Consider the following 72,089-nt stretch of genomic DNA (forward strand, 5'->3'; position numbering starts at 1 on the left):
GTGAGAAATTTAACTATAATATATATTGTTTTATTTATAAAGTTGAGAAATATAGCAGCTATAAGCACTTTTTCAGAGTTTATATGGCTAAAAAAAATTAGAAAAAACAAACTAAAAGTGATTATTTTACTCCAATTGCAGGGTTGGATGGGGAAGATGTAATTAAAGAAATTTGATCTGCAAAAAAACATAAAAAAGAAAGAAAACGGAAATAATTTAAAAAGAAAAAAAGTCGAAACAGAAAGCCTAAAGCCAGCTAGAATATATGAGACAATAAATAAGTGTATCTATCAAAAGGAAAACATTTGGAATGTGTTTTAAAAATATATGAAATTATAAGAGATTTACCAAAAACAAATTGTCTTAAGAAGGTTGAATGTAAATACTGTTCAAAGATGAAATAAACCAGTGCAAAAGGTAAAATAAAATCCTGAGTCAAGATATTAATACCAAATAAATTTAGAATTCATAGCAAAAAAGATCAAATCAGACAAAAGGAGTAACTTTTTAATTGTCACAGGGACTAATCCAATACAAATATATAAATACAATGAATTAAACTTATTCAACAAAGAAGCAATAAAATATATTTTAAAAACCTGATGAAAACATAAGGATAAATAATTGAAAACAAAATTGTAATGAAAGATTATCAAATCTCTGACATTTTTGACATCAAACAGAGAAAATTAGGCAATCTTTTTTTTTTTTTGTGAGGAAGATCAGCCTTGAGCTAACATCCATGCCAATTCTCCTCTTTTTGCTTAGGAAGACTGGCCCTGAGCTAACATCTGTGCTCATCTTCCTCCACTTTATATTGGTCACCACCACAGCATGGCCTGACAAGCTGTGCTTCGGTGCGCGCCGGGATCCGAACCTGGGCCACCAGCAGCGGAGCCCGCACACTTAACTGCTACGCCACGGGGCTGGCCCCAAAAGTAGGCAATCTTAATGATGCCCACACGAACATATTTTGCAAAGCAGAGTCAGGAATGGGATGCTTATTTAAGATAGAATAGGTGTTGTACATATGATGTAATTTAAAAAATAAATAATTAACACCAAGTTAATCTTTTTCCAAATTAAATCAGAATGTCCCTCTGTCAAAAGAGGAATGTAAATAGAGCTGTGTCAAAATGGCCACAGCAAAATCACCTCATCAAAAGACCACATACCTAGACGTGGTTGAGGTGAGCCCAATATTTTGCCTTAGTATTTGGAGGTAGTCTCAGTTTTTCCACCTGGATTTGTATCAGAATTTTTCTTTATCCTTGAAATCCAATATTTTCACCGCAATATGTCTGGTAGGAGATTTTTAAATATATTTTGTTAATAATAATTGCTTTTAAGATTTTCCTTCATTTAAATGAAGTATTCTTTCCTATCTTCAAACATGTTCTCTGATTGACTTAGTTCATTTCTGCAGTCACATCTGTTACCAATCTGATGGATCAGCCTCATCTATCCTCCATGCAAATCATCTTATTTTTCATTAATTTATCTCTTTTTGCAATGCATTCAATTCCAGCTGTTTTCCACTTGGTTTTCTATATAGTTTATCATGAGTTTTGCCGCTGGCAGTATTGATATATTTGTCTTTTAAATGAAGTCTGAAACCCTTCCAATTCCCCTTTTATCTCTTATTTTATAGAATTCATTAATAATTTCCTTGAGAATGCAGAGTTATACAAGTGTATCTTCCTATCCTAGGGTGTCTCCTTCTAAAGCATATTTTTTATCATTGACATGTTACACATATTTGCATAGTCTCATATATTTTATTTTTTTCTTACTCCCATTAACATTTGTAATTTTCACCAAAAATTACTGTTTAGATGCATTCTTCATGGTTCCCTGTTTACCTGGGCATGATTTGAGCCTTGTTTGTACCAAAAACGGATGCTTGAATGCCAATGGTTTCTCAGGACCTGTTCAGCCATGCCATTGCTTGCAGCAAGCATTGAAGGAGTGTGTTTGGAGGTAGCAGGCGATAAGAAAATTGTCACTCTACGCAATTTTTTTTTCTGTGTTAAAATCTCTACATTATGGACACCTTTGTTGACTTAAATGTAAGTCCCGTCTGTAGGGAAGTGGCTGTCTTTCAGATTTATGTTTGTTTATTGCTTTAGAGTGTGTCAGCCTCTTTAGTGGGAGGTTGAGTTTGGAAATGCTTCATAATTCATTGGATTTCCATTTGGTTCCCCATATTGAACTAAAACTATAATGTATGAGAAATATAGAGAGACGAGGTTGCAATATGACACCTACTTTGTTAATGAGAATGAATGAAAGTGAGAAAGCAATCCATTAAAAACAATTAACATTAACCACGAAAAAGCAACATTGTAAAGCAGTAGCAAAAGACTAAATTTACGATAAGATGTATCCGTAATAAAACAAAACAGTTAACAAAATATGGAGTCAGGGTGTATTAATTGTGATGGGAGTCTGCACAGAATGAAGTCGTCCATTTTTAAGAGAGCAGCCTTGTCAGTTCTTATTAAAAATCTAGGTGGTGTGGGTGTCCAGTGGAGGGTGCCCTGCCGTTACATCTTTGGTCCAAGCCAAGTGCCACAGGAATAAAATCTCTCCTTAGCTAGATGTAAGGCCCCCACCCTTTGCCTTCTCAGGCTAAACTTTTAACGTGTTCCTGCCCTTTACAAGTCACAGCAGACTGAAGCAATCAAAGTGTTAACACTATTTTCCTCAAGTATGATCCACAGCTATTTGCTCAATGGCTGTATTGATCATGGATTGATTGATGCACATGCTGGCAATAATTCTGTCATCTGCACAGTGTCAGTTATTTCGATCTGAAGTAGCTTCATCATAACTTTTATGAGGTGGTTGGTGGTTATATGGGAGATTTTCTTTGTTTGAGAATACTACAATTATCAGTATTTTAAGGTAGCTAATTACTACTGTTATTTTTTGAAAATATGTGACAAAAAATTATCCCCTGAATATAAGTTGAATAATGTATAATGAGTGGATCAAGGAATAGCAATATAGCTGTCTTTTCCTACTTACCATATATGACTTTCCAATTAAACAATAAAAACATAAATATATAAAACCAATAAAAATTAATTTGAATTCATCTTTGTAAAATTTTATTAAAAGAAAAACAAACCTGTGTCTCATCTCATGAGATCAGTCAGTTCTGCACCTGTATGGATGCTGGCTCTCAGCCCACCTACTCACCAACCTGTGAGTGGAGGTCTAACGGGTTTGGAGCCAGGAAGCCTGCAAAAGAGGATTCCCCCCCAAGATAGGGAAATGGGCATTGGAGAGAGAAAAACAGATATAAAGCATGAAGCTCAAGGATTGCAAGATGGGCAAACTTAGCAGTAACACGTGTTTTTAACTCATACCTGCCAGGTGAAACAGACATTCAACCACCAAAATTGGCTCCAGAAAAGAAAACCTAGACAGACCAATAACAATGGAAGAAATTGAGAAAATTATTAAAAAAAGAAAAGAAAAGAAAAACTATTCCCGAAAGCACCAGGCCCAGATGGTTTTACAGTGGATTTACCAGCAACTGACTCCAGGACACTGGGCATCTCTCAAGCAGAGCATGTTAGCGCTTTCATAATGTCGCTATTTTAGGAACTGTCAAACTTAGAAATGCTTTCCCCCTCTGAGTCAGGTCTAATATTAATTCTTAAAACTGTAGTGAGGTAAAAAGTTCCAGAATACCAGGGGACAACTTTACTGTCCTTTTATTCACTATCCGTGATGGTGCTAAGCAGCGTTCAGATATTAGTCACACAGACTCCAGCCCTCTGCCAAAACTAAGGTTTCTTCAAATGTTCAAAAAATCCTGAGGTGATTTGGCTCAGTTGGTCAGGAGGTGGACGTGCTGTATGGGTACCACCGGGTGAGTGTTAGGTGGGGAGAAAGGTGTTCTCACCCCTTGTCTTACCTTCCTTAGGGCAGATTTGGGACTGCAGTGGCGTCTGGTGGTAAGTCTTTTCGACTGATGGCAAGTCTATCTTCTCTAACAGAATCATAGACAGCAAGTCAGCTGGGTCTCCAAACAAGGAAACTTTGAGCCAGCGATTCCACAGATTGTACGTTTCTTGCTTTCTCAGTAGAGTTTATCTTCTGGAAAAGGGTCGCAGATATCTTACTATGGCACCCTTAAGAAAAGAAGATTTTTTTTTTTTCACTATTTTGGCTCCTCTTTTTATATATTTATTTATTTATTTGTGTGTGAGGGGAGAAGATTGGTTCTGAGTTAACATCTGTTGCCATTCCCCCTCTTTTTGCCAAGGAAGATTGGTTCCAAGCCAACATTGTGCCCATCTTGCTCCACTTCGAATGTGGTATGCTGCCACAGCATGACCTGATAAGCGGTGCATCCGTCCATGCCTGGGATTCAAACCTGCGAACCCCAGGCTGCCACCGAAGCGGAGCGTGTAAACGTAACCACTGTGCCACTCCACCCGCTCCAAGTAGAAGACAGTTTTAAATTCATCTGCTTTTCAAGAAAAAGAAAAATATATATATAATGTAGTGATGTTGGAGGGCCTTTGGATTTTCCTGAGGGTCTCCCAAAACACCGATCCTTGCCTCCTTCTCAATCCCTGTTGCCTGCTTCTCCATGCCCTCTCACTATAGAGCTCCTGCAGGCAGTAGACTCACAAGCCTCCAAATGGAGCATGGTTTTCGCTACGTCTTAGCGTTGCACTAACAATTGCTGCCTCCTAATCCTCCTGGTCCACCTTCCAAACCCACCCCAGAAGGTTAGCTCCTGGGAAGCCTGCTCTGTGATTCCGTCCAGAAGGCTGGTTAAACAAGTCTCCTCTGTGGTGTCACGGTGTCCTCTATCTATTGCTATGATTACACTTTTCATTGTAGTATAAGTGTTTGCCTCACAAGCAGAATCTTTGTAGTACTTACCTCTATGATCTGTAACACCTAGCAGAATGCAGAATAAATTATAGTCATTCAATAAATTGATCGAATTCAATTAAATATCTTGGCACCTGCTAACGTATAAGCAGGCAAAATAGAAAAAAATTTCCCGACGTAAGTCAATGATAGTTTTTGTTTGTTGTTATTTTTGACCATGTCATACATTAATCTGAATGAAGCTAATACAAAAGCACTTGTTTTTATTAAACAAGCGTTATGTAGGAAGGACAAAAACAAAGATGACCATGTGTTGAGCCTACTACGATGACGGTACTTACCATGTTCCAGAGTGGTGTGAGGTAGCCGCATGCTGGTCCCATTTTGCTATAATCTTGCCAGAGAGAAGGTATTAGGCTCAATTTATAAATGGAAAAACTGAGGCTCACAGAGATATTTGTTCAAGGTCATTTTGGTACTTTATCTAATCTGTCTAATCTGTCACGATTTGCCGTTTATCCTTCTGGTTAGGGCTTTGTCGGGTTCATGTCATAATTTTGAAAACAAAAATTTGTGTAGATTGGGACAAGATTAACTTGGAATATGTATTTTTAAAAAAGAAATTATAGAATGATTATGAATTTTCAAATTTCAGATAAACTAATTACAGCTTTTATCTATACGTGTATACTTTGATAAAAATAGAATCATACCATAATATATTTTGTGACCTGTGTTTTTACACAACAGTACATTGTGAACATATTTCCGTGTCAAAAAGAAGTATTCTACTGCTTTATTTTTAATATCTTGTGGATACATCTTCATTATTCAGTGTATTCCTCACTCATGAACATCTAATTTTTATTCAGATTTTGTTAACAAAAACATTGTTATAACAACATTTATGGTTAATTCTTTATATACATCTTGTGCAAATAGTCATTTCTTTAGGCTACATTCCTAAAAGGGGAATTACGATTTTGTGTGTGTTCTACAGTTTTCCTATTCCTGTATTATGTATTTGTGCTGCTGCAGATTATAAATTCCTCAAGGAATGACACTTTCTGATTTTTTTCTCTATCTCAGCTGTGCATTGTACTTTGCCTTTACAGTGATTAAATTTCTCTTCCATATCTTTTGTCTTGAATATTTAGCAGCTTATAGAAAAATGTATGGGTAGGAAAAAATTAAAGAGCTTGGTTTTATTCCAAAAACTGTAATAAGTATGTACTTGTTTTTTGTCATAGATCTGTTCGTGTGGCCCAATTGTTTTGTTTTTGTTGTTTTTTCATTGAAATCTTAACGTGATTTTTGCTGTTGAGGAATAAAATTCAGTTTTAAACAAAGCAAAGAGGAAAATAAAATACAGCAAACACTTTTCACCCACCAAAAGAGTCACCTGTGTTTGGTGGATGATTATGAAATGAATCAAAAGGAGAGCCACGGATCAGTGAACAGAAGAGCGAAGCAGGAGGAAATTGCGCCACATCCTTCCATTCTGCAGATGCCTTCCTGTCATTCTCCTTCTCCTGTGTTAGGAGGAGTTCAACGCCAGGCCCTCGGCTGAAGGTGAGAGAATCCCAGGGGAGGAAGGGTCTGGAATTGCCTAGGGCCAACGTCCTGACATGGGTGACATCTATACTGTCCAAAGCTGCCTGGTTCTGTGGTTTACCAGCTCTTGACAAAGTGGAGACCCCCTGAGGGTGTCCTCATCAGCAACGTCTTTTGAAAAATAGTATTAAGTTTTCGCAGTTAAGTTTTAAAATGCTTGACTTTTTTCTCAGCTTGAACTTCTCGCCCCCTACCCCATCATACCTTTTAAAACAAATTTCCTGTCAAGTGAGAGTTTACTTTATATCCACTTTTAACAAGTATATAGGCCTGTGACTAATCCAGAGATAATTATAGTGCCAATCCTATTGACAAAATCGAAATACTGAAACGGAAAAGCGTACATTTCCACTCACTTTTCCCAATAATATTAACCTGTCACTTCAGTGCTGTATCAAAATTCCTTGGCTTCTTTCCTTAAATCAAATTTGCCCAAAGCCCTGAGAACTCATATTTTCATAAGCGACTTAGTCAGGTTACTTCCACAATCCCCGGGACTGAGATTGCCACACTACTTCCATCAAAAACTTCTCTTATGTGATATTCAGGACTTTGAAAACTGACTTATGCTTCCCTACTAAACTCATCCTCGGGATTTAGGAGGATCTTAATTAGCTTCTTATGCTCTAGTTAATGTGCTAACTGGTTGAGTTTCCTTTTTAAAGGCAACATGATAGAAATGTGCATGTTTCTCATATAAGAACTACCACACTCATATCTTCACAGTAATTTTGTATGAAAACTCAACATCATGGAAAGTATAGCAACTGTGAGAGCTATAAACATGAAGAAGAATTTGATGAAGAGGAAGAAAAACATTCATGAGGCAATTTGCATCTTGTTACCTAATTTGAATTTTAATAGACAGACTCCTACAAAAGTCACAATGCTAGAAGGAAGCCTTGATTGAAGAGCCAAGGAAGATATTACTGGACAGTTACCACATAATTTAAAACACACATTCCATTGTTCATATACAGGGCTTTTTTTTAATCAATACATCATAGAACATCAGAAATGCAATATCAAATGCAAAGCAAATTTATAAGTCTCTGGATAATGTACTTTTTGTTTTCCGTTAAATAACAATAAGACAAAGGAAACAACCCTCAATGATCAAGGCAAATGCTAGGCCACTAAATGTTACATCAAATGCAAAAATACAAATGTTTCATATAACGTCTGTGCACCACACGTGAAAAAACGGTGAAAGAGAGGGCCTGCGAAAGAGGAAGAATGAAGGCGGTGCGGAAGAGAGAAATGGACAGTAAAAGCGTTTTAGAGCTTATGATTAACAAGGGCGTCAATCAATATCCTAAAGTCAGTGTAAGTCCATTTAAAAAGCTTCTAAATGCTCCTGGCAGTTGGTGGGCCCATTACCAGCAAAATTCTTCTGAACACACAGAAAGAATACTGTTGCCTAAGTAAACCTAAATGCAAACTAAAAATGAATTTTCTTGGTTTCCTGTGGTGAGTTCTGCCTAATGTGTCAAGAGAAACGGGTAGCTACCTGCCATATTACCAGGAACAATGCGTGCATATGTGCACATATCCTCCCTACTTCTCTTTTAATCAGAATGTGAAATCCTGGATGCCTAAACCTGGATATCCAAAGAAGCAGTGGATAAAAAACAACTTGTCTTGTACTAGAAAGGCTTCAGCAGACAAATGATATGAGAACTTTGATTAAAAACACCTGTTGAAGGCAGAGTTGATTTTTAACTGTTATTTTAGGAAGCTAGCAGCAGAGAGCACATAAAGAGAGTATTTTAGTCTTGGCTTGAATATTTCTGTCCTAACTTAATACATGTCTATATTAACTGTGTGTGTACATTTTATACATATACACAATATATAATATATAACACATATATATAATATATTGATGTGCATATACATAATTATAGATGCTTTGTATTATTGGTAATGCTTTTTTGTTTCTGTGCTTCCAGCAGCTTAAAACGACCGCAGAAACTTTGAGAAGGGAAGAGGGAGTTTATGTAGTACTATAAAACCCCATTGCCCATTTCTGTGGGGAAGAGAGACAGAAAATTCGCCCACAGCCACAGATTTGTCATCCTTTCAAGCCTCATCACCTCCTTTTCTTCCTTGTATCCTTCTACTTCCCCATATTCCACTTCCTTTGGCAAAAGCAAACAAACAAAAAATTTTTAAAAATTTGCTAAACATACAGAACTCCTTCTATTGATTCAAAAAATTGAAGAGCTTCCAACCCTTTCCAGAACTGTAGTGTAATATATAAAGACATTTGACCTACTTCTGTCAGCTCCTAATTGAAAAGTACGTACATAAAAATTAGTTGCTGATTGATTAAGATTTCACTTGAAAAGTGGAACTTCTAATTAGTTGATCACATCATATCCAGTGAATTGGTGATTCCAGATAAATTTAGCACTAAGAGATGTCTGAATTCACCTGGACCTACCCAATGACTTACTGAACTCTTTCAGAAAAACACAGAAATCCAACATTTGAAATGATTTATCATGGTGCAGTAGGGCTTAAGTGTAATAATGATGTGTTAATTTAAATATTTTTGTACAGTAACAAGAAAAACAAATAACAAAAATCAAATTAAAGATAACATTTCCTTAATACACTCAAAAAATATTTTTACTATTGCACAACAAAAAAATAGATGCCCAAATTATATGTATGTTTAGATACCCATGGAAGGAAAGGGAGAAAAAATTAATAATACATATATCTAATAACCTGAAAGTTTTTGCAGAATTTTTATGGTTCATATTAGACAAATTCATTTTTATCTCTACTTTCTGAAGATTTCTTAGTTTTCATTTTGTGTGGCCAATAAATGGACAGTGTTTTAAATGTTGTAAATCATATTCTCTTGTCAGCTGTAATGATGGGAAAAAAATGTACACTTCAAAACAAAGCTTTGAACGAAAAGACAACTTTGAACACATGTAAGCAGTAGTTTTGTTTTTATGACTGTTTTGTGAACATTGTATTTTTAAGAGATTTTTTTCACTTTTGCTCGGTTTTGCTAAAAGCTTATCAAATAGAAATTTGTTTGAAGTGCTGTCACTTTCCCTGCAGCCTTTACTTCGTCTTCTTCTCATCCATCCTGATGTAAGTACATAACACGTTTTCACCGGCTTCAGGCACAGGAAGCCTGTGTTGCTTCAGAGTCCCACACCACGCAAGCGTAACCCCCGAAGGACCCGTGTCTTTGAGCAGCGTGAACTGTACGATGCACCTTCCTCTGGGAGTGTTCGAAAGCTTCTGAAACAAGAGTGCATATAATTTGTACCCTGGTGGGATTGTTGTGTCAGGCTGGTAAATGATGTCTTCAAAGAGATATTTTTCAAAAGCAGAGTGCATACTTACTCACCAAGGGTAAGTTTAAACAGAAACAGTAGCTTTGGCATATCCAGTGTTATGGACTATTCCAGAATAAAGGTGAAAGCTGGATTGAAAGGACGTATAACTATTTTGGCTTATTCTTTTACGATTAAGTGCTGACTCGTCTTTAGGCCGTATCCTGTGCTGCTTATGATGAAGTACCATCATACTGTCTATTTTATCTGTTTTTCTATTCTCTGTACACCATTATTTAGTTACAATCATATTTTCATCTATTTAACAAGCCTTTATTGATGGATTACTATGTGCAGGATACTCTGCTTCATGCCGGAAAATAAAAACAGAAAATGAAAAAAATAATTTAATATTCAGTCTCATAATCTTTTCCCAAAAGATTAAAGTAAAAGACAAGATTTTGCCAAGGATTTTCATAAAGAAGCAGGTTTTGTTTAAGTAGCATATTAATCTTACAGATAAAAATCATGTGAGAGAAAGAGATCACAATCCTCTCAGTTGTGGTCAGGGAAGTCTTCCTGAAAGTGGTGGCCTTTGTTCTAGGCTTTGCTTTGGTAAAATTTGAAGAACAGCAAAGCTGTAGATATACAGAGTGTTTTTTTCTCTTCATTTATTCCTAACTCTGTTCTCCAGAATCTCTAGAACCAAATAGGTAGCTATGATGGTTAATCTTATGTGTTAACTTGACTGGGCCACAGGTGCCCAGATATTTGGTCAAACATTATTCAGGGTGTTTCTGTGAGGGTGTTTTGGAGTGAGATTAACATTTAAATTGGTGGACTGAGTAAAGATTGCCCTCCCTAATATGGGCGGGTCTCATCCAATCAGTTGAAGACCTGACTTGAATAGAACGAAAAGGCTGACCCCCTCCCCTGAGTAAGAGAGAATCTGTCCTGTCTGTCTGCTTTTGAACTGGGACACTGGCTTTTTCCTGCTTTTCAACTTGAACTGAAACATTGGCTCTTTCTGAGTCATGAGACTTCAGCTTTTGGACTGGAATTATATCATCAGTTCTGCTGGTTCTCAGGCCTTTGGGCTCAGATTGGAGCTATACCATCAGCTCTCTTGTATCTCCAGCTTACTGACTCACTCTGTAGATCTTGGGACTTGTCAGCCTCGTAATCATGTGAGATAATTCCTTGTAATAAATCACTTTATATATGCATATATCCCATTGGTCCTATTTTCTCTGGAGAACCCTGACTAATACAATGGCCAGGCAATTTTGCTTCATCCTTATTATCATTCATACTTGAAGATATTGCACAGGCCAATTAACCCCTGATGTGAACTGAGGGAGGTAGTTATAGCAGGATGCCAAATTCCTTCCATTCCAAAACTCTGATTTGATTGTTCAGTCCTGTGTCCTTTTTCTAAGGATCTATGTGGAGAAAGAGGACATACTGGTCATATTTTTGCCACTCAACTGTATACATGTAAAAGATTCTCAGCTCCAGAAGGAATCTGTATAATACACTCATTCATGCATTTATTCAACAATGTTCTGAACACTTACTGAGTTCTAGGCATCCTTCTAAGTCCTCAGAATACAGAGGTAAACAAAACAAAGTGATTGTTGATAGGGATACTATGTTTATTGAGAAAAAATAATGTGATTCACCAACAATTAAAAACTAAATATGAAAGCCAGAGGGCTTCTTTAGTGTCAAGAACTGTGAGGATCTGAGGTTTTACCCTACGTGTAACATAATTGGCTTGCCACCATTTCCTGGCAGCTGATAGGAGCCATGAAAATCCTTGGCCAGAAACAAAGGTTGATTTCTTACTCATAAAAATAGAAGTAGTCAGAATATCAGCATTTTTGCAGTGGTTCCCTGAGTCCCAATTCCCACAGAGTGATGCAAAGAGCACCAGATGATGCTAGCTTATGCAATCTGTTGTGGTATAGGAAAGGAGCCTTTGCTTAGAGAACTCGGTGCTTTATAATGGGCGTTAACCATGCCTGCCCTTTATTTGAGAAGGAGAGACAATTTGTCTTCCAAGGCTATTAGCTATACAAACATCATATAGTCTGGAACAAAAGGTAGTCGTTGCTTCACTCTCAAGACATGAAGAAGTGTGGGAGACCATGGAGATTTGTCTGCCAGCACTTAGTAGCATACGAAATGACTAATCTCTAAAACCAAAGGGAAGAAACAGATGAATATCAAGCCTGGGAGTTATTTATAAGAGAGAAGTTTGATTTCTTATGTTGAGTGAACCTATTATGTCAAGGTCAAAGGCTTAATTGGGAAGGTGTGGGGCCCTGAGATATGGGGTGGGAACATTGTGTTGATGTACTTGAACATCCTGAATCCATAGAGTCCTTGAATCCTCTAGGCTCACAGACATGGCCCACTCCTCTCTTTTAAAGACTGGTGTGAGGTCTCGTAACTTGCAAAATACCAAAATATCCACTTCAAGATAAATTCCCATTTCTCCTCCTAACCGCTAGATTAATAACTAGGATTAGGTCACTCAGTCTGGTCAGGCAAGTGTTGGACTTGCTAAGAGAGGAAAGGGACCCTACCTGAATGAGCCTCAGTACCTAGGCAACATTGCAAAAGTTACACAGGTTGGATAACTGGAAGGACTCAAGAAACACAACAGGACATACTCATATATAGCAGTGGGAAAAGATACAGGATAGCAGGAGAAAGAAAACCCAGGCAAGCAACAGAGACTTCCAGTCTTCCAGTGGTAGCTGCCTGGCCTCTTCCTCAGTCACACAAGATGGGCTCCATCTCTAGGTTATGAACTACCGAGATACACAGGAGGTAACTTGCTCTCAGGATGCCAAGGCACAAGTTTCCTGAAGAATCACGTATGCTTCACTTATCATAGAGCTAAAACTAGGCCGTGTAACACACTAAATCAAGTGCGAACCTTCAATACTACATTTTATTAAACAATGTAGATGAGATGGTACAGGTTGCCTCCATGGGAAGACTTGACTTTTAAATGGCATTTTATAAATCACTGCCTAGTCGATTTCATTCCTATCTTGACCAAGAGACAGTACCATGCTCCAGATAGTCCTCAGGATAAGCACAGAACTACCATAGACTAGCTGCAAGGCTGTCTTTACACCTCTTCTCCATGACCCCTGGTCAAATATTTTTAATTACAAATACTCATCATCATTCTTCTTTCTGCATCTCTTACAATGTTCTTAAAACAAAAGAAGCAGAGGGCTATATAACAGAATATCACTTATATGTATGTATCAGCTGACAAGGTTTAGATAGTACTTTAGAGCAGGGGTCTGTACATTATGACCCACTGGCCACATCTGACCCACAGGCATATATTTACACAGCCCTAGAGATAAGAATATTTTTTATATTTTTAAAGAGTTATTAAAACCAAAAGATAGGAAAATAAGAAAGAGAAACTGTGTGTGACCGCAAAAGTCTAAATTATTTACTCTCTGGCCTTTTAAAGAAAAACTTAGCCAACTTTTGCTTTAAAGTCACATTTCAGCTTACCAAATATGCCAACATACATTCTTAATAATCATCAACAGATCGGCTCCTCTTTTACATCCTTTCACCAATGAAATTTGAATCTCATGAAAGGTATCAACCGATTGCTTCAAAATTTTATTTAACATTAGCATGATAGATAAGATTAATTTGATTATAAGAAAACATAAAAATATGTATATTAATTATTAGATGCACTCAGAGATTGAATTAAAACCCCTAAGGATGTTCTTTTATAGTTGATTAGCAAGATAAAGAACTGTATTTAATTAGTAATCACTTCAATGTCATGGTTCTTCAGCAATTTGAAGAGCTGGTAGCGCAAGTAGACCACCTAAACTCTACTATTTGTCCATTAAATTTTTAGTAGCTCTTCTATCTCCTTCATTTCTGAGCTATTTTTAATTGACTATCGGAATATTTCTACCCACTTTAATTGTTATGAGATTTTTTTCCATTCCTTTTATTTTTATGGCCTCCTCTGTTTTGAATAATCCTAACACGTTTCCACTTTTCAATACTATTTGGGGAGATGAACTAACAGGTCTGCTACAGCCTCACACAAATCACCCTGCTCTTCCAACAGTAGGAGAGGCCTACATATGCAACAGTTGGAGCCCATCTTCTCAAAACACCACTCATCACTTGGGTCATTGGTGAAAAATTAAAGGACACTTTATTACCATCATATGTCTAATCTTAAACTGCTTGCATTCTCAACGTTTCAGCAACCTCAGAAGTAATGTGCCAGTTAGTATTTAAGAGTGGAGTTAGACAATTCCTCTTTTCAAGGTATACTTTATGTACCGTCTCTTTTATGCTGCTCAACATACTGGGAGTTGTCTATCGATATTTCTGCAAAAGTCGCAACTAAGGAGGATCAGGAATAAGGACAAACATGTCCTTCCATTTGGCAGCATCTAACTCAAGGGAAATTACTCCCTGTTGCCAAAATATAAAATCCATTTTAGCATTAGCTTCCGAGAAATTTATTCATATCAATCTATAAAGTGACTTAAATCTTTGATTAAACATCTCTCGGTTTCATCTGTCTCTTGATTTCTCCCTTCAGCAATATATATAGTCTTTTTTAGTGATTATTGGTCGGGGTTGGGGGCATTCAGATCAAAACACAAATCTGTGCAACCCCTTTTTGACATCGTGTCCCTCTCCAATATAGACAGGGTCATCAGCTGAAACTCAGCAGACCTTGAGGCCTCAGCCTCTTTCTCAATTACTTTCATTTCCATCAAAGAAAACAAAAGCATTCAAAGTACAGAATTATTGCCTGAATTCCCATCGGTCTAAATTTCTCCTGTAGTCCATTGAACTATTTCCCCCACTGTGGTTCTACCTACAAGTTCCATTCTTATTTTTCCTTCTATCACTGGTGTCAGTTTAGCAACCTCAAGTCAGGGGTGGCCTGGAGCCAGCCTGACTCTTTATTCCCGTTTTTCTCATCTTTCTTTCTCCCAAAGAAAGCAGCATTAGCTAACATTTAATCAAGAAGTTGGGGTCGTTTGAATTATCACAGTGCCAACTGTGAAAAATTGGATAATTGAAAGTTTCATAAAACTCCACTGGGTATACTCAAATAACTCTTCACTAAAAAATAGCATTAACCAAGAGAGAGAAAGCACAAACATTAGGGAAGTTGAAAACTTTCAGGTGGAGTTTCCAAGGTCTTTTTTCTTTTTTTTTAATTAAACTTTATATTTCGAATAATTGTAGATTCGTATGCAGTTGTACTAAACTAAACAGAGATTCTATGTACTCTTTAATCTGTTTCCCCCAATAGTAACATCTTGAAAAATTATAGTAAAATATCATAACCAGGAAATTGGCATTGATTTAATTCACCAATCTTATTCAGATGTCCCAGTTTTACTTGTACTCATTTATGTATACGTGTATTTACTTCTATGCAATATTATCATGTGTAGATTCATAACTCCATCATCACAGTCAAGATACAAAACACTTCTATTAACACGAGGATCCATTGTGTTGCTCTATTATAATCACAACCCCCGACCTTCCTGCCTCTTGACTCCCGTACCATGACAGCCACTAATCTTCTCTCCATTTCTATAAGGTTGTCATTTCAAATGTTTCGTAAATGGAATCATACACCATGCCACACCATGGGATATGCTTTTTTCACTCAGCATATATCCTTTGAAATCCGTCCAAGTTGCTATGTGAATTAATGGTTTGTTCCTTTTACTGCTGAGTAATATTCCATGGTCTGGTTTTTGAATGTTGAACTAGCCTTGCACATGTGGAATAAATCCCATTTGGTCTGGTGTTTAATTGTTTTCATATATTATTGGATTTTATTTGCTAATATTTTGTTGAGGATTTTTGTATCAAAGTTTATGACAGATATTGGTTTATAGTTTTTTGTTGTTCTTTATTTTTGGTCTGGTTTTGGTATCCTGGTAATACTGGCCTCATAAAATAAGCTTGGTAGTGTTCCCTCATGTTCTATTTTCTGGAGAAATTGTGCAAAATTGGTGTTGTCTTCTTTAAATATTTGATAGAATTCTCCAGTGAAACCATCTGAGCCTGGAGATTTCTTATTTGAGAACATTTAAATTAAGAATTCAATAATTTTAATGGCAATAGGACTATCCAGATTTTATATTTCATCTCGGCTGAGTTCGATAACATGAGGTTTATGACGAATTGATCCCTTACTTTCTAAGTTGCTGAATTTGTAAGTATAAAGATTTTTGTAATGTTCTCTTATTATACTTTTAATGGATGCAGGGTTTGTAGTGATACACTCTGTTTTATTCCTGATATTGATGATTTGTGTCTTTTCTCTTTTTATTTTTGTCAGTCTTACTAGAATTTTAGTCATTTTATTGATTTTTTTGGAAAAAAACCCCAAATTTTGTTTCATTGATTTCCTCTATTCTTGTCATGTTTTGCATTACATTAATTTCTGCTCTTATAGTTATTAAAACCTTCTTTCTATTTGCTTTGTGTTTATTTTGTACTACTTTTTCAAGTTTCTTAAGGTAGAAATTTAATTATTGATTTTAGACATTTCCTTATTTTTAAAAAAAATAAAATTTATTTTATAACCATTTTAGATGTTCAGAAAAATTGAGAAGATATTACAGAGAATTCCATATATTTTATATCCAATTTCTCCTATTATTAGCATCTCAAATTAGTGTGGTACATTTCTTACAAGTAGTGAACAAGTATTGATACATTATTATTACCTAAAGTTCATGCTTTATTAGATTTTATTAGTTTTAGGTAGTGTCATTTTTCTGTTCTAGAACCTCATTCAGGATACTACATTATATTTATTTGTCATAGCTTCTTATACTTCTCTTGGCTGTGAAATTTTTCCAACTTTCCACGTTTTTGATGATCTTGACAGTTTTGAAGAGTACTGGTCAGTTGTTGAGCCAGAATGTTGATCTTATTAGGGTTTGTCTGATGTTTATCTGTTTATCTTGTGATTAGGCAGAATTTATGGATTTTTAGAAAGAAAATAACAGAGCTAAAGGGCCATTTTCATCACATCATATCAAGGGTACATACTATCAACATGACTTATCACTGTTGATCCACCAGCAAAACCATCTGGGCCTGGTGATTTATTTTTCAATTCCTTTAATTGATATGGGCCTATTTAGATTATACATTTCTCTTTGTGTGAGTTTTGATAATATATGTCTTTTGAAGAATTGGTCTGTTTCACCTAATTCAGCAGATTTGTGAGCATAGAGTTGTTCATATTATTTCTTTCCTACTCAATAAATGTTCGTGCAATCAGTAGTGACAACTTGTATTTCTAATATTGTTGAGTTATGTCTTACTATTTTTTTCTTAGTTAACATGGCTAAAGTTTATTAATTTTATTGTTTTTTTTCAAAGAACCAGCTTTTGACTTCATTGATTTTTTCTATTGTTTCCTTATCTTCAATATCATTTATTTCTGTTATAATTTTTATTATTTCTTTCTTCTGCTTTCTTTAGACTTAAGGTGTTCTTCCTCTAGTTATCTAAAGTAGCAACTTAGATTACTGATTTTAAATCTTTCTTCCTTTCTAATCTATGCGTTTAATACTATAACTTTCCCTCTTGGTGCTGCTTTCTCTGCATCCCACAATTTTAATGTTTTATTATCATTTTTACTTAGTTCAAGATATTTTTAAATTTCTCTTGAAACTTCTTTTTTGATCCATTATTTAGAAAAGTATTGTTTAGTCTCCAAATATTCAGGAATTTCTAATTAACTTTCTGATATTGATTTCTAATTTAATTCAATTGTGGTCTGAGGAAATACTTTGTATGATTCTATTCTTTGAAATTTGTTCAGGTGGGTTTTATGACCTACAATTTGGTCTATTTTGAATTCTCCATGTAAGCTTGAAAAAAATGTATATTCTGCTGCTGTTGGATGGAGTATTCTATAAATTTCAATTAGATCATGTTAATTGATAATGCTCTTCAGGTTAGCTATAGGCTTTCCGATTTTCTATCTGTGCAATATATTAATTACTGAAAGAGATGCACTGAATTATCCAAATACAGCAATGGATTTGTCTTAGGTATTTTCCTTAAGTGCTTAGCATCTTTAGATGCTTTCTAAAAGTCACCTCATTAACATAAACCCAGTTGTGGTGGAAAAGGGCTTGTTATGAATAATAAGACACTCGTTTCACCTTTATGGCTCTACAGCATTTTTAGGAACTGACAACAAATAGCCTAATGTTAAGACAAAAGATGCTCCCCTTGCTCTTATTCCTCAGGAAATTCCAAGAGTTTTGGGAGCTGTGAGCCAAGAATTATAGACAAAGACTAAATTGTATGAGAAATATGTTTTGGTTATCTGAATGACCAAATATATATTTCTTATAGATTGCAATATTACCACCACACACACACGCACACAAAGAAATCTTCTATAGGGTCAAAACTACAAGGTTTGATAGTTTTAACTCTACAAATATAACTTCTCTACTTGGTGCTGGCAAGACTCAGCTTGAGTACTCGTTTGATGGAGTTGTTTCAAATTCTTTTCACACTTTCCCTGGAAGATCGGTAGAACTACTGTGTAACCTCCGCATCTGTTGAGCATTAACTCCACGGTCACGGATTTCTATTTTCTTTCCAGCTGTGTGCCCTGTAAATTTGGTTTGAACTGGAGAAAGAAATAAAGGAACAAGATACAATGAAATACGAATAGCTGGATATTTAACTTCTTAGCACTATCAAATTCAAAACCAGTCATGAATCTATATTTCTGCTTTTACAAATGTTTATTTTCCCCTTTCTTAATAAAGGTTTTGTGTTAGTGGTCAGAACTGTAATGCCCCCTTTTTCTATTGTTTTCTCCTCTGTTGGTCCTATGGACAGAGGAGTTTTCTGTTGTGGTACCAAAGGAACGATTATCCATCTGTTTGAAATAGAGCACTGCTTCAAAGTGTAAAATATTTATCTAACAGCAAGACAGGAGCTGCAGAACAAACAAGACTGATTAAAGTAGAGGCACTTTTTGCTTGAGTAATCCAGCAGCTTTCCTAGGAGTTTGAGAATATTAAAGAGACTAAGAAAGTTTCATTTCTGTTAAAGAATATATGGTTATAGACATTTACTTGAGAAACACATAGTAAGGTCATTTCTACAAGATCTCAAATTGTAACAAGTGGTTATAATTCTCCTGGCTGCTCCTTTGTCCATGTTGATTTTTTTCTTTTCTCATGATGAGAACCGTGAACCACGCAGGGATGCACTAAGCCACAGCAATGCACACAGAGTTGACATATTAAGATATTAAGAAATAAATGAACACATTTTAAATAAGAATTCCAAACAAAATTTCCACCAGCCCAATGGGCCTTTTTACCTAGTTTCTATTTTCTAAGTCTTATTATCTGGTAAGTAGGTGTCCCAAACTTTCCTATCCCCACTAACATTTCGTATTAAGTCTGGTCACTAAAGTGCAAATGCCTGACATTTCAGATAAATTCTTTCCAGGTGGTATTTCTAACATACCGTCAGTGATCTGAGAGACTCGGAGAGACGTAAGAATTCACAAGCTCTGAAAAACAATTGAAAATAATGTTTTTAAAAGCATATGCTGAAGAAATGCTTTAAAAACAATAAAGAGCTAGAGAATTTCATTAAATAAAACAGAAGAATATATCACTGGATTCATGCTATTCTTTCCTATTAATAACTTATTATTTCAACTTCATGGTTTTCCATGAGAGGCAATAATAACAGAGATGTTAGAATATACAAACATATATATGAAGATTCAAAATGAAAATATTTGATAGGATCATTGAAACCTCAACACCTTCATATCATTCCAAGTTCCTTTTTGCTTACATATTATACCACTGTTATAAGAGAAGATAAGGAAAAATATGTTAGATTCTCTTGGTATGTAAAGTACAACAGTAAACTATATTAATGTCATGCTTTAAATAAAAATGGACTAATCTGTTTTTATGAAAATTATAATATTTTGTACAATTTCATATACAAATTTGATGAATGTAAATTCTTCAGGTTTCTGTGTAATATCACCTAATTCCTCCCACTTCAACATAAAATAAAGAAGTTTTTGACTTACATGAATTTGGTGATTTTATACAGAAACCAGAAGAATTTACATTTCTTCGCTCAATGAAGAATATATTTGCAGCTTCAATCCAACAAAGAAATAAAAATTTCTTCTCAATTGCAGGAGTCCATACAGACACAGGATAGAGAACACTCAGTATTAAGTAGTGTTTCTCAAATTACTGAGCATGCTCAACTGCATCAGAATCATCTTAGGATTCTGCTATATCAGAATCATCTGAGTGCACCCAGGGATATGTATTGCGACAACATCTAAGAGAAACACTGAAATAGAAAAAGTCAATGAGGCAGCAAAACATCGTTATTCGTAGGCTGAAATGCAAATTACACAGCCATCATTTTGCAGTGCTCAGTGAAGTAAGCCAACCTCAATAGTTATTAATAGATGAAAGATGCACTTAAAATAAATTTTAGTCAATTATATGGGACTGGACACATTCTGTAAGTAGTAATTAATACTGAAACAAAAAACAATATTTTAGTATAGATCATTATCACAAATTCTAACTAGGGCAAACAAATGAGAATGAGATCTTAGAAAAAAAATAAAGAGCATAGACTCAACTAGAGCAAATACTATCCCTGTGTGTATTAAGAAGTTCTTAATATAATAAGCATTGCCTCCCCCTTTATTTTGCTTGTCACCGTGGAAGCCCCCTTTTATGCTCTAGGTATTCCCAATTTTATGAGTCTTGGTAGGTGACAGAGTCCACCACATATTTTAGGTGCTGAGTATACCAGGTAGTTTTTCATCCTGTCTCGCAGCTATGGTTCAGGCAGCCAGGCTCCCCCTACCAGAGAGATCAATACCGGGTAGTGAATTGGGAACTAATGAAAACAGCAGCAGGAACGAAAGAAAATCCTTTTCTCTGGATTTTGTAGCTACAGAAAGATTGAGTTCCTGGAGCAGCAGGGACAGCCGAGGCAGTTGCTGGTGACAGCTGTGCAGGTTGACGCTGCCCTGCAGCGGTGTTCCCACCACACTGGTTCTGGCCTGAGTTTGGGCTTGGCTGCTGGTCCTCTGGCCTCTGATCATGGTTAAAGAACCTCTCAGTGATTCTGAGAGTCAACCAATACCCACTTAATAAATTCCTTCTTTGCTTAAAGCAATCAGGCACTTCTGGCTGCTAATAATCAAGATCTCTGACAGATGGATTTGATATAAGAATTTTTATGTAAATATTTTCTTATTTATATGAAATTCTAAAATATAAACCTTTCATACAGTCCTTAGTTACTGCTTATATTAATATTTGTTAAATGCATATTACTTATAAATTATTCTAATTTTGTGGTGCAGTGTTAAATAATTTTTACTGTACAGAATGCTGTCTATACTGGCTATATTACTCTTTACAATTGCATTTACATTACGTTGTTTAAACTGTCTCAGTATTTTGATACTCCATTTAGAGATACGAAAAGAAAAGAAACAAAAAATTGAAATGACTTCTCCAAGGTCACAAAGCCAGGATATGGCAGTAGAACCAACAACTTCTCTCTAAAATCCCAGGGTTTCCAACCTGATTGTGTTGTGTTTAAGAAGAGTTCCAAGGAAGAGGGAAATGAACATCTATGTAAAGGGAATTTCAATTTTTGACCATAGGAAACAAGATTAGGCAATGTAGAGTTTAAGTTTAAAATTACATATCTACATATGTATATATTTATCTATATCTGTATCTTTAGTCTTACAGAACTTCAACAGCCTACTTATTTTCTTCCGAGTTACCTTGAATATCTGAGTCCAACCTTATCTTAGAGAAAGTTTAGAGAAACCATGTCCATCCATGCTTAAAAAGAAAAAATCTACGTTGCTGCCACAGTTAAATTTTAATAGAATGCTGAGAGGGAGAGAGAGAGGAAGAGAGAATGAGAAAAAGAAAAAAAAAAGGTTTATCCCTGATTTTGCTTTATTCTGGCCAAATTTATTTTTAGGGATTGAGGTATGAAAGAATAAACAAACATTAATTGTCACAGGATTTTCAAAGGTACCTTCAGCATGCTGTGTGAGGCAGCGCTGAAGAGGCTGTGAAGGGGTAGCAGTATTTCCCATGGGCAAATGGCCACCACTCTTTTCTAAAATTCTCTTTCCCTCCGTGAACACACCACCTTAGACTCCCATTCTGGTATACTCTAGTGCTGACTGTGGAGTCTGTGTTAAAATTACATTGACAAGAATTCACTTCATTTGATTTCTGAGTCTCAAATTAACAACATTTAAGGTTTATAATGTTTTGCTAGACTTGCAACAACCAATGTCACAGAACTCTGTCCCTGTACTGTGCCCTAAAGCCTCTATTCTCTTATGACCCTTGTGGAAATCTACAGGAGTACAGCGAGGGAGCCATTTCTCGTTTATAACTCAGGAAACCACCAGATATCTGAGGCTGTTTCCACGTTCACTTGTTCAAATCTTCCAAGTATCAACTTACACTCCTCATGTTACAGCTGCTGTCTGTACCTATTTCACTCCCAACTGCTTGAGCCAACACACACACACACACACACACACACACGTGCAGACACATAAACACGTCTGCATTATCCCAGCTTCCAAACATTCTCTCATTTATGTTAGTTCTTTGAAAATATAAAAACCTACTTGGCTATGTATTAATCACTTAGAAGGGACTGACCTAAGGCTAGGATTGAACTTTTGAATTTCAAACTGCTCCCAGCCTGTAACATCACCAAACATGGTGCTCTTTGCTAGAATCTATATTCTTTTATTGCACTGTAGGCACAAGACTAAGAGGACCTTCTGGAGACCCAACAGCTATAAACCATCTCCGCCTGATGTACTCCAGCTCTCAGAGGTTCTCCTGGCAGTTACTGCATTGACACCTAACCCCACCTCTTTGAGAGTTTGTCAGAGGCACTGGAATATCTTCACGGGCAACTGTTAAAAAAGAGAAAAGAAATTAACTGAGAGGGGTCATAATTCTACCTATTCACTTCTTGTTCTCTCAGCCTAAAGGAGAAAAAAGACAAAGCCATCTTTAACCTTTATAATTCACTTCAAGTATCTAGCTGGCTGACAAGGAGAGATATAGTGTTCTGAGAAGTGGAAATGTACCCAGAGTTGAAAGTTTTAGCAACCGTGACAGAATAGCATAAGGTTCTTAGAAGAGTGGGAGTGTTCAGAGAAATTGTAGATTACAGTAATTTATTAAAATGTCTGTTAGAAAGTCATATCCTCTTTAATTGCACAAGATCTAGTTAAGAGTCTAAAGGAGGGGAAGCATTTGCCCTCTTTCGGCCCCATCCCATCAATACTTCTCAATTTTATAGAATAGAATTACAAATCTTTATTGGCCAAATGCCAGGATAATTTAAGGCACCATAATCATAGGGCTGTGAGCTCTCAAAGGAATTAATGATCACAGACTGAGAGGATGAATCAAAGCTTGGAGAGTATGGCTGTAGACCTATTCTTTTTCTTTCTTTCTTTTTTTCTTTTTGCTGAGAAAAGTTCGCCCTGAGCTAACATCTATGCCAATCTTCCTCTTTTTTGTATGTGGGTCGCTACCACAGTGTGGCTGCCAATGAGTGTTGTAGGCTCATGCCTGGGAACCAAACCCAGGGTACCAAAGCAGAGCATGCTGAACTTAACCACTAGGCCATGGGACCGGCTCCCCTGTTCCTTTTATTTACAGGAATAAAATTCATTTTCCTTCCTTCCCCCTTTCTCTTTGGGTTCTTTTAGATCCCAAATGCTGGCATTGAGGCAGGCTGAGGGCAGGACTTGGTTCCCCAGCCTGGGAACCTTGCTTCCAGTGGTTGGAGCCTTACAAGTTGTTAACGGTAGGAGAGTATGTGAACAAGATCTCATTTCCTACATTTTCCTCTGGGTTTGTGACCCCAGTCCATGTGCCCAAGGAAGAAATCTCAGGTCAGCTCTGCTCTAAACACTGGGATTAAGTTTCCCTTTTCTTCCTAAACTTCTCATTCACAAATTTGTGCAGGATAGGTAATAAGAATTGGATTCAAGTTTGGTTTATTGTTTAGCATTAGGCAAAGAAGGCCTTCTTTTCCTGTAGGCCCTCAGGCCTCAATTCCTTCTGCTTACTTAACTAACATTTTATATTAGAGAATGGAGTTTCACCTAGTAATAAAGTGATAATTTGCCCTGATTTATTCCTCAGGGGTAGTGAAGGGAGAAATCGTTAATCAAGGAAAGGATTTGGAAATTCCTATATGCCACGATAACCTTGAATACATGAATTGCATCCCGTTTTTTAGGTACCAACTCTATAAATGGTATTTTACAGAGATATCAGCCGAAGGAAGCAATTTTATTCATTCCAACTCTTTCACAAAAGGCTCCAACTGTGAGCTTCTTTGAAGTCTGTTTGAGCCACAGACACCCTCTTCACCCAGATTGTGACCTTCCTTGGGCAGCCTAATCCAGTCACTGAGCAAGGGGTGGTAGAAAGGTCTGGAGGTTTCCACCTGACAGGGGGCAATACTCACTCTAGAGCCTCTCCAGGTTGGTTGTGGCTTTGTCAGCCCTGCATCACCATTCACCTTCTTCCCCTGCCCAAGCCTGCTTCCTCTCCCTTCCTTTTAAAGGTTTTTATTTCTAATAAACATCTTGAACCCCAAACTCCATGTCAGCCTCCATTCTGGAAAACCTGGGCTGTGAAACAAATATATACTGTATATAAAAAATAAACAAACAAATGTAGTTTAATATGTATGAATGTGTGTGTCTGTCTGTGCGTGTGTGTGTATGTATGTGTGTGGTTTTGACTTCTTGCCCTGGGTCTTCTTGGTTGGGGTCCTAGTTAAGGAGCTGTGAGATATAGATAATAAACCCATTCAAGCATTTCTGTTTCCTCAAGTTTTTAAATTCCTTCCTCTGCATTATTTCAAGAGAATTTTAACCACTTAAAATTTTCATCATATGCTGATGTTAGAAGGATGTTTGCATTAGACACCCCAGCCAATGGTCAGAGCAACAAAAGGTTTAATAATTACCATATTCAATCCATATTCAAAACAGATTTAGCTTTTTTTTGAGGCTATTCCTGCTGTGAGAAGGTTTAATAGCCTGAAGCCACTTGGGGAAGGGACAGATAGTTAAAAGGGATGATCTTAGGGTCATCTGATTAATAAGAATTAGGAGAGGAAAATTAGCATGGTCAGTGCCTGTTCACTTATGACGTTATCTATTCTACTAGATCTGGTTTGAGAGTTGGTTAATTAAAAAACTGAAAAAAAAATGTGCTGCTGACAATGGCTATTTATAGCTACTCCTGGATATAAGTCAGCAAGAAGTAGGAGACTGGGGAGAGAGAGGGAGAGGGAGGAGAGAGAGAAGGAAGATGGATGTTGAGGCTTTGAGAGATGATTACATGTCTACAAGGGTCACCAGGACCTTTAATGATAAATCACTATTACCCACAAATTCCTACAATAGCAATGTCAGTGTTCATTTATGAACGTTTAGAAACAACTGCAGAATCTGTGGTTATATTTCACCTACATCAATCACATAATTATTACAAAACATTAACTAAATTTTTAAAAATTTGCTCCAGTTCTTTGTTTTGATACCTCATTATTTCTTTCCTAGAAGTACAGAGTCTGCTCTTTCTTCCCTGTGATGTCTCAGCACACCCACGGAGTTGGGTTTGTAATATATGACCTACTGCTCTAGCCATAGCTGAGTAAACCAGTACCAATCCACTGATCTCTGATTAACTGTACTTAGAGGTTCTTATGCTGATTGATTAAATCTGTGCAGTAAGCAGCATGGTCCATATTAGACTCTCAATACTTGGTAGCTATCAAGATATTATACTGATATTATATTACTGAGACAGTTATCCTCTTTGTACTTCTTTACTTTCAGATCACTTCTATTATTGAATTCTTTTACTTTCTAGAACCACATGATTAATTATACGGGATTCCCAATGTCGCGTCCTTTTCCTCATTTTCTCCTCTACCTTTCCTCCGCTCCCCTTCTCTCTTCTTTTCTTCTTCTTTCTCTTCTTTCCTCGTCTCTCTCCTCTCCCATCCCTCTCTGTTTCATGGTGTCAACCACTTTTTCTAAGTAAACATTGTCCAACTTTGGCTTCTAACTTGTTCTCCAATTCTGCAGTCTCATTCCCATTAAATATCTCTAAAGGCTGAAATTTTAAAATTGATTTTCTGATGTTTAGTGAAATAGAATATGGAAATGACAAGTGCTGAGGTGCTGAAGTCATCAGTTCTGCCCTCTCTCCTCTTCTTATTTAAAAATAAGAATGGGCGGGGGTGGGGGAGTGTGAGAGGAGGCAGAGGAGCAACTATCTTTCTCCTTGAAGGAAGATGAGTAGATAAAAAACAAAGCATTGTCCTCTAAAATTACAGTAACTGATGTTAGAATGCTAGTTTGCAATTTGCAGTAGACTTCTTATATGTCTCATGGCTCTGCTTACCCCCATGTTAATGATGAAGAAACTGGTATTCAGAGAGTCTGAGTGCCTTGTGTAAGAGATTTCCTATACACAGTGACTAAGAAGGAACCCAGGTCTGCAGATGGAGCATGATCTGGGGTTCCTTCCATTTGACACCAAGACAGATCTGTGTGAAGAAATAAAACATGACATCGCTTAAAGCTGCCGCTGTTTCTGCCAGCAGTCAATCAGGGTCTGGTGGTAAGGCTTGAGGGAAAGGACAGTCAGAGAAAGGTTCAATGGCTTCGAGTGAAATCTCTGCTTCGCCTCGATGCATTATGCAGGGCCAGCACAGTCTCTACGCACGGGAGCTCTTGATCGTGGTGTCTCGTGGAGTTAAGGAGAGCAGCAGATTTTTCATCTTGTCAGTGGGAGACTTCTCCAAGATACTGTCCTATGTGGGGCAGATGAATCATTTCTGGCTCTGCCCCACCTAAAACCAGATTCTAGGTCATTTTAGGAGACTGTCAATCGAGTGTTTAATGTCACAAGCCTTGGCTTCAGTCAAACTGGGCTCTACCTGTGATTCTGGGGCACACTAGTAGCGACACACTGCATACTTTGATCTCTCTAAACCTCAAATTCCTCACGTGTAAAATGGAGAATAAAACTGACAGTTCTTTTGAGAATTAATTGAGATACCATCTATATAAGCACTTAAGTCAGTGCTTAAAACACAGTGTTCCAGTGACAACCATTATCACCATCATCATTATCACTAGTTTACAACTAAGCTGTAGTGAAGAGGACACACATTTGGGGTTAAACTGATGTGAGTTCAAGCTCCTCTCCTACCACCTACCCATTGTATGAAAATGGGCAGATTCTGTACCCTTCTCTGAGCTGCACCTTCCCTGTGTATTGAATGCATGAACTACCCTATAGATTTGGAGTGAAGACTAAATAAATCATATCTGTCAAGTTTATGGAATGCATAATGCCTGAATGACGGCCAGATATGAACAAAAGCTCTCTTCTTGCCCTTTGCCTGAACACCTTATGATCTGAAGTTCTTAGCAAAACGCACTTTTGTTCAAGCTGCCCGTCAGCCACGGAAGGAAGAAAACCAGTGCTTTCAGTCTTGGACGCTGCTATGTACTACCTTACTTTGCTTAACATAACATTTTCTTAACCACTTTGTTAATACCTATATATTCCCAGCAATACTCTACTCACTTTTTTCCTTCTATTTTAAAATATTTATCTTTTAAATAAAATACACAAAATTATAGAAAAATAAAACATATACTCATGTACCGAACACAAGGATTAAAAAAATATTAAAATATTCATGTCTATTTTTCTCTTTTTAGGAATAAAACATTAAAGATATAGCTAAAGCTTTACCCTCCTCTCTGTGAGCTTCTTTCCTTCCTAGAGATACTCACAGCGAAGTGTATTCATGCCATTCATGTCCTTATGCTTTGTAACATATATCAGTATTCATCAAATATACTACTATTTGGTGTGTTCCTTGAAGATTTGGTAGAACTCATCTGAAAAACAGCTATATCTTCGTGGTTAGATTTTTAATTACCAATTTGCTTTCTTTACTATTTAAAAGTCAATTTTATTTGCAATTTTTAAAATACATTTTAAGATACATTTTTCTAATAAATGTTTGCTTAACTTTTTATATAATGGTCATAAAGTTGTTTGATAATTTTCTATTTTTCATTCTATCTGCAGTTATACTCTTCCTTTCAATCCCATTCTTACTTATCTATACTTTCTTTCTTCCTTAGCCAAAATTACAGACTATTTTATTATTCTTCTCAAATTTGTAGATTATGGTCTTGGCAATACTGTCTTTGGTTTCTTTACTTTCTCTTTTATAAATTCTAACTCTTATTTTTCTTACAGCCATGATTCTATGTTTTTAATTTGCTATTTTGTTCTTTTTCTGATTGTGTGAGCTAAATGCTTAATTCACTCTTTATATTTTCTAACATGTAAATGTGTTGTGATGGTATAGTTTTCCCTCAAAGTCCAGTTTTGTTTGGTCTCCTCTATATTAATGTATAATGCTGTCACTTTCCTTCAATTTTAATTGTTTATTTTATGTCAAATACAATTTCCATTGCCAATTAGTTATTAAAAAACATATTTTGATATTTCCAAATGAAAATGGTTTGGATACAATATTTTTGCTGTTGCATTAGGATCACAGAATGTCATCTTTGTGATATTGATTTATTGGCACATTTTCAGCCTCCCTTTATGGCTTAGTACACTGGCAATTTTTGTAAATGTTCCATGTGTGCTTGAAAAGGATATGCATTCTCCAAGTTTCGAGTGCAATGTTCTATTGTGTCCATTAGAGGAAGATTGATGTTCGTATTTTCTACATTTTGACTACTGAAGTCTGCTTGAACTATCACTGAGAAATGTATAAAACTCAGCTTCAATGGAGGTGGATTCGTCCATTTCTCATTGTAATTCTGCCGCATTTTGCTTTGTATATTTTGAGAGTATACAATTCATGCCATATTGCTTGTTAAATGATAGACGTCCCTGATGTATTTTTCTTTTGTTACCGAACTACTTTCTTATCCTGAAAAATTATTTTTGCTTTAAATTCTGTTTCATGTGTTATTAATTATTTTTCTGTTTACTTTTTATTTCTCTTTCCAGCTGTTTACTTTCTACCTTTCTGTCTTATTTTTCTTTAGGCACATCTCTTTTAAAGTGCATGTTCCCGTTTTATTTTTCTAAAAATCTTTGTCTTTTAACTGGTGAATTAAGTTTAGTTCATTTATTTGTGCTTGTGTGTGTGTGTATGTATGACTGCTGATGTATTTGTTCTCATTTATAGAATCTTATTTAGTGTGATTTTTAAATTTAGTATTCATTTTCTATGAGTGTAGTTTTTTTCTGCCCTCTCCTATATTTTACTAATTAACTTTTCCACTTAACTTTTCTTACCTATACTGATTTGAAAATATTACGTCCTATGTTTATTCTTTTAGGGATCACTCTAAATATTTAACATGATTAAAATAAAAAACAACACATAATTCCAAGATAATCAATATATCTTTCCCTTTCCTTAATAACAAAAAAAAATCTTTAGAATGTTTTCTCTAAATTCTCCCTTATGTCTTACATTATAATATTTTTCTTGTCTTTTAGTTATATGCTATGCTGCTCTCTTCCAAATTTATTATAAATCTTATTGCTTTATACAAGCAATACTTAATAAAATTTTGTTATATTTTTATAAAGCCCTTCATGCTCTCTGGCTTTATTTCCTACTTACTCATTCTGAGTGAATTTATTTTTTAATTCTGAAACACATAATTTTATAGTTCTTTCAGCCAAGGATTGAGTTGAAATATTTGATGTTTAGCTAGAGATATTTTTATTTTACCCTCTTGAGCAATAGTTTAACTGCTTATAGAATTCTATGTTGACAATTAGCTACCCTTTGAATTTAGTTATACTATTATCTGAACTTTAGCCTTTATTGCTGATATGAGAAATTTTCTTTCCTTATAAGTGTTTCTCTTTCACATATATTCTGTATTTTCTCTCTAATTGTTTTCACGATCTTCTTTTTTATTTTGATGTTTTATATTTTTACTCTGAAGTGTCTCAAATTTTATTCTACTAGAGACTTCTAATGTTTTAGAATCTGGGGATTTGTATTTTTCATCAATTCTAGAAATTTTTCAGCCATTTTCCCTTTAACTCTTGCTTCTCCACCATTTCCAACATACTCTGCGTCCAGAATATTTTTAAATCTCCACTGGATGCTCCCGTTCTATTCCTCCGGTGTCTTAACCAATATTTACTAATTTACATATTTTTTCTTTCTCTGAGATGCCATTCTCTGTTATTTCATCAAATGTTGTTCCAATTCACAGATTCTCTATTCAGTTGTGCAGACTGTAACACATTCATTGTGATTTTATTGTAAGTCCCTTATTTCATTTCCACAAGTTTTCTGAAATTATTTTATTTTTCTGTTGCACTCCAACATTTCTTGTTTTTTTTTCTTTTTATTCTTCTTCTTTAATCACTTAAAATATTGTCTTTCACTTTGTTATTTTATCATCTTAATTGCTTCTGACACTAATCTTACAGATGGTGTTCACTAATGATTTTTATTCATTGTGAATTGTTTTCGTGTGTATGTACGCGTGCACGTGTATGTCTGACTTCATTTTTAGCAGAACTTTTCTGTTTGGTGGGTATTGGGCCCAGGCTAGCCATGGGAAGTTGACACAATTTGAGTCTGCTGGATCTGCGGGGATGAGTATAGTTCATGAATACATTTTTTGTTACTTTCTTGGCTTAGGGGAAAGTAAATTTAATCCTCAAACCTAGAAGAAGTGGAGATCAAGGTTTTTATTTCCCTGGGGATTCTGCTTTCTGTGGTCAGAGCTTCCTTGCCCTCTCCCTCAACCTGTGGGAGACCTTTGTTTTCATACTTTCGCTAAGTGCAGTGATCTCGGGAGTTCTGCCTTCCCGCAGACCTACTGCTTGGTCTTCTGCTTTCAGGGAGGCATGAAACCCAAGCTCTCGGGCTGTTGTGGTAAGTGACTACCAGAACACCCACGCAGTTGTTTAAATGCTAATCATTCTGGGTTTTAGTTTCTTTTTTGTTTATGGCAAGTGGGGATTCCCTTTCTTATTATTGGTGAGCTCAGCGATGTGTTTTACGATTGCTTCATTGTTGTTCTATTTTATACAGTACTTCTAGGTGCTTGGAACATAGGACTTATTCCTATTATGTTAGTTCACCATCTTGCCTACAATTGGAATTCTCTTCATGTTGAACTTTTATAACGAAGCTTAAAAATTCGGATGTTTGAGGCTATCTCTGTTTTAATATACTAGGAATTCCTTTAAAAGAAAATTAGGAACATGTTTTAGTCATTGTGTACTACTTTCAGGATTTGTGGCATAACCATTTGCAACCCTTATTATTGTTTATGTCATAGTTTTTGTTAAATAAACTCCCTAAAACACAAAACAAACAAATAAAACTAGAGCAAAAACAAAACCAAAATCTCAAGTGGATTATTTTTCTTGGACCTAAACAATAATATCTGGTAAATCATTTTTGAGAAACTATTTATAATTTTCTACTTAAGCACCAAATTAGTTATGTAGCCGCTTTTATTAATTTTGTCTGTTTTAACACCCAGGTTCACATCTCATGACATTAAGGATTCATAGCACACTTTAGGAAATTGAAATAGCAAAAATCTTTATCACCTATGATCATAAAAACTAGGTGAATATAATTACCAATGAATTTATGCTGCATATTTGAACATTTATAGATAAAATGCAAAATGTGTATAAATATTAAGAGTTTACTGGATGATGACTATATTATTTTATAACATATTTTATATTATATATAATGTATATTATATATAATTTATATTTTATATTATTATCCTTTAATATCCTAAACACTTACTTACACATTAGTTTTATTAATGCTTACCTTACTCCATCTTCTTTAATTATGTTTTTAAATTGTTGAAATATCACCTACCTACACTTGTTTTTGAATTCTCCTGTACTCTTAGATTATAAGCCTACTGAGGACTAAAAATGCACCTCACTCATCTTTGAGTTCTCTATGATATCTAGTAAAGTACTTTGGGTGGAAATGAAACTCAATGTTAAATTAGATTAAATTGGTCAAAATAATCAAACTCACTTGGTATGTAGATGACCTTGACAATTACTGAGCAATTGTTTCTTGTGGAATAAATTGGATTCTAATTAACAGCATCCTATGAGAAGTAATGTGTCTATAGTCATTCACTCACATGGAAAAAATTCTAGTGCTTTTAGGTTTACATGCATTGATTGACATTTTTAAATGCCTCTGATATTTTCATTGTGTCTCTAAATCCTCTCTTAAGTTAAAAAGAAGTTGATGTATCATGAAAGTATTTTCTTCCACCAAAATTGCATTTCTGCTTTCAAAATTAACATAAATGTTGTTAGAAAAATGTAGCAATAAACTATAATAAATCTAATTCAGTTGCATTGTTGAAAGTCATTATAAATCCCAATAAAATTGTTACTTTTCCTAATGAAAACATTGTTGAAAACTATGACTCAATCTTATTGTTTTGCCCACAGAGGCATGAAAAACAATATTAAAAATAAAATTATTTTTCTGCTTTGCTTGTATTTATTATTTCCTAAATCCAATTATAAAAAATTGGACTGTGATAAAGTGAAAACACATATTAATTTATCAGTAACAGCTTGGCAACTCTGTAGTGAGAAATAAAGTTCTCCTAAAGTATATACATCCTGAAAGAGGAACCTTTCATTATAAAAAATTGTAAGGCTGTAGAAATTGAACTTTAATTTAATAAGTATTTATCAAGTGTCTAGTGCTGCTCAAGTATTATGTTAGACACTAGGGAGGCAAAAGTAGACATTGCTTCTATTCTCAGAAAGTTTAAAAATGTAGTGATTGTAATGATAGAAGTATGTGTAGGTTTTCAAGGTAGCACAAGGGGTAGGCTTTGATTCTGTTATAGGAGTGAGATTTCTATACAGAAGCATGAAAAGGAATTTGCTTCTTAGAACTGGGTTGTAGAGGCTGGCCCAGTGGCATAGTGATTGAGTTCCCGTGCTCCCCTTCAGCGCCCTGGTGTTCACAGGTTCGGATCCCAGGCACAGACCTACACACCGCTCATCAAGCCATGCTGTGGCAGGCATGCCACATATAAAGTAGAAGAAGATGGGCACAGATGTTAGCCCAGGGCCAATCTTCCTCAGCAAAAAGAGGAGGATTGGCAGCACATGTTAGCTCAGGGCTGATCTTCCTCACCAAAGAGACAAAACCAAAAACTGGATTGTAAAGGTATTTCTGGGAGAAAAAATGTAAAAATGCACAGGGACAGGTAACAGTGTGACGTATCAGGTGAAATAAAGTCTTTTGGTATAGCCTGATATATGGATGAGCGGAAAGCTCTAAGAGATGAGTTTGGAAAGAGAGTATATGGACATGCCTTGTAAATTACAATTTGAGGGCATGAAATATCATAAGGAGCTTGTTTCTCCAGTATAAAACACACTTTTAAAATCTGGCATTTGGCCGTAGATAGTGATATCTCTCATGGGCATTTTCCTTAAATCAAGGTTCTGAAAACAGAAACAGAAAACTAATAAATTATTCTGAGAAGAAATGTTGGTAGCAACTTGGAGGACATTTAGTAAGAATTTGGAAATATGCTCTGATAGTTATGTAGATGCCTGCAGTGGCTGATAAAATATTTTCTGGGACTGATCTAACAACATTTGACCAAAAAGCATTTTATAGAATGTGTTTACTATTAACTGACAAAGTGTAGAATGTGGAAGCCTAAATTTTTGTTATCTTGATTAGAGATAAGAAACATAGTTAAATGATGTCAGCTCATTTTAGATGTACTTAATTATTAGAAGAATGTCTGCTATTAGAAAATCACCTTTTTAATAATTTATTTTCTTCATTTAATAATTTATTGAGTACTTATGTTCCATGAATATGTGTGCATATATATTAATATGGATAGATTTAGCCTTCACTAGTATTAATTTTGTAAAATATTTTTTCAATGTTTGAAAGTATGGACTTTATAATCAGAATTCCCAGAGTCTAAATTTTGGCTTTGCTATTCGCTAAGTATATGAACTTGAACAAATTTCACTTCCCTTAATTTCAATTTCTTCATCTTTACAGTGGGGATGCATGTACATTAGGGACACATGTAAAATGTCAGTACTTTTTCCCACATGTAGCAAATGCAGATTATTGTCATCGTTGTTGTTGTTGGAATAGTATTATTGTTATCATTAAGATTTTTGTACAGAAATCGTATTTACTAGTCCTGGTGATGACCTACTATCAAAAACTATATTTCAGTGGCAGTCAATATTTTGTTAATTGTCCACACCACAGGTAAAAAGAAAATAACTTTATACATATCCTATCTGTCTGTCTCTTCTTATTTACACTTTCTATATGTTCTCTTACAATTAAATCTCAAAGGAGAGTGTAGGACATAATAGTCTGTTAAAGACACTCTGTATAAATTCTGTTTCAATGAGGCATCTTGATAATCTTGGGGAGCTACCATTTTATCAGATTTTATTAGATTATTACTGATATTACCTTATAATAAGGTAATTACCTAATAAATAATTACCTAATAAAAATCTTACCCTTGAAGTAAGAGAAATTTCAACTCTGTTATTTTCTTTTTTGTTTATCTTCCAATATTAGTACTATCTTTAATCTTCGGTTGCTTTGCAGGGATCTTGCTAAGTAACTCTACTTGGTATGAGTAAATGTAGTTAAAATTAGATAGCATTAAATGTAAATCCAATTAATTAGCACACATGTAAGCTGTTAATATATAACAGTATACTGAGAGCTAATGAATAAATTTGTTATTCTTGATTCATCTTTGTTTATGCATTCATTCAAAAATATTTCCTGAGTCTATTAGATGCCTGGAACACATTTAGACAGGAACATTAAAACAAACAACATGAATTCTATTGAGCAGAATCAAATCATCAAAAGATAAAAATAGAGGCAGGTCCTGTGGCCTAGTGGTAAATGACTCTAGCTTCACAATGTTGTTACGAACTTCTGCAAAACATCTTCATATACCATATAGACTGCATGACCATATGACATTTGGACCTATTGAGTAAGGCAGTATGAATATAGTAATTAAACAGTAGAAAATGCAATTTCTTATTGTGTAGATAAAAATTAAATATACATAAAAAGTTGTATTTTCTAGCTTACTGTGTCATTGCTGTCTCCAGTGGAGTGAGCAGTGTTGTGTCTCATCCCGCAGCAGCTACACAGCAATGGAACAAGCCATGACAAAAGCGCTTTGCTGTAAGCCATGCCAAACTCTCTGAGCATCAAAGATGAAGAGGAGAAGCCGTCCGAAGACAAGGAACAGCAGATTTTTGAGAGATCATTACAAAAGTCAGAATTAAATCTGCAGACTACATCAACTCACACCTTCACTCCTCCTCAAATATTTCTTTATCAGTTGTTTTGCCTTATTCTATATGACTAAGAATAAGAAAGAGCCCCTTGCCTACATACCACCAGTAAAGGGACACAGCAGCACAAGCAAAGGCTGAATCATCAGAGAAATTACTTAAAAAAAAAAGGAGGAAGACATTAGACAAGCATATCTAGTTAGTCTCAAAGAAATGACAAGCAATGTGGTCTCTCTAAAGAGAGTCTAAATGTCCATGAAAGAAATTGTAGGACAAGAAGGAGCCTAAAAGCAAACTAGCTAGTGTATTTGAGGAAGAAATAAGAGAGAAAAATGTGATAGTGATGAAATCACATTAAAGCAACAAAAACAGAAAAAGGAGAATGAAAATACAGCAAATGGTCTGGCGACAGGCTTGAACAAATCATAGGGAATGAAATGGGAAAGAACAGGGATTATAAAATGACTATAAAGAAGAGGAAGACAGACAAAAATGATCCAGCTTACCCATGGTGATCCTGAATAAGAAAACAGAGAGTGGGAAAAAAATCCAAAATGTAATAGAATAAAAGTTTTCTGGACAAATTTGCCCTGTTTTTAGGATGAATAAAAGGTTATAGGACTTGCAGCAGACAAGGGAGCCATGAAGGAAAACTCCAGACGCTCTCAGGCTTCTCTATATCGATCCAGAAGAAAATAGAGTGCCCTCAACCAAGGTCTGAGGAAAGGTGTGATTCAAGAATTGTATTCCACGTAGAGTTGTCTTTCAAGTCTAGAGCAAAAAACATTTTCATATATGCAAAAAATCCGGGGAATAGCGTACTGATGATTCCCTCCTGGAAAACTGCTAGAAAATATAGCAGAGCAAATAGATAAATCAAAATAAGCAATTTAGTAATAGACGTGCTGTGATAAAATGACTGATGATAACCACTGAATGTATTTAAACACAAAGCTAAAACTGATCAACTGTGCCAATCATGGTAGATTTTGAAATGAGTATAATATTTTAGACACCAAGAGACCATTTGGCATCCTGCAAATCACCTTCTATTAGGTAGTCTGACTTTCCACACACATGCAATTACGAGTCTCAGGAACTATTTTCTTTAATGTCAGAAATGGGTGGAAGCCACTCAAGATCTGGCCCCAGAGAAAACACCATTAGTGGGAGGTGTTAAAGTAATTCAACAACGAGGCCATTAGTCTGAGACGTCTCAAATGCCTTGGTAGCCTATGTAAGCAAACCAAACCCTAAGCCAGAGCCAACTCCTGTACATGCACTCCTCCTCAGAAAATGAAATTTAAAAACAGCCAATACAAACAGCCAACTAGGCTTTCCCAAATAAAGCAAGGCAACCACTTAAGCAACAGGCAATCAAATAATTTCCTTGCTTTGCTTCCACGTCTGCTCTATAAAAGCCTGTCTCCTATCTCCTGTATCTTCCAGTATGGCATTGGCCAATTAGAATTGATATTTGCTTAAATAAACTCTTGAAAATTTTAATGTGCCTCAGTTTACCTTTTAACAGAGGTAATGAAGCTTTGTTCCAGAAAGCAGCATAAAACGCAATATGTACAGTACTTTGGGGGCTCTAGAGTTACAAGCAAATACAAACTTTATTCAGGCTCCTTCTTTGGTTTGGTAAGTGGCTTAGCTGACTGGTAAGGCACTGTCATCTTAACGATTGATGTTTTTAATTGGACAACTAAAAAAAAATCAAAATCTTAATTCCCATATGAATGGCCACCAATAGCTGGCAAGATTGGAGAAAGTTCACTGAGACAGGCAATGAGCGAGACATTCTAGAGGCAGGTAGCTAGGAGTAAGAACAGAGTAGCTAGAAATGAAGTCAAGCTATCTTTGCATGAGAACAGGCCCAGGATACTTTCTTGGCCATCTCATATTACGGGATCCTTCATAATATGTGACAGCACAACACACTGGCTCTTATCCTGTGGTGTGCTGTTATATCTAGAGATATTGGCCTATTTGTTGCTGGAATGTAGATTGCATTTTGGACTACTTCCTGCCTGTAGTGGCAAAAGGTATGTCCCTAGAGAAGTGATTCTCATTCCGTTTACAGGTTGTTTTCCTGGACAATGGAGCCTTTGAATTATCCATCATTAGAAGTTTTACTTGATTTGCAAATTATCATGAAGCATATTTAAAATCTGGTTCAGTCCAAAAGATGGCACATATTTTGAATATAAAAAGTAGCCTACTACTTTGCCCGTTAGTCCCAGTCAGAACAAAGGAAGACTCCTTAAGTCTGGGCTCCAGAGTCTTATGAACTCTTAAATTATAATAGTATGTTTCAAGTATCAGAATGATCCTGTAACAAACAGATTCCTAAACCATCAGTAAGTACAGCAGTGTTCCCCTTGGTCCTTTATACTGAGTATTGAGATTAAAGGAGCAGGCCCCAGGATACTTTACTTTGTTTAATATTGGATATTCCTGTGCTTAGAGCCATCAGGATTATTATTACATAAAACCAATAAGTTGATGATTGGAGTAATATAAATATCTTATTTATGTTTAAGTGAAAGGAATGAAATGGCCTATGAAATTTAACCAGTTATGATAATACAGTGGGTAGGGAAACAAAAACTTCTTTCAAAACTAAAGAAAAAATAAATTTAAACTTTGTTCTTTACACCTATTATTAAAGTCATGAAAGTCCATCTAAATATCTTTGTGAAGATGTAAAAAGAGAAACCAAAATGGAAAATGTAATAAAACCAAAGGATAGAAATCACAAACCAGAAAAAAAAAATCACCATACAATATGGTCTGAAGTTTTCTAGTAAAATTGGTTTGGAACAGCAACATAAAGCAATTTGGTTCATTGACTTTTTGATGGTGTATATTTTGTCCCTTCAGATCTTATATTGAACATAATATATCACTGTATATGGAATGGATATAGTTTTTATTAGAGAGAGAGAGAGAAAGCTGGGTTTCATTAGATCTTATCAAGCTGAAAAACTGTGAGCTTCAGAAAGAAATTGGTCTTCATGCCAGAGAAAAGAAATATTCTGTTGAAATGTTGACTTGGAGAGTTTACAGCAGAACACATAGTTAATAAGTGTCCTGGTATGAAATTTCTTATAAATCTTCACTTTTGTGAGCTATAGATTGATTGATCTTTGATTTGAGCTTTTGCTGAAAACACAATTACATGTTATATATCAAGTGTTTGAATGTTTGCTCTTTAATAAATTTACTTCACTATTTGAAATTGTTTTTTTAGAAAAATCTCCTTGAAGACACAAATTCAGTATTAAGTACATTTCTTAAACAAGATTTACCTCAAACTTCACATCTTACATAATTAATCATTTGAAATCATAAAGAACATGCAAATTTTATAACACATACACTGATCACAGTAAGCCCACTCTTAATCAAATCCTTTGTAGTTAACTTTCAACAGGAAGCAGGATTACCCTTGCAAGATGTAGGAAATTATATGAAAATGCATAAGACTGTTTTATCCATTAAGCAAGTCACAGATTCTGTCATCCTTTCTCCTAACTGAAGCCAACAACAAATGCTCTTAACAAGAAATAACACCTCGCAATTTCAGACAACTAAATCACTAAATAGAGAGAGCGATGAATTTTGCATCTCATATCAGTCAGGTACCTGAAAGAGATGAGAACAGGGAACTGGCTGGCATGTAATGTTTAAACACTTTAAGAAAAAGAACAATTGCATCAGTTTGCAATTAACTTAAATTTCTGTGCTTACAAAAATGTAAATAGATGTTCTATTTTTTAACCACTGCTATTTTTCTTCTCTGAACTGTATTATAATTTCACTTTAAAGAGAGAGAAAATTGTCGCTACTGTCTGGCTGTAACATGAACATGAAATTAACTTTACATATGTGTGAAATGAATATAATAAAACAATTTATGCTTTACTTTTGATGCCTGTGATATCCCCACTCTGGAGAGAATGTCTGGTTTTCCTTGACCATATAAACACTCCAGACTAAATACAGTCATTCATTGCTTTACAGTGGGGATGTGTTCTAAGAAATGCGTCATTATGCAACTTCATTGTTGTGTGAACATCATAGAGTGTACTTACACACACCTAGATGGTAGAGCATACTACTCACCTAGGCTATATGGTACTAAATCTTATGGGACCATTGTTGTCTATGCGGTCTGTTGTTGACCATTATGCAGCACATGACTGTTATTTAATCAACTTTGAAACACAATTACTAATTTAAAACAAAACCATGAAAAGAAAACTAAGGAAATAGAAATAGGTCAGAACAGTATTAAAAATTACAAAAAGAGAGAAATACAGGAAAATTTTGGTTCTTTCAGGTAATATATCCTGTTTTTTAAAAGCACAATAACTAAAACAACAGCTTAATAATAATGCTAGACTAGAGAATTGAAAAAAAGAAGAGTTAGTCCAAAAACCATCCCAATGTGGCATTGGGCATCCCTGGTGCCAGAGAACACATTGGAGAAGTGAACACCTCTGGCATCCCAGGTGCCAGAGAACACATTGGAGAAGTGAACACCACACACCACTATGTCAAAGAGCAAATGAAATATGAAAGACAAGGGCCGGCCCCGTGGCTTAGAGGTTAAGTGCGCACGCTCTGCTACTGGCGGCCCAGGTTCGGATCCTGCGCGCGCACCGACACACCGCTTCTCCGGCCATGCTGAGGCCGCGTCCCACATACAGCAACTAGAAGGGTGTGCAACTATGACATACAGCTATCTACTGGGGCTTTGGGGAAAAAAAATAAAAGGAGGAGGATTGGCAATAGATGTTAGCTCAGAGCCGGTCTTCCTCAGCAAAAAGAGGAGGATTAGCACGGATGTTAGCTCAGGGCTGATCTTCCTCACAAAAAAAAAAAACAAAAAAAAAGAAATATGAAAGACAAGTAGTGAGAGCCTGATATATAAATGGCTAAAGAACTCACATAGTATAATTACTAAAGAGGAAATACTAATAGGTAGTATATTAGTTTATTAGAGCTGCCATCAGAAAGTACCACAAAATGAGTAGCTTAGAACAATAGAAGATTATTGTCTCCCAGTTGTGGAGGCCATCAGTCCTGAGCACCGTGAGGGAGAAATCTGTGCCGTGCCTCTCTCCTAGCTGTCAGGGGTTTGACGGCAATCTTCGGTGTTCCTTGGCTTCCGCTTCATCACTCTGATCTCTGTCTTGATCTTCACATGGAGCTCTCCTGCATGTGTGTCTGTATCCAAACTCCCCCTTTTCATAAGAACACCAGTTGTGTTAGATTAGGGGTCCACCCTACTCCAGTGTGACCTCATCCTAACCTGAGTACATCAGCAATGACCCTATTTCCAAATAAGGTCACATTATGAGGTACTGGGGGTTAGGACTTCACCATACAAATTGTGGAGGAACAAAATTCAACCCAGAGCAGGTTGAAAACACTTAAATATATATTCTGTTTTGCATGTAATGAAAGAACTTCAAATTAAAGTTAGCAGTATGATACTTTAAAAAATAAATATTTATATTCTTCAATGATGATAAATCACTTTCCTAAACTTCTGGTGACTTTTTATGTCTGTGCTATGTTCCTGGGGTTGGGGCAGAATCTATCAATATGAATCAAATGTCTTCAAATTCTGTGTTTGGCCAAATCATTTAACATGTGTTAATATCCTCAAAGAAAATTATTTTTAAAATAGCTATATGTTTTATAGAAAGATGTTCATCAAAACATTCTTTATTTATAAAATATTGGAAAAATAATTTCCAACCTTAAGGATAAAGAGAACAAGTTGGTTGATATGTATAAAATATAATAATATCTAGACATTAAGTAATTGTAGCTAACTTTCTTATAGCACTTACTAATGTGCCAGGTATTAATCTAAGCATTTCATGTATATTAACACAGAGAATCCTCACAAGGACCTTATGAGGCATATGCTACCATTATTTCTGTTTTATTTTTGGTAAACTTTAGATGTAAAAACTTTAAATAACTTGTCTAGACTCACCCAGTTTTGTAAGTAGCAGAGCTAGGGTTGAAACCCAGGCAGTATGGTCTACGAATCCATTTTCTTAACCGCTTTGCTATATTGACTTTATAAATTGATATTGAAATATGCATGACATCTAGTTGTTTAAATGAAACAAAGTATAAGATTTTAGACATAATTTTCAATTATTTGCATTGAAAAATAAGTCAGGGAGAGATTATGCCAAGATGTTAACAACCGACCATTGCCTTGGAGTTGTGTGATTATCAGTGATTTTTCCTGTTACTTATACTTTTGGTGTTCTCTTTTAATATATCAAAAATTTTAAGATGAAATAACAATAAAAATACTTAATAGGTGTTCATATGTATTTTTGACATATGTTTACTGGATCAAATGTAACAGTAAGCAAGATATTTGGTAATTTGAATTTTTGTTTCTCTCTAGGTAAGCTCTTCTTTAATTCAGGCTTCAAGCAGCTAGATACACTGACGAAATATGAATAGATTACATGTTTTCTGTGATTTACCCAGGGTCATTATCTATTAGAGTTTAGTTTGCGTAGCTGCCTTGGGGAACTACGGAATACTCAAGGTGCTTCATGTGATCTCATTTGCACATGGTCCTGTGTCCCTGATAGAGAAGCATGTGCCAAAGGAATTTTATTCTGTTGCCTGGTTCTCTGGTTGCTTGATTTTGGTTACTTCCACACAAAATTATACCCTCTAAAACTCTCTGCGAGAGGTGAATTGGAGAGTTGTAGGAGATTTGAATATAAACAACGTACCGTAGGATGATAAGCAGTCAGCAGAAGCATACCTACAGCGAGAATAAAAAATAATCCAAGGAAAAGTAGACTACGTAAAGTGAAAGGAGCAGAATGAGGAAACACGATGCTGCCCCCTCCCCAATTTCACATTGTGTCCCCCATATCAGTGTGTATTACACTCAGTGCCTGAATATTGAAGGGGGTGGAGGGAGGAGGATGCAACTGAAATATTAACTAGTTGTATTAGTAAAGAAAGTCTGTTAAATTGATTGTTAAACACAATAATTGTTTGTGGCCTTATCATGACTAGAAAGACAAAAATATGACACTATCTGACCTCAATATGTACTGCTACACTTCAATTGTATCCCTCAAACCCAGACACTTATAAAAATTATTATTTCATTCAACATTTCTCACTAGGAATGTGATATACTGCAGTATAACAGAGGCTTATATCCCTAAAATAAATTGAAAGGACTTCAGAGAAGTCTCTTAAACCTTGAAAAAAAAGTTCCAAGAAAAGGCTAGTCAACAATACTTCTGAGAACAAGGAAGAAATTGAGATTTTAGAGCTGAGACACAAAGTCAGAGGTAGATCAATCACAAGGGTCATAATCTGAGTGCCAAGATTTTGTCCAGATGAAACTTTTTGTATTACTAATGGCAAAAGTCAGAATTTCCCCTACAAACTAGAACAAGGCTAGAAGAGTTTTGTTTATGGGCAAAAACATATGAAGATACTGTTGTCCATATTGGAGAAGACAAAATGTAAGAGAACAGAGCTTTGTTATAGCTTCTAACATTTAGACTTTTAAGATATTCTTCCCGCAAAATGTTCAGGACTAGTCTTACTTAAAATTGTGAGTTTGGTCATTTCTTTTTATTCTACTAGGCTTTTCAGTTATGGGTCTTTTACCCTTTCATCATAGCCAGTTTAATCATAACTCTTTATAACAAAATATGAAAAATATATAATATCAACCATTCATACTATGTGGATTTAAATCAGTGTTATTGCTTCCTATTTTTTTCTGTGGGGTATTTACATTTTATATTAAATTGAAGGGAAGCTTTTCTCTTTTGAAGAAATTTCAGGCACAGGTGAGAAGAGAAAGTGGGATTCTAAATTTTGGCATGAATCTCTTCATAGTGCTAAAATCACCTCAAACAGTGGTTGGGCCCTCTGCCTACACAGAAAACTAGTCTTGAGTTGGAAGATTCAAAGTAGGTCAATGTTTACCACTATCACCTGTGCTCACATTATTAGAATAATGGGTTAATTAAGTCAGCTCTCATTTTAATACGGAAAAAAAATAACTAGCGTTATAGTCTAAGGCATATGATTTTAATTTAGTATTTCAAAGATGTAAGTAAGGCCAAAAGTACTTGGAAATATCCCTGATTCATATAATATATATTAATGCAAGGTGAGAAGAATCAGAGAATTTTTTTCATTCACTTACATTCACTTTCTTCTTCCTTTTTTTTTTGTGAGGAAGATCAGCCCTGAGCTAACATCCATGCCAATCTCCTCTTTTTTTTTTTGCTGAGGAAGACTGGCTCTGAGCTAACATCTATTGTCAATCTTCCTCCTTTCTTTTTTTCCCTTTTTCTCCCCAAAGCCCCAGTAGATAGCTGTATGTCATAGTTGCACATCCTTCTAGTTGCTGTATTACATTCACTTTCTTTAATTTAGCATCAACATTTCCTTCATTCAAATATCAACATTTAGCCATATGTAAAACGTGGCATATATTCCAACTAGTTGTCACCCATGAGAACTTTTTGTTCACAGTGACTAGACATGAGGTAGAACACGACCAACCTTCCAATGTAATGTCACACTTCAGATGTCAACATTTGGGGCCTATGGAAGATGTCTGAAAGAAGAAAGAAACTGAGAGGGTCTGATTCTAAGTGTTAAAAAAAAAAAAAAAAAACACGCATAAAAAGGAGCCTGAGCACAGGGCCAGATTCTAATTGATACCCCGGGCCTGGTTCCCTCCTCTCCCTGACTTATTAGCCACTTTGTGACCATTTGCCTTTGACTTCGAGTCCCAATCTGATAATTAAGTTTTTGCTCTGTTTTTCTATTCTAAAATCTTCCCTTGGTTACCTGATGACTATAACCAGCCTTATTTTATTTGCTCAAGTTTCTGGGGCTTCATGTCCATCCTCCCTCCTGTCACAAAATTATCCAAATAGTTCTATTATTGTGCTGACAATGCTGAAAATTCTTGTTTATCCTGTTGTTAATATTTGTTAATGCCTATTGTATGGCACACAATGTTTTATGTAGTAGGGATGCAAAGATAAAACATAATCACCCACCTCAGGGAATTCCATCTAAAATAGAAGGTTATTCCTGTTTTGAGGGAAGAAACCAGGGAACCATGGGGAACAGATGAGGGACATCCAAATTAGATTGGCGAGGGATAGGGGTGGCATTAGAAGTGAAGTGTTGTTAAAGAAGTGTTTCTAGAAAAGGTGATGCTTGAGCTGATGGCATTAAGAATTGCTTTCTTGTCCAGTGTTATGATTTGACTTTGTTGTTGTTGTTTTTTTCTTTTTTTTGTGAGGAAGACCGGCTCTGAGCTAACATCTATTGCCAATCCTCCTCCTTTTTCCCCAAAGCCTCACTAGATAGTTGTATGTCATAGTTACACATCCTTCTAGTTGCTGTATGTGGGACGCCGCCTCAGCATGGCCGGAGAAGCCGTGCGTCGGTGCACGCCCGGGATCCGAACCCGGGCTGCCAGTAGCCGAGCGCGCGCACTTAACTGCCAAGCCACGGGGCCGGCCCCTCGACTTTGTTAAATTGACATTTAAGTGGAGCACAAGGCGCCAGATGATGAGCCAGGGTTCAGCAACAGACCATAGAGAAATTGAGATAGAGAAGTTCATTACTCACAGGTCCTGGAGGAAGTACACGGCATGCTTCAAGGAGCCACATGAGGAGGTCAAGGCAGGGTGCAGGCAGAGAGAGTGACGACACATATCTTTATTACAGTCCATGGATGGAGGACTTGGGGTTCCCCTGGCTAAGGCTTGATTAATCAACTCAAACCGAAAAGAGCAGGATTTTGGTAAATTCCATGGGGGTCTTATCTAAGGGATGTATAAAGGGAAAGCCCTGGGAGGCAGGGGAGTCTGTTGATCACAAGGGCTGTTGGGGGAGTCACATCAGAAACTTACATTTGCTTGTGACTCTGCAGGTTGCTATCTAGAGCATGTACCTGCATGGGGGCTTAGTATCCGTTTAAGGCCCTCACAGGCCACTTGGCCGAAGAAAATGGATGCTGAGACAGCAATACCGTGGAGTAGCTTAGCTAAACTCTCAACACCCAGATTCACTCTTTTTCCTCATCAGTACACTGGAAAAGCTACAGCTCTGTTTTTTGTGTAAAATCGGCATTAACTTACAAAAGCAGTGAGGGACTCATGAGCGTGGTAGATTAGAGGAGCAATGACCCAGGTATCAGGATCTGATAGTTCAAATTCCAGTCTTCCCTTTGATGAACTTTGTGACCAAGGGCAAGTTCATTCACATCTTCATGTTTAAGTTTTCATGCAGGTAATGTCAGAGATTTGAGTCTTCTCTGAAATCTCATAGTGCATGAGCTACCTCTCAGAGGTCTTCCAGGAAAAATGATAACCCTTTGTTAGTAGCATTAGGAGGGAAATCTCATGAATAAACTTGGGGTCTTTGTGCCATGTGATTTACTTTCCTTCTAACCTAACAAGAAGAGATAAATTTAACATCTACCAGCCAGCCTTTCCACTGCTCTTGACTGATAAGGAAAAAACTGACCTGGGATCTTTTTCTCTATCAACAGGGCTTTACAGGGGACTAAGTCAGGAGAGTAAAAAGAAAGTATTTATGTGAAAAAGAGAACTACACACTTATTTTAAACTTTATCTGTCATTCAATTTTCAGAAACTTGTTCCACATGGATATTATCTTGCAATACTGCTTTAACAGAATTATAGAGAATATAGTAGAAATAAAAACTTAATCAAAAGCAAAGAGCAGAAATAAAACCATGGAATCTGTGGATTTGACATTGAAAATTGTAATATGATCAGTGTGGTCGTAGAAGGAGCCTCAGTTCTAATAGTACAATTTTAGAGGTATTTCAGAACATTCTCGTATTTCAGAATATGAAAGCTTCGCAAACAGAGACAGCAAGGCCACTTCAAATATATGCTTTCAAATCTCTGGAAGCTTAAAAGTCAACTACAAAGTCATAATTGTGCATTAAAGAAGTTTCGGTGTCAGTGTTGTGTCTGAGGTCATGATACTGTGTCCAAAATTGGTTGACTTAGAAACCAGCACCCAATGATCTTATTTTAGGTAATGCCTATCCACTCAATGAATTTCATACTACAAGTAAGGGGTCAGAAGCAGGAAGGACCAGAGAGGTTTATCATGGGGGAGTTTGTTGTTGTGGAATTAATATTGGTAAGTTTCATTGCTACATGTTCATTCAATGAAACTGGGCCGTGATATGAATTTATTACCAGAAAACAAAGATTGAGTAATTGAATAAATTATTCCAGAACTATGTGCTCTGTTGATGGTAAAAATCAACTTCTATTCACAACCCAGAAGTTTCAAAGATTGGAAAATGGGATCCAATTTTTGACACCTGCTGCATTTTAAGAACTGTGAAGGATCTGAGATTTTACCCTTCTGGACACAACAATTAAGTCTGCCACAGTCTCATGGATGATGGCAGAAGACATGAGAATCCTGGGTCCGAGAAAAGGACTTTACTGTTATGGCACAGCATGAGCCTAACATTCACATCGGTTTTCCTCGTTCCCCAAGTCCCACAGGGGCAACATAGAGCGTCCCTCATGGATACTGTTCACACAGGAGGTTTGCATCCTGGCTGAGGAACACTGAGTTTAGTTAACTCCAGTCTTTCAGATTGGGCTGCAAGCAATCCTGTCCAATCTTTGTTCCCTCAAGGAAGACACTACCTCTGTCTTCCAAGGCTGTTTGAAATACAGGTATCCTTGAGAAGACAGTCCAGAACAAAAGCTATCCGTGCCTCTGCATGGAGCATTGCAGAAAGGCAGGAGACCATGGAGAAGTGTCTCCCGAAGTGCTCGTGCCTGGGGAAACTTGAGTACAGCAAGTATGCAGTTGGTTAGTTTATCGAGTCGTGGGTGTATTTCAAAGTGTTGAAAGCTTATTTTTTAATTTTCCTAAATACCCTTTCTCTCATTGACTTGGTCTTTTGGCATTTCATATAATTACATTTTGCATGTGGCCATTACTCTGCTGACAAGCGTTTTGTGATTACGTTCTTGATGATCTGGGTGACATTTTGGGTTATTTGATTGTGCACTCAGCAACATCTCTAATTGTTACTAAGATTGTTATTTCTGAACATCTTAATATTACCCTAAATATCTTAATTGTTCTAGACTCCAAGTTGGGAGTTGCTACTGACTTTGTAAAGTTGTTGTGTGTTTACCTTTCTTTATTAATTTAAGAAAAAATAATACAAATCAGGATGAAATCTGTTTTTTAGAGAAAGAATCTCTAATTTTTCTAGAAGTTTTCTAGAGAAAGCTTTTTGTCATCTTCCTTTTCCTCCTTATAGTGAGAGATTATTAATATGGTAAGCGTGGTGAGAGTCATTGTTTGAGAAGTCCACTTGAATACCACCCAGAGGTACAAGGGCTAGGAAGGGCCTGAGCCCCAAAAGATTTCCTCTCAAAAGTCTGCATCCAGCAAACAACACAGCCGATTCAGTTACACTGAGGACTTCCGCTTCAATGACGAGATGAAGGACTTGAGACAAAATGTTCTTTCTCTAAAGTCCTCACAAGCACCATGTGATACAAACTGCTTCTCTTAGCGGACAATACTTCAGTATTTGCACATAATATGAGCACCATCATTATTTTACAGATTTATTTAATGATTTCTTTTATCCATATGGTATCCATTATTTATTTCTCACGCTGGGTAGATTAAGGATGGTTTGTGTAACTGAGTTTCAGAACCAGCCTGGATTTCAGGATGATAACAAAGCCTATAGTCACATCTGAACATCCTGCACAAGTCCTCTGCTATTAATATTCATCTCATTCTAGTGGGGTCAAAGCTTAATTCAAATTATCAAACTGCTATTTTCATGCAAAATGTTTATAAAATCTTGATTTTGATTATGGATTACCAATTAAGATACTCACAGGACTCAGACAATTATGATAAATCAATGAAATGGGTCAGCAGCAAGGAAGTTCACTCTAGAATTCAGTGTCAGAGGGACAGTAAGGAACAGTGAAGTTTTGGAAAGTGCACGCCCTCTCTACAGAAGAGCATCTGTTATCCAGACTCAACAATTGTAAGAATGTGGCATGTTGACAGATTTTCCAATATTTTCAAGAGAAAATTCAAAATTTTATGTAAACTCCCATTTGTTTTGGCTGCATTTAGATCAGCTTGTGAGCTGCCAGGCTTTGGCCCTTGCTTTGCTTAGGGAGTGGTACTTGGAAACAGGTGCTATGAAATCCTTTCATTGACGAATGAGCTACTGAATTAACTGTCCCAGTCTGAAAAGAGCTCAGGCTGTTTCTTTCTTTTGTTTTTGTTTTTGCTTTGTGAGGAGGACTAGCCCTGAGCTAACATCAGATGCCAATCCTCCTCTTTTTTCTTGAGGAAGATTGGCCCTGGGCTAACATCCATGCCCATCCTCCTCTACGTTACACGGGACGCCGCCACAGCATGGCTTAGCAAGCGGTGCGTCGGTGCACACACGGGATCCGAACCTGCGAACCCCGGGGCTGCCGCAGCCAAGTGCGCTCACTTAACCGCTGGGCCACCGGGCCGGCCCCAAGCTCAGGCTGTTTGAGAATGTAGAAGGCATCACACCTCCTTGGCTGGCTTGTCATGCACAGCTTTGATCTTGTGAAGAGGGCCTAAATTATTAGTCTTTCTCATGTGTGCTTTTTTGAATGTAAGTTCTCAAATTGACATGAAAGAAAAATGGAGAAGATATTTAAAAGCAAAAATTAATTTGTTGAGGGGCCGGCCCGGTGGCGCAAGCCGTTAAGTGCGCGCGCTCCGCTGCGGCGGCCCGGGGTTCGCTGGTTCGGATCCCGGGCGCGCACCGACGCACTGCTTGGTAAGCCATGCTGTGGCGGCGTCCCATATAAAGTGGAGGAAGATAGGCACCGATGTTAGCCCAGGGCCGTCTTCCTCAGCAAAAAAGGAGGAGGATTGGCGGATGTTAGCTCAGGGCTGATCTCCTCACAAAAAAAAAAAAAAAAAAAATTAATTTGTTGAACTAATATCCTCAATGTCATTGAACGATGTTAGGTCCCCAAAATGTAAAATAAGCACCTTCACGCATAGATCCTTGCAAATTTGCTCTTGGGAAAGGTGATGTAAAGAAAATCAGGCCCATTTGTTCTGCATGGCTTTGAACCAATTCAATTGGTTTATTGACCTCTAAAAAGGACGCATTTTTCAGTTGAAATGTTAAAATGCAGAACCCAACCAATGGTATGCTAAAGATTATATGGCCCATTCCCTCAAAAGGATAACGGCATTTAGGTGTTATAGTCAAACTTCACCTTAGACTCAGAAAGTTTATTTTCTTTTGGCGTTAAACAGGTAACCACCTTTCTTTTATTTTCTTAACTATTATGTAATGTTTTGGAAGTACTTGTAATAATTTTCACAATCAATGCTGAATCTTAATAGAGGGGAAATTAATCCTTCTAGGTATTAATCATGTAAAAAGCACTCTGGGGTTTGAAGAGGTGTTTGTTATAGTATTGAATTAATGATTAAATAATAATTATAGAATATAGTGAATAAGATGAATATTGCAATCAAAGGCACTTGCAGAAAATTATAATATGAAATATTCTGCCTGCCTCCCTGTGGTTGGCTCTAAGCCAATAAGAACTCATAGCAAAAAGCGAGGAAGCAAGTATATAAAAAAGAACTTTAGAAAAATCAATTGTATCTGGGTTCAGATCTTCATAATACTAAATCTAGGATACGTCATATGCTGGAAGGTGCAGAATAGAATGTCTGAACCTACGGTTTGAGGGCTGCCACCCAAGTGTCTTCTACCATCATGCATTCTTCACTGGAGTGTCATTCTTTAGGGCATTAGGAGTGTGCTTTCCTGAATGTCTCAGGAAGTCTGACATACTCGTAACTGTATTACTCCAACAGGGTGGCATTTTTAGGACATTAGCCAGCTGGTGGTCAGAAGGCAATAAATATCCTAAAGATACAACATGATGTGATTAAGTGGAGATTGATCTAGAATACTAAGTCACTTGCCAGGGAATCTAACCCCTCCACTGTACTTTGAAAAATCAGAAAACTCTCCTCTTCTGAAAACTTACCCTTACACTTTCTGTTATTCCTTTTTTATTCTCTATATTCACATTCAAATTCTCTCTCATGGTGTATATTAAAATATGATTAAGTCTTCCATATCTTAAAAACAAACTAACAAACAAAACACCTCCTTTGACTCCCCTCCAGCCTCAGGTATCTTTCTTTTCTACCTCACAGTCAGACTGCTGAAAAGCACTGTTTATACCTCCTCCCTACTTTCTCTGGCCTTTTGTTTACTATTCAAACTGTTCCAACATGGTTTAAATTCCCACCAGTTCACTTACTAAGGTCCACTAGAGCCCAAATAACTTTCTTGTTTATGCTTCTTAATTGTATCTCTTCTTTAAAAAGTGAGCATAAAATCTGTACTCAAGGTTTCCAGGAAAACATTTTCAAAGACCTTCTCTCCTTTCCAGGAAGGAAGCAGTGGATGTTGCTGCATGTGGCTGCTCGACTCAGAGGCCCATCTTACTTGACCTCTCTGCTGCATAATTCACATTCTTCTTCTTGTACTAAGCCTTTGAAATCCTGGGTGTTTTGTACACTTACTACAGATCTCAATTTGGACTAGCATTTCAAATGCTCAACAGATACACTTGGCTATTAGCTTTTGTACTGGACAGCAAGCCCTACACCCTTGTCTAGTTAATTCATAATAATTTTTGTCAACTCGTCTAATGCACTATTGTTCTCAAAAATGCCTTCTGTGATAGTCTAGTTAGTGTACCTTTGATAGATGGTGTCATAATATCATTTTTCTCTCATCAATAGCACTTATTTTGTTTTAAAATTATACATTTATACAGAGTGCTAGTTTGTTTGCTATCCCATCAAAGCAGGAAATGTATTTATTTGTTTTCATCATGGCTTTTCCTGTCCTTAGCTTGATATCTGAGTCCTAATAGGCATCCAAAATATATATCATATTAATGGACGCATAACGACTAAGTAATTGAATGTGTAGGAGGCAAAGGGAAATACTGGAATAGAAATGGAATGACAATGAAGACAAACTATAAAACAAATGGTATGGGTTTGTACTGAGATGGATTCAGACTTACAATCTGATTCTCCTTCTTTATCTGGGTGATTTAGGCATGTTTCTTGGCATTATAATATTCATCAGTGTTGAATCAAATTAGGTATGTAAAAAAATAGCAATTGGTTGAAACCATGTCATAACAATTGATGAAGACACTTTGCCAGTATTTATCGGGGGATGACTGATGGTTGGACATTCATCAAGGATAGAATGGGAATCTGTTAAAGCTTGTTATGCATTAATATGTGTGTGTAAGAATCCGTTATATTTTGAGTCCTTCTTTGTCCTCAACTAAAAATATTTGCCTGCTAAAGACCCAAAAATAATTTTTCTGAAAAACACAGCAATTAACTACCCTTAAAAAAGAAGGAAATCCTACCATTTGCAACAACATGGATGTGCCTGGAAGATATTATGCTAAATGAAATAAATCAGTCACAGAAGGACAAACACTGTATCATTCCTTTTATATGCAGTGTCTAAAATATCCAAACTCCCAGAGGCAGAGAATAGAATGGCGGTTGCCAAGGAATGTGGGGAAGGGGAAATGGAAATGTTGCTCAATGGGTATAAAGTTACAGTTATACAAGATGAGTAATTTCTAGAGATCTACTGTACATCATAGTGCTATAGTTAATACAGTATTGTGTTGTGTACTTAAAAATTTGTTAAGAAGATAGATCTCATGCTAAATGTTCTTGGCACAAAAAAAAGTAAGGGGACACAAGAAATCTTTCAGAGATGATGGATTTGTTCATTACCTTTTGTGTGGTGATGGTGTCACAGGTACATGCACATATATCCAAACTCATCAGAATGTGTGCACTAAATATGTACACCTTTTGTATATTAAGTATGCCTCAACAAAACTGAAAAAAAATCCATTTGACTTTACATCAGTGATAATAAAATGTGCTTATTTCCTGAATCTACGTGGTATAGGGTTAGGAAACGTAAATGTCCTGAAGAGAAAATGTGTAAAATTGTATTTGTTACATCATTGGTTTCATCCTAAGGCTGATTTTCCTAGTGGCCTCAGTGGGGGCTATGACGAGGTCAGACATCATCTCTGTGTCAGGGATCCGCAAGACCACCCTCAGGTTCCATGATCCCTTAGAAGGACTCACAGGACTCAGAAGGCGTTGTCTCCTGGTTACATTTTCTTGCAGTGAGAGGACACAGGTAAAAATCAGCAAAGGGAAAAGGCATGTGGGTCAAAGTCTTGCAGAAACCAGGTAAAACTTCTAGGTGTTCCTTCCCAGTGAGGTTGCAGGAATGTGCTGAATTCTCCCAGTAAGGATGTGTAACAACATGCACTAAGCACTGCCAATGAGAGAAGCTCACCTGAGGTTTTGTGTCCAGATTTTTATTGGGGGCCAGTCACATAGGCCAACTCAGACTCTAGACCACCCCAGCAGAAACAAGCGTTCATTATAAATCATATTGTTAGCATAAATTGTCTGGTCAAACTGGTACAGCATGGCCCATGCCTCAGGCTCACAAAGAAACTCTTACCAGGCAGAACATTCCACCAGCTCAGAGCTCAGCCGCTGGAAGCTGGACAAGGGCCAGCCCTGAAAACAGGTTTTCTGGGACACATACAGGATTTGACCAACATAGGCCTGCTGAATTAACCCTTTCCTGTACAATATCTACATACAATAATATCTAGACCAAAAAACAAAAGGAATTTTCACCTCTGATGTCTCTTTCACAAGAGTCTACAACCCATTCTCAGACCCTTTCTCAGGTTTCATTTCTCCAAAACAACCCCGACCAAGAGAAATTGGATTTCATGATTGGCTTCAATTTTGAATTAGTATCATCTTACCCGAGGGAAATACTAAGGACAACTGGGGTTCTCTTAGGAAGGGGTGAGGGGAGCAATGAACAATGAAGAGGCAGTCAAACGTGTTTCCTACAGCACACATTTTAATATTGCTGGTTGTGATGTAATAAAACATAACAGCATAATGCCTTAGTCTAAGCATATGCTTGGGCTGTTTTTACACACACACACATACATACATGTGTATATACATATGTATCAGTATATTTATATATATCAATATATACGTATCTGAATATGTATTTATGTGTGTGTAAATATATATATGTACATCAGTAATGCTCTATGTGAACAGAAGAAATTAGAAATAAACTGAAATCCTGCAACGCATTACTCTCATTTAAATATTCTTACTGTCAAACTTTGAGATCCTTTGCAATACTATCTTTTTTTTCCTGAATAAACTAACTTCTCATTTTCCTATCCTTGCCTCTAAACTTCTTTTCAATTCCCCAGAAAATTATTGTCAAAAACTCATAAAATATTAATGCCCCTCTGGAGCCAGCTTCACTCATTCCCAGTAGCTTATGTTCACTTTTCTAAGCTTTTAGAGAAAATTGATGTACATAAAAATTGTCTCTTGTCCTGAATTCCTTTTATTTATCTTTTAATGCTTCCTACTACACTCTGTCCTGGTGACTAATGTTCCTATCATCCAATTTAAAGAAATTAATTCATTTTATATATTTCTAATCTAACTTTGTAGATACTTGAAATTTTAAATTTGACTTCAGAAAATTATCCAAGTTTCACTTAAAGTAATAATAAACTCTTTCTTAACTTTGGACAGACAGAACATTCTGAGAAAGAGGATCCTCAAATCATATAGTTATACAAACCATAGACAAAATCCTTCATAAATTCCTTGCCAAGCTGGCTATCTCTTCTCCTATTGTTTCCTTTCTGTTTCAGTTTTCTCCTCCCAGTACCCTTGCCCCTTTAGAAAGAACTCAACTATAAGCTTTAAAAACATGATGAAATTAGAAAATAAAAAGGGGAATTTTGTTGAGGAGATAATATATTTAATTCACAAACCAGAATATGGCAAGAGGCATTAAGGATGTTCATAATTGACCTCAACACGCTTGTTTGACCCATGTGATCCACCTCTTCCCCCTTTATTCCTCTCACCTCGTCATTGTACAGAGGCCCATGTTCTAAATTCCCCAATGGTCTATAGAGCTTTTTCAGCCCTTTCTTTCTTTTCAATTCCTGTTTCCTCTGACTGGCCAGTCCCTAGCTATAGTCTCTCTTCTGCTTGGGTACCTCCTATTCTCCTTTATTTAGTTAACTCAAACTTAACATTTTGCCAGGGACCTTTCTGATTTCCCTAAACAGAAGCAATTACTCCTTCTTCTAAGGTTCCATGATACCAATTACAAATCTCTACTAGCTTGTATCATATTATAGAAACATTTGTACCCCTTCAATGCCTAGTGCAATATCTGGCTCATAGTAGATGATCAGTAAATCTGTGGACTGGGAGTTTTTTAAAGAAACACACCAGAGGTAAATACAAAGGGCTGTATAAATTAGATAAGAGAGTGATTCACATGGCAGTGGGAAGGAAAGCACTATTGTGACTTAGAGAAGTCTTCACAAGAAGTAATATGCAATAGTAGTCCTTACAGGGTAAATGGAATTCCACCATCTGGAGAATTATAGGAATAGCATTACAAACAGAAGGAATTAATAGAACAAGAATCTATTTAATTAATTAGATTTTTTTTCTGCCAGAAACAGAAACTCATAGGGGCAGCTTACATAAAAAGATAAAACTGTTAAGATATATATATATATATCTCATAGAACCAAAGGCGGCCAGCCTCAACTGGGTTACAAATGTAGGCCTACCTACAAAGGTAAGGTAGGCCTTACAAATGGCCTACCTCAGGGAATAAAACCCTGCTGAGGCTCGCTTTTTCTCTTAAACACCAACTTGCTCTGTTATTCCAGACTACATGTGGGTAGGGTAGGGTAGGTTCAGGGGACAAGAGGAACATGTTTTAAATCAGACTCAACTCCAAAAACATCGCCCTGGAGTGGATCAAATAGAAAACCTCAGAGAGCCCATAGGTACCCAAGAGCAGTTTCATCAAGAAATATGAGAGCCCATCTTCTCCATACTTGTCCCTAGAATTAACTCTTTACCTGGCTGAGGCCTGTTTTCATTCCCCATTACCCCCACCTCCTTTGAAATATACATATTTTTCTTTCTAACACTGATCTTGTATATGACTGCCTTTTATGAACTTATTATGTTCCTTAAATTCCTCCAAACCTCTCTCAACCTATTCCTAATAGTATATTTAGGAAGCTTCTAGAAGCCTGTCAAATGAGCCTCACAAGGCAGACCCTAAACCTGATCAACACTACATGTTGGTCAAGGAAGGCTAGGTTCTTCCTCTTTTCAGCCTCTGATCATTGATCCTAATTATATGCCTTTCTGCACTAATCTTGATATATTTTTGGCTAAGAATTCCAATTATTCTTAGAGATATCTTAAAATCCCATTGTACGATACAGTAGCCTTTAGCCACATGTGGTGTTTCCAGTTTAAATTTAAAATAATTAAAACTAAATAACATTCAAATTTCAGTCCCTTAATTCCATTAGCCATATTTCAGATACTCAATAGCCAGAAAATTCTATTGGGATCATTTACCCCAAGAATAGAGTTAATGGCCCCACTCACTCTTTCAGTCTCCCAGAAAGCCCTGTATGAATTGACTCCTACTACATTATTTTTAAGTGAATTTCCTATGTCCTTCACAGAAACGTTACTGGACACTAAATAAATTGAATTTAAAAATAATTTGAAATGATTAGTTATTATATAACTGTAAGATAATAATATAGGATGACATTGGGAAATGCTTCTGTCCCACTCCTGATGTTTTCTTCTGTAAGAATACAACTTTACTAGTATAAAATCCTGGCCTCGCTCAGCCCCACTAATTATTTCTATTCAGGAAGAAGGAGTTACCGAGCTTATTGGTTTGCTTGGCATGAGGAACTGAACATAGTTTGCGATGGTTCTTTCTCTGGAAATCATCTGCCTTCATGCAGCATGTGCCCTCAACTGTTCTCAGTTAAGTGGTGTCCCTCCCTGGTGGGGTACTTGCAATAGTCCATTGCTGCTGGTGACTAAGTCTGTCAGAGTCAGTAAACCCGCTAGACCAGAGATTTCCAATATCCACCTTATTAGTTATAAAGGTGATTGTTTCCATCTGTCCTACTCCTTACCTTTTAATTTCTTGAAAGCTCAAGTAAGCAAGATACTTCCCTTTAATGGGATACCATCAAACACTGAGAGAAGAGACGAGACAGGAATTTCTCTCTGAAAAAAAAACTCTAAAAGCAAGGTGCTATTATTAAAAGTAATATTGCCTCCTCAAGTTGTTTCCATCTATGTGAGGAATGTTTTTCTGTTGTCCAAATGACAAAATATGTTTACTTTTAAAGAGAATTGAGAAACTTACCTCCTTGTAGAGAATTCTAAACATTTATTTATAAACTCACATTCCACTCTTTAAGAAATATGAAATTATTGTCAACTTCTGACATCTTTTTCAGGCTTATCCATATATAAACCTTCTTTGTCCAAACTAAAAGCAGATTGATCATTGGTATAACAACATAGTTTCTTAGATGCATGCTATAATGTTTTTAAAACTTTCCTTAGTAGGTAACTCACAGCAAATAAAGTCACTCAATGGCATACTATGTAGAAATCATTCTAGTTTTTCACATGATTATTTTGTTAAAGCATCAAATATATTAAAATTAATTTAATAAAACTATATTTTGTGAATTCAACTTGGAGCATGGGAATAAAGGGTGAGGAAGGAGACACAGAACACTGAAAAAAATCGAGTTTCCTTCCACAGTGCTCAAACTGTAATTTCCAGTATTAAGTTCCATTACAAGGCACTTTGGTTGTACAACATTGGCACCAGTGTTGGTAGTGTAATAAAACATTTCTGTAAGGCTTTCTTACAATTTAACGTCATTCCTTTGTAGGCAGACTGATATCACACCACTCATACTACGTATTAAAACTTTCTAGAGCTAATGAGGAAGGAACAGGGTTTGTAAAGGTGAGGTGGTCTCTGTAGAGAAGAGGGTGTTTACGGGGGGATACCTAAGAAGTACCTGCTTATGTTAACAATAAGATGACCTAACATATGTGTTTACTTTGTGTCTTGATGATTCCAGTTTGAATGTCTGAAGCTTTCTAAGTACATATGCATGTTCTGAAATTATGCAAATGATTTCTGCATATTTATTTTTTCCCATTATATTTCCTTGATGGGGTCACAGGCAACATGCCCTTAAAATCAGAGCCCAGAGGACTTTTCAGGGCTTCTATAGTTGGGATATTTTGTAAGCACTAGAGTGTTCTCTAGGCAGTTAAAGATTCAGGGTGCTACATCTTCTGAAACAATTAGCGTCCGCTTCCTCTGGTAAGTCCTTCTCCCAGGGGTTACTTGTTACTGATGATCAAGGTGTTTATAGCTGTTTAGTCCTGATCTTCTCACTCTGTTTGGCTAGACAAGTAGAACTGAAATGCTGCTTATAAAGAATGAACTTATTGAAACTTTTTATTAAGGAGATGACACTTTGGTAAAGTGCATACTCTCACTCTACATGAATTTTTTTTTGGAATTCTATTTTTATACTGCATTTAAAACTTAAATTGGTGATATATCAGTATAAAATCAATTAACCAAATTTTTGTCAAAACAGTCTTTTATTTTATGTGTTATGAACAAAATATGTTGCTGCCCCTTTTATGTTTCTAGTGCCTGAAGACCATTCATTTAGAAAGGGAAAGAAGAAGTACACTGGAAAAAAATGCATGTTATTAAATATTTAATAAGAATTGGCATGAACACAATTAGGCAAAGAAGCATTCAGTAAAATAAAAACAGTTATGTTCCTCTTAAAAAAATTCAATAGATAGGTTAGTGGTCAAATTATACAGGTTACAATTACAGCAAGAGTAATGTGATATTCTTTAAAGGTTCATAAAGCTGCCCTTGGGATGCTTAAATCAAAGAGAAGATGACAAAGGAAACTTAATTGGTCTATATTTGGCTTTCATTACAGCTACAGAATTCCTTACTGTATGTCAAGTTTTTATTTTTAAATGTATATTATCTGGCTTTGGAAAAACAACTAAGATGCATGGAAACTGGAAATGTATTCAAGATTTTAAAATTTCATTATTTTACTTTCCAGAGGAGCCAGAAAAGAAAATACTTCAGAGGGAACACATCAAAACACCCCCGGAACAGAATGCTTCCCACGGAAAATGGGGTACACTGAATTATGTAAAAGGAGTGTCTTTGCACTTATTCAGCTTGTCTTTTTCCTCTGAAGAATATGTAGTGGTTCATGCCGGTATGAATTGAACCAGAGCTAGGATAAATATTAAAGAGTATGCGGAATGGCTGAAGAGAAATAATTGCTAACTTTAAATGGATATCCGTATGATAAGGGAAGGAGTGGTTACAACTGACCATTATATATACATTTCAAATCATGCCATATACAAATGTAGGAGAATTTTTCACTTTGGGGGCTTCTTAGCATAAGGACACCTTTTCTTTAGGTAATTCTCTACCTTAGGTATCTCGGTAGGAGGCCAAAACTGTCTGCCATGACTGAAGCTGAAAATGCCGGACGCTATCTTGTCTCCCCTGAAACTTGGCTGTGGTCATGGGACCCAGGCTACCTAGCGCTCTTGTGGAGACGTCCGTACTGCGGGGATTCGGGGATAATTGCAGCCCCGTTTCCAGGGAAGGCGCCACGCTAGTATAAGTTCTGAGAGGAAGACATGGTGCCAAGGAAACCAGGGTGAAAGCAGATTTAAGAAATATGCCAAGGAAGTTACTTGAGTGTGTTTATGGCAACGAGGCTTGGCTGCAAGGAAGTAAGCCAGAAGCCTACTGTGATTCTGAAGGAATGACCTTGGCCCCAAGTCAGTTACCTGTCCTAACAATTATTTAAATGATTGAGCCTTAAATCAGTACTCTGGCCTAGAAACTTCAAAGAGCAGGAAGGAGGCTGCAAAAGCTATCCATCCCCACATACCCATGTCAGAATGTAGTCACAGAGGGTAACAGACAAACCACGTGAGGCTCCCTGAGGCTGAGAGCAGGGGTCTGGGAGAACAAAGGACTGGGGAGTTCCTCTTGGAGAACAGAATTAGAGACTTCTCAAGGAACTCTCCTCCTTATAGGATTTTCCCCACAGAAGTCCATTATCACTGTGAGTCAATGACAATTATTTGTCTCTTATTCATCATTTTTTATAATGGAAATTTTTATTGTGCTTATTTTGTCCTTATTACACCACTGTATATGAAGATAGGGGTATTGAAAACTTGTTTTTCTTTTTGTTTCATAGATTACAGGAATGGAAGGAATCTCTTCCAGACCTCATGGGGAAAGCTCACATAGAGAATGTGAACATTGAACTGAATGCAGACAGTAGGTGAAACCAGGTTATCTCCTGTGTGTGGGGATGGGATCATGTTCTCGGGGGAGGAGGACTGTCCCTGGGTATTTATAGTCATATATTACATACCATATGGCTCAGAAGATGACCTGTATCATGAATATTATATGTGAACTTGGAAATAATGTGCTTTCTGCAGTTGTTGGCAGTTTGGATGTATAAATGATGGGTTAAGTTGGTTCACAGTGTTGTTCAAATCTTCTCTATCTTTATTAAAGCTTTGTCTCTTCCTTCTTTTTTGAATGAATTAACAAATTGATTTTCAAATTAATATAGAAATACAAAGGATTTAGGATAGCTAAATCAATTCTGAAAAAGGATAAAGCTGGAGACATTACCCTACATGATTTCAAAAGCTAAAACTACATGAATCCAGATAGTGTGATATGGCATAATGACTGAAATACAAACCAGGGGAACAGAATAAGGGGTCCATAAATAGATCTACACTTATATGGTTAATTGATTTTTTCACAGATGTGCCAAAGCAATTAAATAGAGAAAAGATAGTCTTTTTAGCAAATGTTTTTGGAACAAGCAGCTATCTGTATGGGGGGAAAAAAAAGAACCTCCACTTTTACTTCACATAAACACAAAAATTAATTTTAAATGGATTATTGGTTCTCAATATACAAACTAAAACTAGTGAATTTCTAGAGGAAAATCTAGATTTTTTTTGTGACACTAGAGAGTTTTCTCAAAAACTATATCAAAAGCACAAATTATGCCTGAAATTAATTGAGAAAATGGACATCACCAAGATTAAAACCTTTTGCTCTTTACAAGACATTTAATATAAGAAAATGGCAAGTCACAGACTAGGAGAATAATTTTCTAAAACAAATGTCAATCAAAGACCTTATATCCAGAATGTATAAGGGACTTTTATGGTAAGAAGACATATAACCCAATAAAAATATTGGCAATATATTTAAACAAACATCTTCACAAAAGATGATATACGAATGTTGAATAAGCCAAGAAGAAATTCTCATCATCACTGATCATCATAGAAATACAAATTGAAGCTACAATGAGACCTCTACACATGCACACACACACACACACATGAATAGTGAAAGTAAAAAGACTGACACAATGTAGTTTTGGCAAGGTTGGGGAACCACAGTATCTCTTATACTTTGCTGATGAGGATTCAAAATAGAACAGCCACTTTGAAAAACAGTATGACATATATTTACCATAAGACACAACCATTCCATGTCTAGATATTTATCTAAGAAAAATTAAAACTTATGTTTACTCAAAAATGTGTACACTAAATATTCACATTAGAAGAGTCGTGACAGCCCCAATAAAAGCAACCCAAAATCTCCATCAAATGGTGAGTGGATAACCACATTGTTGTATATCCATATCATGGAATTCTACTTAACAATAAAAAGGAACAAAATATTAATACAATACACAACATGGATGAATCTTGAAAATATGCAAAATGAAAGAAGTCAAACAAAAAACACTATGTACAATAGATGAAATTCTAAGAAAGACAACACTATAGTGACAGAGAGCAGATTGCTTAGGGCAGGGGCTCTGGAAAGGGGATTCATTCCAAAGGGAGAAGAAAAAATATTTTATGGTGTAGTAACTTCTTTGGTTGTAGTGGTGGTTACTCAGTTTTATACAATTACCAAAATTCAACAAACTGCACATAATATTGGTAATTTTTGTTGTATGTAAATAATAATTTAATAAATAAAAGGAGGACAAAAGCCCCAGAGATCAATATATTTCACCACATTAACACAGAAAGGATATGAAAAATAGCATTCGCTGATAGAAAAACTTGCCAATTAGTAATGGAAGAGAATTACAGCTACCACAAAATGAGAGTGAACAAAAATTACAGCAAACATCATATTTAATGGGGAAATACTGTCACACATCCTCAGATTGGGAACAAACAAGGATGATCATTATTACCACCTTTAATCACTTTTATTGCACTGGAGACCAAAAAGTTAAGGAAAAGAAATAAAAGGATATGGATTAGAAGGAAGACATAAAACTCATTATTTGCAGATTCAATAGCTGAATACATAGGAAATCCAAAGCAATGTATACTGTTAAAATAAATCAGTGTATTTATCAAGGTCATTGTATACAAGAGGAAGATACAAAAGCAATTGCATATTTTCTGTTTGTCCAGAGGGGGAAACCCTATTTCCCTCAGCTCCTCCCTCCCACGCACACAGCACAACATGCAACCTTCGGAAGGTTCTAAAAATGTGCAAAGAAGCAGGCCTACAGCCTAAGGACCTCGGGACTCTAGGGACTACATGGAGGTGAGCTCCCTGTTTCCTTTTTGCCTCCCACAAATCCCAGACAGATCACTGCAGAAGGCTGTAACCTAGAACCACCAGCAGGCACAAGGGGCGAAAAAAAACCCAAGAAAAACTTCTTCCGTCCTAGCCAAAACACCAGGAAAGGGATGACCTAACAATGGAAAACCTTTCTGGCAATATCCACTTTCCTCCAACCTAACACTAAAGGAAAAAACATGCCTTCCTGCAGTGGTTCCCGTGGGGCTGAGCAGGTTCCGGCAGGTGGAAGCGTGTACCGGTGCTCCCATCCCTCCCTGGGTGGCGGTGGCAGGATGGAGCAGGGAGCCAACCTTCTGTTTCTTAGCAGGTAGTGGTCTGATTCTCCCGCCTACCGGAGTCCTCTGGATGATCAGAGAGCTAATCCTCCGTCTTGTGGCCAGTGGAAATCAGCTCCTGGGTTAGTGTTAGCAGCGCTGAGCAGGCAGGAGATCTTCCATCCACTGCCCAGTTCCCCTACTTGGATAACACTGGCAGGACGGAGCAGGAGCTGGTTGTCTGTCTCCCGCTCAGCAGAAGCAACAGGTACTCTTAATTCCTCTTGGAAGCAGACTCAGCAGGGCTGAGCAGGGAGCTGATCTTCCACTCCTGCCTGGCAAAAGCAGGAGTGCTGGGATTTGCCTGCAAGGGCAGTGTTAGTGAGGGAGGGGCCTGTGGTGTTTTGAATGGCCACCACCACCTAGCAGCACTGAGGATGTGGTGGGAGGTGGAGCTAGTAGGCACTCTGCTTCCCCTCTTCCCTCTCCTGGCGTTAGCAGAGCCTAGTAGGGAACTGAACTTTGGCCTCCAACAAGCAGCAACGCAGAGGTGTGAGTCAGCTTTCTGCTTCACTCCCCCCACCCCACCCCCGTCCCGGTACCAGTGGGGTCCAGCAGGAAACTGAACATACACACTCATCTGGCCCTAACACTACGCTGCAGCAGGGGAACTGCTTGCCTGAAATAGAGGATTAAATCAGATTCAGAGTCTACACTATAATCAAAAATTCCAGGATACAATTGAAAATCACTCCTCATATCAAGAACCAGGAAAATCACAACATGAATGATAGTCAACAAATGCCAACACCAAACTGAAACAAATTTTGGAATTATCTGGAAAGAAAACATCCCTCATAAAAAGGCTCTAACAAGCAATTACAAATTCTCTTGAAACAACTTTCTGTTATTTTAAAAAAGGGAAAATCTCCACAAAGAAATAGAAGTTATAGAAAAAAGGAAGTAAATGGAAATTTATAAAACTTAAAAATACAGTAACAGAAATTAAGGTACATGACCTAAAAGGAAATAAGCTTTATACACTCCACTTGAAGTGGTAAAACATCTGTAACAGTAGATGGTAATAAGTTATGTATGTGTATTGTAGTACCTATTGAGAACCAATAGGAAGCCATACAAAGCAATGTATTCAAGAATACTATAAAAAAATCAAGATAGACTCCTAAAAATGTTCAAATAACCTACATAAAATTAAGAAAAGTGAAACAGAAAAATGAGAGACAGAGATTAAAAACAAGAAATAAAAAACAAATTATAAATGGCAGACTTAAGCACTAACATAGCAATAAATATCTTATATCTAAATGGTCTAAATATACCAACTTAGAAAAAGAAATTGACAGAGTGGATAAAAAATATTATTCAACAATATTCTGTCTAAAGAAAACTCATTTTAAGTACATTGAACTAGTTAGTTTGAAGGTAAAAGGATGGAAAAATATATACCATACAGACATTAATCAAAGAAAAAAAGAGGCATGGCCATATTAATATCAGAAAAAGTAGACTTCAAAGGAAAGAAATTATTAGGAACAAAGAGGACTATTACATAAAAATAAAAGGATCTATCTACCGGGAAGGCATAACAGTCCTAAATGTATAAGCACAAAACAACAAAATCTCAAACTGCATGAAGCAGAAACTGATAGAGCTGAAAGGAGAAATAGACAAATGTACGATTATAGCTGGAGATTTCAATACCCACCTATTAGCACCTGACTAATTTACAGACAGAAAATCAGCAAGGATATAGAACTCAACAACACCATCAACCAATCAAATCGAATCAACACACATAGAATGCTCCACCCAACATCTTGGAATACACATTCTTTTCAAGAACCTATGGAACACATATAATGATATATCCTGGGCCATAATACAAACCTCAATAAATTTTTTAAAAACTGATATAATATAGAATATGTAATCTTACCATAATGGAGTCAAATTAGAATTCAATAACAGAAAGCAACAGAAAAATCTCAAAACACTTGGAAATTATACAACACATTTCTAAATAATGCATGGGTCAATGAAGTAATCTCAAAGGAAATTTTAAAAATACGTAGAACTGAATGAAAATGAACACACAACATATCAAAAGTAATGGAATGCAGCTAATGCAGTGCAGAGGGATATTTATAGCACTAAATACTTGGAATTGAAAAACATTTGGAATTGGAAATTAGAAAACATTTCTTAAATCAGTAATTTAATTCTCTAGCTTAAGAAACTAGAAAATAAAGGGCAAAATAAACCTAGAGATGGGAGAAAGAAGGAAATAACAAAGATAAAACAGAAATCAATGAAATTGAAAATAGGAAAATAATAAATAAAAACCCAATGAAACAAAGACATGGTTCTACAAAAAACGTGTAATAAGAGTGATAAAACTCTAGCAATTCTGACAAATATAAGAAGAAAGAACACATAAATCCTCAACATCAGGAATGCAACAAAGGATGACAGATCTTACAGCCCTTAACAATAAAATAAATGAAAACTATTAGCAACTTTACACTCATAAATTTGACAACTTGGAATTTGGACCAGTTCTTCAAAAAACTAGAAACTACTCAACTCAACCAAGATGAAATAGATAATCTGAATAGTCCAATAAACATTAAGAAGTAGGTTAATGAAGTTGAATACTTCAAAGACACCTCAAAAGAAATCTCCAGACACAAGAGTTCAGTGGAGAATTCTACCAAACATTTAAAGATGAACTAGTATCAATTTTACAAGTTTTTTCCTCAAATACAGGGGGACGGAATACTTCCAAACTCATTTTATGAGGGTAGCATTACCCTGATACCAAACCAAAAACAGACAGTACAAAAAAACAAACAAAACACACACATACACACAAAGAAAGAAAAAGAAAACCATAGACTTAGATGAAAAAAAAATCTTAATAAAGTGAATATTAACAAATGAAATACAACTACTTATAAAAATAATTATACAACATGAGCAAGCGAGATTTAATCCAAGTATGTAAGGCTTGTTCAGCATTCAGAATTAATCAATGCACCACCGTATCAACAGATGCAAAAGGAAAAATCACATCATTATATTAACTGTGCATAAAAAGCCTTTATGAGAATCCAAAACCCATTCATGATAAACTCTCAGCAAACTAGGAATAGAGGAGAACTTCCTCAGCTTGATAAAGAACATCTACAAAAAGCCCGCAGCTGGCATCATACTTAATGTTGTAAGATCCAATGTTTCTCCTTTAAGATCAGGAAAAAGGCCAAGGTATCTCCTCTCACCACTCTTTTTCAATATAACACTGGAGTTCTAGCCATTGCAATATGGGAAGTAAAAGAAATAAAAGATGTTTATGTTGTAAAGGAAGAAATAAAACTCTCCCTATTTGCAGATGACGTGATTTTCTACATAGAAAATCTCAAGGAATATTAAAAACAAAAACAAAAGTCTCCTAGAACTAACAAGTAAGTTTATCAACTTCACAGGATATAAGATCACACACAAAAATCAATCATACTCCTTTATACTAAAAATGCATATATAGGAAGGCAAAATTGAAATTATAATTCATTTGCAATCACTCCAAATATAATAAAATACTTAGGTGTACACGTAATTGAACAGAACATGTACAGGACTTGTATGCTGAGTAGACATAGACAAATTTATTCTAAAATTTATATGGAAAGGCACAGGCCCTATGATAAAGAATAAAGTTTCTGCAAAAAGTGTGAGGAATCACTCTATCTGATTTTAGGACTATAATATAGCTACAGTAATCAAGACAATGTGGTATTGTGGAACAATAGACACACAAACGACTGGAAATGTATAGAGAACCCAGAAGTAGACTTACACAAATATGCCCAACCGGTTTTGACAAAGGTGTAAAAGCAACAGAGAAAGGATAGGCTTTTTACTGAACAGTGCTGGAGCATCTGGTCTCCATAGGCAGGCAGGCACAAAGAAGTGAATACATACACATACATACATACATACATGCATAAATAAATAGTAACCTTGATCTAAAACTCATACTTTATACAACTTAACTCAAAATAGATTATAAACTTCAATGTAAAACTACAAAACATCTTTTTTTTTAAAGTAAGACTAAAATTTTGGAATGTAGGGCTAGGCAAAGATTGACTAGATCTGACACTAAAACCTTGTTCTACAAAAGAAAATAATAATAAACTGAACCTCATAAAAATTAAAAAACTTTTGCTATGTGAAAGACTCTATAGGATGAAAAGAAAACCTACAGACTGAGTGATATTTGTAAACCACATATCTGATAAAGACTAGTGTCTTGGTCACAGAAAGAACTCTTAGAACTCAAAAGTAAAAAAACAAGCAATCCAATTAGAAAATGAGCAAAAGACAAAAGCTGAATTTTCACAGAGAGGATATACTGATGGCAAATAAGCACAAAAAAAGATATTAAACATCATTATCCACCAGGGAAAGGCAAATTAAATCGCTATGAGATATCACTATATAGCTACTGCAATGGCTAAAATAAAAATATTGACAAAACCAAATGCTTGAATACATGCAGAGAAACTGGATCACCCCTACGTTGCTGGTGGGAATGTAATATGATACTTATAAAATAGTTTAGCAAGTTTTGTAAAACTAAACATACAAATACCATATGACCTAGCAATTGCACTCTTGGACATTTATCTCAGAGAAATGAAAATTTAAGTTTACACAAAACCCAGTATACCAATGTTCATAGCAGTTTTTATTCGCGTTAAGCCCAAACTGGAAGTAACCCAGATGTCTTTCAATGGGTCAATGGTTTAACATCTGCAGCACATCCAGACCATGAAATACTACCTAAGCAATGAAAAGAAACAAATTATCGATACCTGCAATGACTTGAGTGAACCATCAGGGAACCCTAAATGAAATACCAGATAACAAAAGAATACCTACTATATGATTTCATTTGTATGACATTCTTAAAATGACAAGATTACAATAATGTAGAACAAGACTGTTTGTTGCCAGGAATAAAGGGTGAGAACAAGAAGGAAAGTGGGTGTGACTATAAAAGGGCAACATAAGGAGGGATCTTTGCTGTGATGTCTGTCACTTGTGTTCACCTGGTCTGTAAAAACGTCACTACCTTGGTGGGGATATTGTACTATAGTTTTACAGGGTTTCCCTTGGAGGAAACCGGGAAAGGATGCATTAAAACTCTGTATCATTTCTTACAAATGGAGCTGAATCTGAAATCATCTCAAAATAAAAAGTTTACTTAATAAAAGCAGTTGGATTTACTATATGCCAGCAAGAAATAAATAAAATTTTAAATTTAAAAATTATATTTACAATATCAATTACATTTAATGCTTTAAAATACCATATGAAACTTGTACAAATCATATACAGTGAAAATTATGAAACATTATGAGGAAAATGGACAAAGATGCAAATAAGTGAAGGCGTATACCAAGCTTGTGGGTTGGAAGACTCAATATTTTAAAGAAATCATTTTTTCAAATTTGTCTATGGATTCAATGCAATATCAATTATATTTTTCAGGGATTTAGATCAACAGATTCTGTCATACAGTGCTTTGGATATCTGTTTATCAGTATTCGCTAAACCTGAACTAGAGCAAGGCCAGTGATCAAGCCATTTCATTCTTAGGGTTAGATTCAGTAGAAATGCCTACCCCTATTCATCAAAAGCCATATATAAGAATATTTTTACCAGCACTATTGGCAATTGCCAAAAATTGGAAATAACCCAAATGTTTATCAATAGTCAAATGGACTTAAGTAACTGTGCTTCAACTAATATAACTCCCTGCTAATCCATGGAATAATTTCATAAACACAACATTGAGGAAAAAAATCCAGAGCAAAAAGTACAAAATGTGTATTTCATATTTATAAAGTTCAGAAAGAGGCAAACTCATCTATACTATTAGAATTCAGAATAGGGGGTGCTTGGTGGTGTCAATGGGGCAGGAGGGGGTTTCTGGTGTTCTGATAATAATGATCTGACTTTTATTCTGAATGTGGTTATATTGACTTGATGTGATCTAGTAGAGAAAATTCATCAAGTTGTACACATGTGATAGGCACATTTTTGTATATATGTTATACTTTAACAAAAATAGTTTCAGTATAAAAGTACCATGATTATGTAATTCAATAATTTAAATAATTATCTATCAAATAAACATCACTGGGTAGATAAATCATTGATCTTCTTAATGTCATATAACTCATCGAGCTACACACACACACACACACTTCATTTTGTAGTTCAAATTGCATTGTATGTTGGTTAAACTGTATCCTAGAAAATCTACGTGACCTCGGATAACTTAAACTCTCTAAAATTTTGTTTCTCATTTTAAAAGAGCATTAGATTGACATCTCTAAAAATCTTCTCATCTCTCAAAAGCTATGTTTGCAAAGCACACTATGTTTATATAAGCTGTTTGCAAAATATTTAAAATGCAACACCTTTTAAATTTAGGTTATAACCTAAAATTTTAAATACATCAATAAAATTTGAAATGGCCCTGTATTTAAATATATCTTATTCATAACATGTTTCTTTCCTTACAGATTTGATTTGAAGAAAATGTTCATGTTTCTCATCATGAAAGAACCATGAACTACATACCAGCTAACTTGATGTAATAGCTTTAGTTCTAGTTCCGACATGAAGCAGCTTTGTAACCTTGAATAAATCACAAAGCCTTTTTTTTGCCTCAGATTCCTGATTCTTTGAATGAATAATATACTACATCCCCTGCCACCTCAGATGGCTCATGTGTTGATTAAACGAGAAAAACATAAATAACTTAAAATCTATAGCACAGTCTACAAATGCAAATGGAGTTACAATTATTACCATCCTTATTGTAAGTTTTTATAATATTTTCTGTTTTTCTCCATTTTAAGGGAGACAGTGTGGAATGACTGTACTCAGACACACGCACTCTCTTAATGAAGAAGTGGGAAAGAAAATGTAGCACAATTTTTTTTCTTTTTTCTACTGCTGAAGCTCTGCTCTGCTCATTACCCTTCCATTACTTTTCCTTCACTTTCCTCCCTTCGGACAATGATAATAAGCTCCTGTTGATAGCTCATGAATTTCAATTTATATGCCCAGGGGCAGAACATTTTCCATGGGATGTCCCCAATGTTGGAACTTCCTGCCACTTATGCTTTCAGAGACCCCATGTTTAAACCTTCAGGCTAGTATGTAAATCTGTTTTTGTTCCTTTAAACAGAAGATTTGTGGCTGTTTCAAAACAGATATGCATTAAATAAGTATTTATTCAACGTTACAGATGTTAGAACTATGAGACATTCCCAGGGACAAGGAAAGTGAATGAGAGAGCACGGACTGAGGCTGCATTTCCAAGTGCCTGGTCCTCAGCAAGTGTCCGGTATGCAAAGCATAATGGAGGGATTCTCTTGCGACAAGGAGCATGCACTTGAGCAGAAAGAGGGGAATTGCAGCCCAGTCTCTCAATGCTTAGGGCTGCTTCCTCAAAGTGACGGCATTTCACTTGGCGTTTACTTTCTTCTTTATATTTTTAACAAATAATTTTTACAATTATTTCACAATTAGTATTTAATTTTTATATAATTAGAAACTACATAAAGAAGATATTTTATAGTGAAAAAATAATAATGCTATTCCAATACAATCCAATATCTTTACAATAAATAGTTTTATTGAGTTTTATAAAGCCTATTATACACACTGTTTAAACAAGAATTAAAAGTGAGAAATGACTGTGTGGGCTGTGCGTATTCTCCAGATTGTAAGTGCTGAATCTCTTCCCCATCCTCTGAAGGCAATGCTGACTTGCATTTTGTTTTTATAATTCCCTTGCTCTTCTTTATTGTTGAATTATATGTGGATATATTCCTAAGTAACATATTATCTAGTTTTGATTTTTTTGAATTTTATATAAAATGGTTCATTCTGTATATATGTTTCTGTGACTTTTTTTTCATTCCATCTTGATTGTGAGACTTGTCTCTCATGCTGCCTATAACAATCCTTGGTTCTTTTCATTGCTGACCAGTGTTCCTTTGAAGGAATAGAGTACATTTTACTTATCCATTCTACTGCCAATAGACAAAGGGTGTTTTTCTCTAATGCTAAAAATGCTGCTAAAATTCTACAGATATTTTCATGTACATGAACGAGAGATTCCTTATGTGTGTGGAGTGGATGTACTGGGTCAGAGGATGGGTTCAATTTCATATTCATATGCCTATTGTCAACTGTATTTCTCTTGACTTACTGATTTTCACTATTGTATCTTTTCTATTGCATTGTATTCTGATTATATTTTTATTATTTTTTCATTTTACATTTTTGGGGTATATATTTTTTATTTTCTAACTTAAATTAGATGCATAAGGGATGAGCAGTTGGTTTTCTTCTCTTCTAATGTAAGACTCAAGTTTTAAATGTCCTTAAACCATTGAAGTAGCTACATCCTACAAGTTTTGATGTGTAGAATTTTTGTTTTCATTTATTTGTAAGTATTTCAGCATTTGCAAATTAATTTTAAATTAAAAAATCTTATGGGGGCTTGCCCAGTGGCATAGCGGTTAAATTCACGAGCTCCACTTTGGCGGCCTGGGGTTCGCAGGTTCAGATCCTGGGCACGGACAGTTGTATTGCTTATCAAGCCATGTGTGGCAGTGTCCCACATAGAAAATAGAGGAAGATGGGCACAGATGTTAGCTCAGAGCCAATCTTCCTCACAGAAAGAAAAAAAAATCTTATATATGTATGTATGTGTGTATTTATAATATTTTCTAATTTTAAATTTGTTAATTTTTTAATTCTGGTAAGAGCAGAGAACACAATCTACAATCTATTGACTCTCTCAAATTTGTTGGGACTCTCTTGGTACCAATAATTATAAATAGTAGGTTTGCTTGAGGTTCAAAAAAAAAGGATTTCCAACAGCTTGATACCAAATTCTATAGGTTTGATTTGGTGTGGTACAGTTTTAGCTTGTTTTGTTTATGTCTATGATCTATACCAAACTAAGATTCAATATTCATTTGTTTCCATGCGGATGCCCAGTTGCTCATAGAACCATTTCCTTTTCTCAATGAATTGCCTTGAAAACTTTATCAAAAATCAATTTATGTATATATATTTATAAACTCTCTATTATGCTTTATTAATCTGTATTTCTATCCTTCCAGCAACAATATACTCTCTTGATTATGGTAGCTTTATAATGTCTTGAAATCAATAAATTTTTTGGTTGAAAATCAATGGATTTTTCAACTTTATTTTTCTTTTCTGTTTTTAAAAAAATTTCTTGGGGCCGGCCCCATGGCTTGGCGGTTAAGTGCGCAAGCTCTGCTACTGGCGGCCTGGGTTTGGATCCCGGGCGCGCACCAACGCACCGCTTCTCCAACCATGCTGAGGCCGTGTCCCACATACAGCAACTAGAAGGATGTGCAACTATGACGTACAACTATGTACTGGGGCTTTG

Source organism: Diceros bicornis, chromosome 15, assembly GCF_020826845.1.
Source record: "Diceros bicornis minor isolate mBicDic1 chromosome 15, mDicBic1.mat.cur, whole genome shotgun sequence".
NCBI classification, from domain to species: Eukaryota; Metazoa; Chordata; class Mammalia; order Perissodactyla; family Rhinocerotidae; genus Diceros; species Diceros bicornis.